The sequence below is a fragment of the Pelecanus crispus genome, chromosome 11, assembly GCF_030463565.1.
Source record: "Pelecanus crispus isolate bPelCri1 chromosome 11, bPelCri1.pri, whole genome shotgun sequence".
Lineage (NCBI taxonomy): Eukaryota > Metazoa > Chordata > Aves > Pelecaniformes > Pelecanidae > Pelecanus > Pelecanus crispus.
In genome coordinates this window covers 25,002,777-25,073,806 of record NC_134653.1, presented here as the reverse complement: position 1 = coordinate 25,073,806, position 71,030 = coordinate 25,002,777, and the positions used below count along the sequence as shown (strand labels likewise).

Here is a 71,030-nt window from a genome sequence, read left to right as displayed (position 1 = left end):
CAAAATAAGAGACCATTGTATCTTGTTCCATGTATCTCTCATACCAGCTGAGAGTCAGGATGATGCAGGTGACTGTAGGAACAAGTCAGAGTCAGCAATGGCCTGAAGCAGAGCAAGCAGAAGGCAAGAGCTGCCTAACACTGCTCTTTTACAGAAACCCTCCCCTTCCCAAAAAGTGGAGGATCAAAGGAATTATGGGAAGGAGAAACTTGTTACTACACCAAAGCATTAGGCTGGGTGATCCCATGGGAGCTGGGATGCCACTGATTTCAGCAAGGCTGGGATCTGTCCTTCCCTCTTTCACCAGATTACTTCTGAAAAGCCTGGAAGCCACCACAGCCCACCAGCTCTGCACAGCAAGTGCAGCAAACACCAAAGCCACTTGCCCTGAGCACCCTGGGCTCTGTTCCAGCCTCCAGAAACCAGTTTTAGGGTCAATGGGAAGTTCACTTTGGCCCTCAGGAAAGGGGAACTTACCCATCCAATTAACAGCTAAAACACTGCTGCTTCTTGTATGTGCAGACTCCCAGCGGTGTTGGGGTCTATATGAATAATTGATGGCCACATTGAGCTGTGGTTATCAGTATGACTGCAACACTGTGCTGAGAAGAATTTTCCAGTCCATAAGGAGTAGAAAATACCTCCTTCCACAGGAACATTACAACCCACTATCATGCTCTTGTTGTTCATTCAAACTTGCTTTCATGCGCCAGACACAGACTCCCATGATGGTCTACAAGCACTTCACCTGGTATGGGCTCGATTCTGCAGTCTCAAAGTTGCAATTTCCCCAAGAATGTCTGGAATTTCCCCCTTTATGCAACACACTTTTGGCAGGTTCCTGCTTTGATGAGTGAATATCTTCATTTACCAGGGGAAGTATTCCCACACACGTTATCTCTTTGAACAACCCAAGCCACCAGCTTAAACCCAAGGCAGATGAATTGCCCTTCCTACTTCTTGGGGCCTCTAAAGCCCCTGAGATATTTTTTAAGGGTGCATGTTTTGATTTAAACCTCACAGCTCAGAGGTGACTCTGCCTTTTCTTCAATTGCTTGTTTGCCACTTTGTGGAAAGCTCTGGGTTTTGCCAACTGGGGAAAAAAAAAAATCTTTTTTAGTATTATTAAATTATCAAAGCTTGACCAGGAATTCTTATTTTGCAAGTGAGATTCCCATTTCTTGGTTTATTAGTTGAGAGGGGGGTTGCTTTAATGTTACACTATTTGATAAAGGACTATATCAAAGAGAAAGAAATTGCAAACTGGGAACTGAAGATTCATACTTTGGAAAAAAGACCTCTTCAGAGTGTACCTGTCCTTTGTGTTTTATTCAAAACAAATAGCTTGAAACTACTCCCTAACCCAGTGGTGTATTTTTATTGGAATAAACCTGTTTCATTTAAAGATGAATAGTTGGGATAACCAACAAAGTCATTTGTCTCCCGTGGCACCCTCCCTTTCCAAGTCCCATTAGGATGATGTGAGCATGCACTGCAGGGATTCCCTTCCCCATAGGACCTGGTGCTCTCCTGTTGTTTGCTGATCTCAGGGAATTTTGATCTGAAAGATCTGAGGATCAAGCTGATCATTAAGGGAAATGTCTGGGCCAGATGCCCGCCTCATGCTAGCCAGCTGAGCCATGCCAGGCTGCATCCAGTGATGAAGCCCTCAGCTTTGGGTGGAGAAGTGAGGAAGAGAAGAGCTTGCAAGCACAGGGCTACAAACAGCAATTCTGGCCCCTCCAAAAGCTCAGTCTGCCAACATACCACTTATCTCAGACCCAAGCTTTTACAGAAAACCACTGGTATTCAAATAATCATGCAGGTCGTTTCTCCCCCTTGAAGGTTTATCTTGGGCCATACATGAATCCCCAAGCATGTTCAGGTCACTCCTCCACTGGGCTGCAGCAAAGGTCCCTCTGCGCAGCGGGGTTAGGAGTCAGAGCACTGCCATCAGCAGGGGAAGGAGGAGAACTGCTGGGAACCAGGTAGGGATTTAGGATCTGTACACCACGATTTTGGCTTTTGCTATTTAGCAATGTCTAAGCTGCTATTTTGCTTGGAGGACCCCCCATTTTGGTGCAGCTCGCCATACACTTCATACCTACAGAGATCAAAAATATTGCCTCTCTATACTTGCAAATTCTCGGCTCCATCCCCCGCTCATGGGCTCTTTTTGTAAGAAAAAAAATTATGCCAGATAAAATACCATTTTCTGAGAGATTTCCCATCTGCAGAACTCAGAAAGTGTGGATCAGTGTTCAATGAAAACTCAAACCTGCATCTTGGTTTGCCTTGGCCTTAGTACTAAATGCCAAGCAGAGGCTGAAGTGAGAGACTACTTGGGAATGAGTTCCAGCATAGCAAAGCCATCATCCCAGTTCAACGCACCAGCAAAATCAGAAAGCCAGTGTCAGGAAGAGATCAGAAAACAGGATTTTGTCTCCAAAAGAGATGCCAGGGTGTTGATTTCATTTTCTCCTGGTTACAGGTTTGAAAGGAAAAATAAAAGTCAAGATCTTTAAATATTTTCCAGAATGGAAATTTTGAAATATTCCAAGATGGACTTTTTTTCTTTTACTTTAATGTGTGGTCCAAAAATCAGAACAAAATTGAGTCAGAATAAAAACAAGGTCAGAGCGAAAGGGGAAAATAAACATTTGAATTTCAAACTGTTTCTGAATTTCCTCTGAAGCTTCGTTGAATTAGGACATGTTCCCACAGCACCTTCCTCTGCAAGCAAGACAGCTATTTCTTTGGGAAACCTGTTTCTGTCACCATTTTGGACCAAGAAACCAAGTATCCCTTGCTTGAAATAAATTCAGAGAAACCAGACAGAATTGCAGCCTCACAACCAGGATGAAATACACCTAAATCCTGTGGCTGGAGAGGATAAAGCAATCCTTTTGAATTTATCTCCCCTGTGTATCCCCTTTGGGGTTAAGGGTCCCACCTCCAGCATTCAGGATGCAGAAACCGGGATGCTCCCTTGAAGACCTGTGCTGCTGCAGCTTAATAGGACTCTCTGATGCACTGAAGGAAGATGAGCAAGACACAACGAGCCTATAAAAACAGTTGGAAGAAAAATATCCCAGTACAAAAGACAGTCAGAACTAGGCAGTGATGTTGGAGGTTTGCCATTCTGACCTTGTTTCAAGCTCTAGGGTGCTGATTTCTAAGGGGGGGGGGGGGGGGGAAGGGGGAAGGTGGGGGAGAGCTGGGCGGAAGGGGAAAAAATCTTTTTCCTGGTAAATACGGCACTCGGATGCTTTGGGACAGCCGCAGCATCGCCCCGAAATCTGCATCATTTCAGTGCCCTCTCGTGGCCACCGCTTCCCGCTGCAGCTACGCCGTGCCAGCTCAGCCCGGCAGCCCCCTTCCAGCCACGGTCACGAATCGTGGCCCGAGGGAAAGCATATCGCCGGAGGGGGATATAAAGAATGATTTTCCCATGGATGGTGGCAGGACCTGTATGTTGCTTGGGGATAGCAAGATATGGGGCTGCATCCAGGTCATCGTGTTTACTTGCACAATTTCTCCTCTCTGAGCAAGTATAATCTCTTTTCAAGACTAACATAGGTCTTCACCTCCTGTAGCAGTGACTTTCACCACCTCATTAAGTCTCAAATTAAAAAGTCTCTTTTCCACCTGCTTTCTGACAGAGTCACCAAGGAGCCAAACCTCTTAGTATTAATCCCTTCCTGAACAGCAATGCTTCCATGTTGCACTGCATAACACCAGGCACATAACAGGACCCTCACCTGGTCACTGCAGGCAAAACAAGACATCCTTTTCAAGGACAACACCCCCTGTGTCCTTTCAGGCTTGTCAAATAGTGCCACAACAGGGACCACATATGGAGGAGCACCAGGTCTCCATCAGAGGGGAGATGGAGTGATGCTGCATGCTGGGAACATGCCTTCACATGCACAGAGCAGAGCAAGGAATCATCCCTCTTCCCTCTGGCCTCAGCATGTTGTGGCCGCTGCAGGGAGGTCAGTGGATGAGGACCGCAAGAGAGGTACTGCAACCACACCCAGGTGCTGCCTTGGCTGAAGAGAGAGGCTTGGGATGGGAGGCAGTGGTGAAAGTCTCCTTGCAGGCCTGGCAGATCCAATAGCTTGGTAAAAAACACAGCTTGTACATGCAATGAGATTAAATAATATGCAATTAGAAAGATGTTTGCCCTGGGCAGAAAGATGGCAGGATGGACTCCAAGGACCTGCTTCCTCTACAGCAGGACATTTTCTTGAGATCTCAAGACCCCTTCATCATTGTGCCATGTTCAAACATTGATCTAGGTATGGGTTGCTCAGTTTTAAACACCTCAAGTGCTAACCTACTGGTATGACCCAGTCCTTTTCACCCTTTTCCCAGGGATAGTAGCAGCATTCAAAGCCTTTCTTACACTGTGCATGATCTTGCCTGTTCTTCCAGCCTATTTTGATAACTTGTTCTATTTCCACAGCAGACAGGCCTGAAAGGATACCCTGCCTTTGATTTTCTATCTAATTCTAATAGCATCAGCATTATGCGGTTCCCAGTGAACTCTAAATGATCCCTTTTGTCTAAAGAGCTTTGTTCCTCCAGATTCATGGCAGAGTAACTCCAGACTAAGTGTCAAGAGAACAGATTAAATCCAAACCTAATCCTATTCTGTTGGCAGTGCATGACTTGAGATTTACTCCCAGGAAGAACAGACCTATGTCCTAACCTAGCAGGAGTTAACATACTGAAAATCCACCCCATACAATCTCTCCTGGACATGGCTTTTTCATGCATACACAAATCAAAATTTCTCTCTGCAGTTCAAGTGTTATATTCCTAGATATTCTTTGTATCTGCAAATTACTCTTCAAAGTCCATTTTAATCTAATAAGTTTAGAAATACTACAGGAACTTGCACAAGGGTGAGAGAGGGATGCTCTGTTACAAGTTCAGCTGTCCATCTGTACAACTGAGGCAATATCATCTTAACCAGCACATTAACATTCACATTCCACTCCCAACTCTTTTAAAGGGTCAATTACCCCTCCATTAGGTTTCCCATTAAAAATATAGTGCAAACAGTTGCACAAAAATCTTACAGTGTCCTCTATTTAGAGGATAAGACAAAATTACAGATGATCTTGGGATTTCTACCTGGCAACAGGACCCTGTCTTGAGTGCTTTCAGCTTGGGCTGTTTTCTGTTTTTAAAAAGCGGTATTTTCTCTGACCACCTTCACCCCTCCCTGCCACACGCAGTTTAATGGGAAAAAAATATTCTTTTTATTTAAAATAATTTTTCACTTGCGGGAGGAAAAGAAGATTTCCATTATACACTGTAGCCAAGGAGTTTGTGTTGCCTTTGGACAGGTGGTTTACCAGGGCAAGAGGGAAAGCAGTTTGTTTTTCCCCCTCTCTGCCTTCCACATTAATGCCAAAGGACTGGGAATGGGGGGAAGAGAGGGGGAGTCACCCCAAGCAAAGCTGCTTTGCTCTACAGCTGTCCAAAGAGGCTAAAGACACTCAGGAGGGTGGAAAAACCTCCAAGTTCCTTTTGGTTGCCTTCATTCTTGGCTCCTCTAGTAAGGGTCAGGGTGAATTTGGTTCTGATGCAGTAGCACCTTCATCACATCTTTTCCTGCAGACAGAACTATTTTGCAGAATGGAAGAGGTCTACTTTGCTTTGGGTCCTGCTGAATCAGAGGGACTACTTCTGCATGAGGGAAAGCAGGGACAAAGGATTGGGTTTGAGTTTATGCCTCTCATCTCATGCTCTGATCCAGCAAGGCTGCAGGAAGGAGTTGGGGCTTGACTATTTTAAGAGCAGGAGGAAATTACCCTCCCTCTCTTTTACCTCTGTCTCAAAGCAAGAAACAGGGAAAGGATCACAACTTTGTCTTTCTTCACCTGGAAACACCTCGGCACCCCAAAATCCTCCACATTTAGCCTGAATCGGGCCATTTCGACTTGCCAGTAGAGAGGGTTGGACAATGACATTGTTCCATCTGACCTAAGTGCAAGACAGGGCAGGACTGAGGGCCAAGGTGTGGGGAAAATCCAGGCTCTTCACCCCTTAGCCAGGTCTGGAGTTCAATGCAATCCCAAGACACAACTATAGGTTGGCTTGTGAATGACATGGGTGGGAGGAAAATGCTCTTTGACACGAACCTGTTCGCAGCCAGCACTAAATCCACCCAGGGAGGAGTGGGAGTAAAAGCAAGCACTTTGCAGAGGCAGACCTGTAATGCCAGTTATACAGCACATATGCACAGAGCTGAGCCTAAGGCTACACTCTCACTGCTCTTCAAATTTCCCAGTTTTATGCATTTCTTCCAAACTTTGATGAAGGATCTACTCCTCAGATCCAAATCCCTGCCTGAGGCATCGCAGGATGGAGTGAAAGTTTCTTTCTGAGGCTAGTTTTCACTGTCTCCAGCCTGTTCATGTTATCCCACCCACCTCTCAGCCCTTGCCAGGAACATGGGTTTCTGCAAGCTTGTTCTTGTGCAAGGCAGAGCCCTGGAAATGTCAGAAAATGTGCTTTGTTCCCAAGTTCTGCCTCGGTGAAGGCTGGAGGTGGAATATGAGGACATGCCCAGGGAAACCCAGCCTCATGCAAACAGCCCTGCTTGTCACCAAACTGCTATGTTCCGTGGGCCTTTTCCAGCCATGTAAAAGAAATAGGGAGGAGACGAGGTGCTCGCAGGCACTGCTTTAAGCCATTGCCCTGCCAGTGCAATGCTGGGGGCAGGAGGAATAAGGCGCTTTATTTGCAGCTCTGTCTCCCAGCAGGACTGCTGGCCCTCCTTGCAAGTTTGCTCTTCTGTGCCACAAAACCAGCTATGTGACCTCAGGCAAGTCCCTGCTGTGTCAGCAAGCACGCAATAGACAGAGGGTGAAAACAGACCAAACCCTTCAGGACAGGGACCATCTCACACTGGATTTCATCCAGATTTTAAACATGCCAGTGCCCAGCCTAACTAACTTGGGACAAGTTTTCAGGTATAATTGTGCTGTTTGCAAAGCCCTGCTGCAGACCAGCTGGGTGAAGAGCATCAGAAGCAGGAGGAGAGGTAGGCTTTAGTGGTCTGGTGAGCCCAGAGTGTAGCGTGATGGGGAGCAGATGAGCTCTGCGGCACTGCGGGCACTCCCCAGGCACTGCATGCAGAGCACAGCTCTGACGGCTCGCAGCAGCCTGCCAGACTTGCTGCTGGCACAGATAGGCCAAGGTGTTTTCCTTTCACTCCCTCTTACTCCACCCAAAGCTGGAAGAGACCAGACACTTCCTTGCAGGCAGCACAGGGCCCCGGGCAGGCAGGCAGGCATGCTGAGCTCACCCACAGCCCTTCCATCTACTCTGCCAGCAGAGACTTCCCAGGTGAGAGATGAAAAGCAGATGCCATAAACCAGCTTGGAATTCAAGTCCTGTGAAACCAGAGCTCCCAAAAAGGACTTTGTATTGAAAGGGGGGGCCTTAGCAAAAGCCTTGAGACCAGACATGCTCCCAGCCTCTCCTCAGACCTTGCCTCCAGGACACCACTGTTCAGTTGGCTTCTCTCCAATACAACTGTCCTGATTGCAATCTACACTACAAACAACGGTTGCATTTTGGCAGAGGCAATTTGCTGCCGTGGCTATTGCGCTCCCTGGGGGCTGAACGCTCGATGGTGACAAAAGAACAGTGCCAGTAATAAGTTGCATCCATGGAAGAGGAAATCAGAGTGGTCATGGATATAACACAAGGAGTTAAAGTACCAAGACATTGCAGTTGGGCTCACATACTCAGCTGTTTGAGGCTTCTTTGAACATCCCTACTTTTAATTACAAGTTTTTCTATACTCCTCTATTCTCCCCACACCATGCTGTGACTCATGGCTTGGACTACTAAGCAGACCAGGGATTCCCATAATTACTGGAGCTGGAGGTAACACCCCCAGTATCACAGACCTCCAGGTGTACACCACACTGGAAGGACAGACTCCCTGACTGCATGGCAAAGATACAAACACAGGGAGATGTTTCCTTTAAAGGGGTGGCTTGGGTACACCTGGTATCTCAAGACTCTAGTGGGGAGTCAAGTCCCATGAGCAAATTCAACTATCAAGTGACTGAAAGTTTTCTGTTCATCCTCAGAGCTGGTTGAACACCCCACATTGGCAGTATGCCCCCAACAATACGATGCTTTACCAGAGGATACCCAAGAAGACATCCACCCATCCTCTCACCCACAGTTGCACTGCTCTTGTGGCATGTTCCCATGTCCTGCAGCTTCCCAGATAGAGATGATGTCTGGCCCATTGATTAGAACCTTGGACACCTTTCCCAGCTGCTTCAAAATAAGCTAAGAGGCAGAAATCCAAGCTATTTTTATTTAAAGCTTCAAAGCGGATACTCTAAACAAAAGGGAACACTTCAGTAAAGCATGTATAAACAGGGAGCATCTGGTCTTTCCCCTGGCAGCATTGAGCCTTGAGACATGCAAGAAAAAAGTTACTGATAAAGTCAGGTAACAAAAAGGATGTTTCGGTGTGGGTACAGTTCGTTGGAGCCCACTGAGTGTAAACCTGCTTCCTATACAGAGGCAAAGCCCTGTACAGAGCAATACACACCTGGTTCAGCTAGTTACATTTGTTTCAGGAAAGCAGCTCTTTGTTCTCCAGATCATGCGCTCAGAGAAGGCAGGCAATCATCTGCTTCTCCAGGGATACAGAAACACAGCTAGATACTGCAACTTAATGGAAAATGTTCCTCTGGGTCAAGTGGCAGAGCCAACTGCTTTCTTAATGTAGCCATCTTCATTTCAGAAAGGAAGAGAGAATCAATTAACAGCCCCTGAGCAGGGAAGTCTCCTGGTGAGCAGTCATATATATCTTAGAGATCATGCCCCACACTTGCTCAGAGAGCCCAGCTTTTAGTGCACGTGGGCCAGTCCTCCACTCCATTGCCTGTAATAGCATCATGGCAACCTCTGGCTTCACCCCGGAGGTACCAGAAAACTTCAGGGTGGAGCTGTAGTCCTACAGAAGCATTTGCTAAGCCAGCAGGAAAAGATAAAGCCACTGACATTGACAAAACATATCTGTTAACAAGACTGCACCTACTCAACAAGGATGAGCAACAGAGCATATCCACAAGAGATAAGTTTCTCCTCTCTGGGCAGAGATGCTCTCCCCCTCCATCATATCCTGGGTGAATACTTTTTTTTTTTTTTAAATACTGACATCACAGAAGTTTCACAGCTTCATTTTTCCAGCTCATTCCCCCACAGTTCCCATTTTCACAGCTCGGCTACTATAAACTAGACATAAACTGGGTTCATGAAGGGTAGGTCCTGCTTGACCAACCTGATCTCCTTCTGTGACCTGGTGACCTGTCTAGTGGATGAAGGAAAGGCTGTGAATGTCATCTACCTGGACTTCAGTAAAGCCTTTGACACCATCTCCCACAGAATTCTCCTAAGGAAGCTGGCAGCTCATGGCTTGGACGGGCGTACTCTTCACTGGGTGAAAAACTGGCTGGGTGGCCGAGCCCAGAGAGTTGTGGTGAATGGAGTTAAATCCAGTTGGTGACCAGTCACAAGTGGTGTTCCCCAGGACTCTGTTTTGGGGCTGGTCTTGTTTAATATCTTTATGAATGATCTGGATGAGGGGATTGAGTGAGCCCTCAGTAAGTTTGCAGATGACACCAAACTGGGTGGGAGTGTCCATCTGCTCAAGGATGGCCCTGCAGAGGGATCTGGACAGGCTGGATCGATGGGCCGAGGCCAACTGTATGAGTTTCAACAAGGCCAAGTGCTGGGTCCTGCACTTCGGTCACAACCCCATACAATGCTACAGGCTTGGGGAAGAGTGACTGGAAAGCTGCCTGGTGGAAAAGGACCTGGGGGTGTTGGTTGACACCTGGCTGAACATGAGCCAGCAGTGTGCCCAGGTGACCAAGAAGGTCAACAGCATCCTGGCTTGTGTCAGGAATAGTGTGGCCAGCAGGAGCAGGGAAGTGATTGTCCCCCTGTACTCGGCACTGGTGAGGCCGCACCTGGAATACTGTGTCCAGTTTTGGGCCCCTCACTACAAGAAGGACATTGAGGTGCTGGAGTCTGTCCAGAGAAGGGCAAGGAAGCTGGTGAAGGGTCTGGAGCACAAGTGTTATGAGGAGCAGCTGAGGGAACTGGGATTGTTTAGCCTAGAGAAGAGGAGGCTGAGGGGAGACCTTATCGCTCTCTACAACTACCTGAAAGGAGGTTGTAGTGAGGTGGGTGTTGGTCTCTTCTCCCAAGCAACTAGCGATAGGACAAGAGGAAATGGTCTCAAGCTGTGTCAAGGGAGGTTTAGATTGGATATTACGAAAAATTTCTCCACAGAAAGAGTAGTCAAGCATTGGAACAGGCTGCCCAGAGAGGTGGTGGAGTCACCATCCCTGGAGGTGTTCAAAAAACAGGTAGACGTGGCACTTTGGGACATGGTTTAGTGGGCATGGTGGTGTTGGGTTGGTGGTTGGACTGATGATCTTGGAGATCCTTTCCAACCTTAATGATTCCTAGTTTTTACTTTCATTAAAAAATAATCCAGCCACCGAGCCAGGAAACATGAAATTACTACTCTACCCTTAATAGGTTTAGTGGTGGACTTGGTAGTGTTACGTTAATGGTTGGACTTGATGATCTTAAAGGTCTTTTCCAACCTAAATGATTCTATGATTCCATGATTCTAACTAGGGAAAAGATCCCTCTGCCACTGTGAATTTGGAAGTCTCAGAGACAAAGTTGAACTGCAACCCCACTCTAATGTCTGGAGGGGCAGTTTGGAAGCATCTCTGAAAATAACTAGCTATGACTTTCCTCAAACCACCTAATTAACCTTGTCACAAAGCCAGGAAACATGAAATTACTACTCTACCCTTAATAGGTTTAGTGGTGGACTTGGTAGTGTTACGTTAATGGTTGGACTTGATGATCTTAAAGGTCTTTTCCAACCTAAATGATTCTATGATTCCATGATTCTAACTAGGGAAAAGATCCCTCTGCCACTGTGAATTTGGAAGTCTCAGAGACAAAGTTGAACTGCAACCCCACTCTAATGTCTGGAGGGGCAGTTTGGAAGCATCTCTGAAAATAACTAGCTATGACTTTCCTCAAACCACCTAATTAACCTTGTCACAAAGCCAGGAAACATGAAATTACTACTCTACCCTTAATAGGTTTAGTGGTGGACTTGGTAGTGTTACGTTAATGGTTGGACTTGATGATCTTAAAGGTCTTTTCCAACCTAAATGATTCTATGATTCCATGATTCTAACTAGGGAAAAGATCCCTCTGCCACTGTGAATTTGGAAGTCTCAGAGACAAAGTTGAACTGCAACCCCACTCTAATGTCTGGAGGGGCAGTTTGGAAGCATCTCTGAAAATAACTAGCTATGACTTTCCTCAAACCACCTAATTAACCTTGTCACAAAGCTATAGCAACAAGTCCTTATAGTACCAGTAGTGTTACTACCTCAGCTATATCTTAATAACCAGCAGTCTGGCCACGTATCTGAAAATTAACCAGTGATTAGTTCATACTATCAAATTCTTGTTCCATGTAACCCAGGACCTGAAGTGATCTTTATTTTTAAAAAGCTTTCAGCCCATGTAGTTTCCAAACAGAACACTAAATCACTAATCTCACCAAGCAGAACTTATTTCACAATTAAGCCTTTTTATTTCTGTGGGACAAAGACTCCTTGATATAAGTCAGGAGGTCAGAACATGGCCCACAGACCTGAGAGCTTGAGTAACACCTAGAGAATACCAATACACTCCTGACATGATCTTAATACATAATAATGAACATGGTATAGGTAAGAAGATCACTATAGACACAGAGAGACTTAACTACAGGTGTCTTAAGTACAGCAAACCTGTGAAGGTTTAAGGGATTTAAAGGTCTGCATGGATTGCTGAAAAGTGATTATCCAGGCAGACTAGAAGACAACACCTGCTTGAGAACAGTTGTAGATGCCAGCCTTTTAAGATGGAAAATGAAGACTTCATCCAATTGAAGCCAAAAGGGTGTTCAATAAACCAAGAGCGGATTGCAAGCCTGAAGTGTGAAAACTGCTACAGCCTCTTCAGAGAGTCAGTAAATGTCTAAACATATTGTATATTCTGGAGTCAAAAACTGAGACGTCAATTCTGACAGAAGTGTGAAGCCCAGGCTCACCTTTCACTTCAGGAAGAACCAGATCAGAAACCCTGTCTTAATATTTCAGAGGACTTCATAGGGAATTACATCCATTTATAAGCTAACGGAACTGCTGTGTGTTCATTTACACCCATTTATATCCCAGTCCTTGTTAAGAAATTCCACTGAATTTAGTATGTTGCAGATGTGTTGCAAAAACTGACACCCATGGTCTAAGGGATACCATCAAATTACATTCAGTGCCTCAGATGTATTTTCTGCTGTAAAGCTGTGTGATTATATTTCTGTGGTTTGGGTTTTTTCCCCCAAGGTGAGGAGAGATGGGGGGAGCAGTAGAAGACTAGAAATGGAGAAAACCATGCTGTCTGCCAAATCAGCAATACAAGAATCACTAAACTGACAAAAACTTCACCCAGTACAAGCCCATGAAGCTGCTCCTGACAGGGAGACATAGGGCTCCAGTTAATGAGACTAAGCCAGAGTCCAAGAGCACACAATCAAAATTCTCCCTTTTTTTTTTTTTTTTTTTTTAACGAGGACAAGAAATGCTGTCCCAACACTTGGCCGGGGGGAAGAGGTCGATCTGGAGTAAAACCTGGACAATCAAAACTAAAGTTGTGATCCGGAAGAAATTCTGCTTAGCTGCCACATGAGCTCACAATAACCCCCTGATGCAACTGGAAATATTTCCAGGAGTGCTTTCAGAAGCAGAACAGCTTCTGTATGGGTAGCCCAGACCCATACAAGAGCCAGCTACTACAGAGGAACACAAATGTGCTCCAGAGGACCTGGCCTGAAATTCCAGCATATATTGGTGATCTAGGCCTTCCACACACTGCAACTACTGGAACCATTTTTGTATCATAGCTAGTGGCTAAAATATTCATCCAGTGCATGGGAAACTCAAATCCAATTCCTTTTATGAGAGGAATACCTAACCACCAGTATGGAGCTGCAGCCACACTGAGCTTTACAGGGTTTGGGAGGGAGTTACCCAGCTTGCTCTGTCCTTCATTCCCACTGAAGTCAGTGAGCTTCCAGAGAAGATAAAGGCAACAAATGCTAAACCAACACCCCTTTAAGAGCAAATTCAGTCTTATAAAACAGTAAGCATTCCTTGGTCTACTCTGCTCAAACCTTGCTTCTTTCCCTGTGCAATATCAAAACCAGACTTTGGCTTGTCACTCAAAGCTCCAGTATTCTTAATAATGTCATCCAGCTATGGGTGAAAGATTGCTCAAGTCTATTTAAACCCTATCTACCAACAGTTCCTGCTGCCAATCTGCATTGCCATTACATGCCCAGCACATCATCAGATTCATGCCTATGGAAGTTCCAGCTTTCAGAAAGAAGGTGGCATCTATATCTGGCCTCAGCCTCTTTGAGAATGTTTTCACTAATTTAGATTAAGAAATTCATCAGGCTATGGATTTGATGAGAAATGCTGTCAAGCCACACTTTCCCTCTCAATTCCTTCTCTTCTCCCCACATAGAGAAGAGCAGGAAGAGCTGCCTTAGTTCAACTTCTATTTTTGTTGAAAATGGACAGTTTTGTTTCCACTAAAAGTGGTAAACCCAGACTTGAGTTTCAGCAGTAAGCAGTATGCAAAGAAATCCACTTCTTGCCAGGACTTTGTGCTTCTCTAATAACTTCAAGAAAAGCAAAAGATCTAATGCAGAGCCAAAACATACCACTTGGTCTTGCATGGGATCTGATCAAACATCTAAAGGCTTTTGAAATTCCAGGAAGGGAGAGCTTCCTCATTCTTAAGGAATATAACAACAAGTACAGAAGGAATTAATTTGTTTCATTGCGAGTCCCTTATGATTTAGCCCCATGATCAATATAACCCAAAAGCTTTGAAACAGACTGAGTATTCCAAGCATCCACCTGCAGTCTATGAGACACCTAGGACACCGTTCAATTAAAAGATAATAAAACATGCTATGTTCAGCATTTGTTTGTTTGAAATTCAAAAGGGTTTTCAGATCTGCCTGCTTAGCCTATCTCCTACAAAAGCCATAAATCTCCCTATTCTAGCTAAACCAAACCATATTCTTACATTTAAATCATATGAATGAGCTCAAAGACCAGAGGAATTTGCAGGCGCTAGCCCTTTTCTTCCTTCCCAAGATACCCTATGGCCTTTGACAAGTCTCTAAAAATGCAACTTTCAGGAGCAGAGACCTCTCATCTTTCATTTAGGAAATTTGGGTTTTGAAAGACACTCTGCTGTTGACCTGCCGGTATTTGCACAAGAGTATGCTAGGACTGAAAAGAATGTGTCTTGATCCCATAAATGCTATTAAAAGGCAGGGATGTCATGTTTACCTGGATGATAGTCCATACACATCTGAAAGTCACCCTGAATACACAGCTGGGTGGAGGAGTCACTGATAACCAACTAATATGTGAAGCAGACAACTGAGTATCAGACCATGGCAAGAAGCACTGAGCACAGGAATAGTGAAAAAAGATTAAATTCTGGGTAGTTTGAGCATAAGAAACAAGCAGCACATACCCATCCTGGCTGTATTTCCCCTGAGGATCCTGACACACCATCATCCACTCTTCCTGGAAAAGCACCTTCCCAATGTCAGAGGTGGTCCTGCAATACAGGCCCCCATCTCAGGGGGAAAGCTCTCCAAAAAGATAAATCCTGTCAGCTGCAAAATGCACCATTTGGTTGTCATGGAAAGTCAAGGTGAAAAACAATGTTCAAACCCAGAAGGCTCAGTTAGTAACGAGTCCAGAAAGCATCCTTCTGCAAAGAGCCTGGGTTGTGCCTCATCCCACACTGGGTGCACTGTGCACAAGTTAGTGGGGCATCAGACACCCCATTGTACCATGAGGGTGCTGAATCCAAGACCTCAACTTAATGAGCAGGAATTAGCTCTGATATTTTGTCAGTATCCCTGAGCAGTCTTTCAACCTCAGCTTTTAAATGAAGGCCATAATAGCCTTTACTGTTTAGACTTTAAACACTTGAGGAAGATACAGCCTCCTTCTAGATAAATGGAGATGCCAACTAAAAAGAGAACAATACCACCTCCATGCCGGAAAAAGGCCACTCGAGTTTGTTTCAGCAGAGGGTTTAAACCCTCACCACCCCAACACACTGCAGTGCAGGAGAAGAGGAAGGAAGACCAAGAGCAGCAAATTGGGAACAAGGTGAAAAAAGACCTGTGAATTTAAGCTACTTTTGCAATCCTCGGATATTTTTGCTTCCCTGAGGATCCATCATCAGTCTTCCAGACAAGCAGCAGCGAGGTGGTCTCCTCCTCCAGAAATCTTTGAATGATAACCAGCAAGAATATTATGTTTAAGCTTCAAGGACTGAGCATTCCCACAGGATCTATGGATGGCACTGCATTTAACAGTTGCTTAAGTTCTGGCACCCACACGTATTTCCTTATGATAAAGTCCATCAGAGGCAGCCTTCAGATGTGTAAACATTGTCAGCACTCTGGCACAGCTCCTTTTTTTTAATGATTTGTTTTACACAATCCCCAAGTGTTTCATAAACACAAATTATATCACCTGATTCCTCCAAATGAGCTGCAAGTGCTCCATGTATGAGGAAACTAAGGCAAAGTGAGGATCATTGCTTCCCACCAACACATTGGCAGAGGTGAGCAGCCTGAAGGAGCTTTACCTCCTCCCATGAATGAGGCCACTGCCTAACATAAGATGGCACATTTACTGAGAGTTAGCACTGTTGCTACCTCAAATGTGATTTGATGTTTCCAGACCAGCAGGGTAGGAGTTCAATGTTATGAGCTTCTCCATGATCATGAAGTTTAAAGCTTAAGCACCCACTAACACTGTAGGGATCTTAAATTTTCAGCATCCTGTCATAAGCTGTACCATCTGCTGAACTCTTCAAACTGTGTACAGAATTCCTAGACAACGGATCCTATCCCATCTCCCTAGCTAGATCTTGCAGATACCTGCAAAGCATAACAGTACAACCAGTTCAGTCATGGTAGATATTTCTCCTTTGCATTTTGCCCCAGTACATAACTAAACAGGCCGAAGCTATCACCTGGATCCATATTCTCTTAAAAACAGTTCTGTAATTTTTTGTGTGCTTGCCAGGCACATTTTAGTGCCAGCAAATATCAAAAGAACCAAGAGCACCATATAAATGAGGTTGGAGACCAGAAGAGTTTCCAGGTGAGTACTACCTATGTGCAAAGCTTTTACTTTATGATTAATGACTTATTTGCAAACTAGGAGCAGTAAGCCCCAGCACTAAAGGTGTACGCATCTAGAAGTCACATCAGTGCAGAGCACTCCTCTGTTTTCTATCATCTACTACTGAACCTATAACTACCTGTTGTTTTGCAAGGAGTGATGGGCATTATGAAGATGAACTGAGAGATTAAACTCAAAAACATTTTATGGAAGAGAAATGGACACAATATACCTGGCAAAGAATGAGGCCTCAAGTCCTAAAAATATGTTTCCTCATCACCTAGAAGAGGAAATCTCAACAGCTGAAGATAAGTGGAACATGACCAGCCAAGCTCCTTTCCTTCCCCTGGCACACACAGAAGCAGCAGGGAGCACTGCAAAGCCACATCATCTCACATCATAGCAAGCTGCCCAACAGGGAAGGCATTTCAAAGGCAATGAAGCATGCCAAGTAGTGTATTTTCTGCATTCTGAAATGAAACCAGCCTTAGAGAGGTTCATAGGTGGTTCCGCTAAAAGAAAAATATAACTATTCATTTTTGCTAAGCCTTGTCAATTCCACAAGTTACCCATCCCTATTTCAGACAATAAAACAGTATCAAGCTGTCACTGATGGGGAACACACCCACACATCACAGGTGAGCTCCAGTGCCAACGCTGCTATGATATTTTAACCCAGCACACTGAGAAGGTGTTCCCTTCAAGCTGAAACACAGTCCATGCATGGAAGATTTTACACCAGCCTGGAGAAAGGCTGGGATGTCACCTGAGCCCTGGTTTTGCAAAAAGCCTTCAGTACACCTTAACAGCCCTAAAGAGAATTGAAGCTCATCTAAGGCTCCACATATGAGCTAATTGCTTTAGCTTTAAGGAAAATGCAATGAGATACTAAATTTGCTGCTGACTTGCTCAGTCATTTGCACACCTGGTGCTTTTTCTCCTTTGATTTTGGTGTTACAGTAGCACTGCTGAAGCCTCCCAGAACCTGCAGCCAACAGGCTGATGTGGCTGTGCCACTGAGGACTCAAAACAAGCCCGTGCCACAAACCAGCAGCCTGTTAGCAGTGCCTGGGACAGGTCAAAGGTATTTTGTCAGGAATCACAATGGCAACACATTTGTCCCCACATTTACCAGTTAGTTGCCTGTTGCACAGCAGTTCAACTAGGGATAGCAATCCATGGCCTCTGCACCACCCTCAACCACATTTCCCACCAGCTCTGCATCTCAGCCCTTCCTCCTCTTTCCACATGACAGGAAAACCCATGAATTAAGAGAGGAGAGTTTATCATTTATGGCCCTGCAATGCCTCTTAGGGACAAGAGTCTGCCACAACAGGCAAATTCTGCACCATTAACCAGGGTTGTGACCTCTCTAGAGAAAGGAAGCTGCCCCAGAATACAGAGGTAAAATATGCTGCCATGAAATACATCTAATTCAGCTAACAGAGTGACTTAAAAATATTCTAAAGCATCAGAGAGTATTATATATGTAATATAGAGGTGAAATGCTATATACTACATAATTTGATCTCTACAGAAAGGTCTTATACTGGGAGAAATTCCTTCTTTTTACAGGAATACATTACACCTAAATAAGCTTGTGTAAGAGGAAAGAGGGATAAGCAATTTCATTGTCACTGCAAAGCACAGCTGACAGGACTTTAATACCCAGCATTAATTTATTTGGGCACCAAAACTCTGCGAACATTTTCAATAGCATCAGAAAGATATAGTAAGACCTAGAGGCCAGGACAGACTGTTTGCATCAGGTCCATCTCAGGGGCACAATGAGCCACTGAAGATAAAATTTGCATCCTGGATTTCTTAACACTTGTTTTATGGTCAGTTTGAATGAGAACCACAAGTTCACTGCTCCTACCTCCACTACTCTGGAATAAAGCAGTGTGTGCCAACTCAGCAGGCAGACTTTAGCTAGGTTCAGAAAGAAGCATGTGCACACCAGTGTTTTGTAATTGGAGTGGTTTATTGCATTGCACCTTACATAAGGATTAGACTCCTAAATTCCATGCTTAGACAGTTAGCAAGCCTTGCATTACCTGTGGCAAATATACTTACCTTAAGCTGTGCCCCAGCATTAACAGGAATTTGGAAAAGGCACCAAAAGAAGCAAACCCTATTGCACTATTATACAATAATGCAGTGTGGCCCAGAGGAGATCCAGCCACTACAGGAAAAGTGAGTTTTTGACTGTTCTAGCCAGTCTTTCAGTGTTGGCAATACAAGCTGTGGGTTGAAAAATCCTATCACAGCTTTAGTTTCTACCTGCCACCTGAAGACAAATAATGTCACACATTCTAGAGATTAACAAGCAATAGCATCCACTTGTTTCCATGTTTGAACCACGAAACAGGAAAACCTTTATACTATCTTAAGCAAGCAAAATCACAATAAGCAGACAGTACATGTGAAGAGTGTTTAAGGCATCCAGAACTGGGCTTTGTCAACTCTTTGGTCTGAAAGCTATACTGCAAAGTCCTTAAGAAAGTATGAATCTTATGTTGTCCCTTGTACCTCGCCTGTCTGGCATGTTGAACACCTAGATCTTGGTCCAGATGGGAATCAATAGAGCAAAACTAATGGAGAAAAAATTTAAATTGAAGACAAATATTTCTAAGCTTTTGTCAATTTATACAACACCTCAGACAAGGGATGCAATCTGAACAGAGACACCCAAGAGGAGGGACCACACCCTGCAAAGCAGTGGCTGAGTGTAAGCCAGAGGACCTCCTGACCTAAGGAAATCACCATACCCAATTTCTTCTCAATGCAAGAAGCATGTAATCAAAGCAATCACAAACTTCTCAGAAGAAGGTGCAAGACACTCCCTTGCTTCATTCTTCACTCTTTGCAAGTAGTAGTATTTAGTACTCACTGCTCACATGCCAGTCAAGAGCATGGAGTAGCTGAGACATCATCATGACTAGGGCTTGACTCAGACACAGCTGGGAAGGGAGTCCTAGCACTATGGACCCAGAATAAGCCTGCCTACACTGCACAACACAGCCCAGCTCCACAGAGGTGCAATTGTTTGAAAGCTCTGTATCAAGGGGAGAATGCTTTATGCTTGCTATTTCCTTCTCTGGAAATGCAAATAACCACACAGACTGGGAGGCAGGTCTCCATTTTTGGAGCAATTTGACATGCTATTTGTTTTATCTGCCTTTCCTGCAGGACACAAAGTGACATGTGGCTTGTGGCATTACACAGCCTTCAAGAGCTTCCCTGCCATTGCAAATTAATTAATCTCAAGGAGGGAAGAGCACACCAAAACAAAGAAGTCTCTAAGCAGTCATCCTGCCTCTGGGGAAGTTACCTTGCCTACTTCTCCTGCCTCCTCCATCTTACCCCTTCATAAAACTCAAGTTCAAGTCCCAACAGGCACCACTTTTAACGTTCTGAGCTGCACAAAGGAGTAGGGTACACATGCTACCAAGCCGGAGTTACATGCTGCCCCATCTCCTCCCACTCCCAGTACCTCCCCTCTGCACCTCTGTTCACCACAATTTCCAAGACACATTTAATGAAGACTAATGTGTACCCTCCAAACATGCACTATACGCTATTTCTGGAAAAGAAGTGTCACCTAATTTTAATATTAAAGGATCATTTTTCCCCACCCTGAGCACATGAAGTTTAAGTACTGCTTAACAGACAATGCTGTGTGCCTGTTCCATTAAGTCATAGAAATCTCCCCAAGCTCCACTTATAAAGCAGCACAACTCTGATTTTTTTTCTGTTTTTTCCCCAAAAACAGCTGGTTGTGCAAGACTGCTCTAGGTACAATCAGCTGGCCATATATGTAGGGCATTAAGAGGCTGAAAAGCTAGGGATAACTCTTCATATACCATCAGACAGCTTGAACAAGATAAACATACAGCAACTAAAAGATTGATATTTATCTTTGACAAGCATTTTGTTGATGACTAGCAGGATCATGAGCTGGGCATTCAGACTCTGCTCCAAAGGTGGCCAATATTGCCAAAAACCTCAGATATTTCTCAGCGTATAGAACAGGGGAGAAAAAACAAGACAGGCGAGCTAATTATCAGCCAAGCTATGTATAACCCAAGATCACGTATTTGAAGAAGAACCAAGAAACCCGTATTTGTCTAAGAGTGAGCTTAAAGAATTCTTGTGCTGGTCCGAGAAAAAAAGCAGCTTAAGCTTCCCTTACTTGTGGTCTGGAGAGGCTGATACATACCAGATTCTCAGCCTTAAATATGTGGTTACACCACCTTTAGGACTACGTTTCCACTTCAACATCAGTTTAGGACCTGCAGGGAGCATAACAACTTGGCCATTAGGACATCCTAGCCCTGATTCCTCTCACTTTGACTTCAGCCCACTTCTAACACTCCGAAACTCCCTCTGTACCTTGCACTAAGACTAAGTACAGGACTAAAGCACAGGAGATGCATCTCCTAGACTTTTTTTTTCAAATTACTTACATATCTACTTGCCTCGAAGGTACTTTGCTCTTTGGCCTATAGTCACTGGCACAGTACTGGGATTAGCTGGTCAGTTTTGCCTCTTCCTGCTTGGAGAGGCAGGAATTTGCACTCTTACCCCGGTTATGGATCAACCCTGCATCTAGCCACAGGAAAAAAAGTCTTTGAAATCTGTAACAACCTCATGATTTAGGACATGAAGCCTTGTTTGACTAACAATCATTGCACAGCACACACAGCAGCCCTGAGAGTGCCTTTTGGGAATATGCCAAATTCGTATTTCTGTCATTTTCCCCATCTTGCATGTCCATATATCCGTTTATACTCATTTCATTAGTAAATCGCCCTATCCATTTACTTAGCTATTTGTCAGTGTGGCTGTCACTTTAATTACCTCTGTCTACATGGATTGCTATTATTTATCTGTCTTGTTTGCAATGCACCATCCACAAAAATACATTCTTCCCTTAATGATAGACACTGATGTTATCTGTGAGCCTGACCTAAGGAGCAATGCCCTTAGAAAGACAAGCTGTTTCAAAGCAGATTTGTGAATTATACCGTCTCGTTAAGAACTAACATCGATGACACCCCTGGAAAGCCAGTCATCACCACTCCCCTAAACAGTAAAGGAGTCTCACACCATGGACATCACCCATCTCTACAGCTACACGGGGCACATGGACACAGTAATGGGGTCTGGCACAGCTATCCAAACCAGCTGCAATCCATGGACACACACCTGAAGCTACATGTACAGTCACAAAACATTGGAATTTGGCTAGATTTGGGTCCATCTCCACCTGCACATACCCCCTTACTGAGCTTTTATCACATGTATCTGTAGGATGGAGCAGGGCTGCTTTGTTGTGACACTGCAGGGATGTCCCTTTCCTTGTGAGATACTCAAGTGAAACACTGTCACTCCAAAAAGGTCATACCCTGCATGCTAGCTCTGCCTTAACTCTTTCCCTACATGTTCTACTCTATTCCTTTCTCTGGAAGATTTTTGAAGAAGCCTTACAGATTTCTTCCTACAATGAATAGCTTGCTTGCTCCACTGCTTTTCCTTTTTCGCCAAGTGGAAATCAGAGCCAAACACATTTGAGTTAACCCAGCTCTCAAATCCAAGAGCATTCAACTGGATTCAAGGAGGAGACAAAGCACCTTTCACCAATAGGCAAGCACACAAACCACCTTGCATACATCTGCACTCCTCTCTTGCCCATCTCTCCTCATCCTCAAAGGATCCCAACATAGCAACATCTAGAAAGTGTGGTGAGAGTTCACAGGAGAGCCATTATATGCCTTTGTGTGCAGAGGCTGGCAGCCTCAAGCCTGCACACTTGGAACAGGGTGTCAGTTATGGGGAAATCCCATTCCCCTCTCCAGGGAAAGGACCTCTTCTTATCCAGGAACTATGAGTTCCTGTAACACAGAGTTAATCTGTGCTGGGATGCAAGGTGCTTGGTGGAGAAGCAGCCCATCATCCACATGGCCTGTTCAGCAAAATTTGCTTCAGAAGGCACAATACCATGATCATGCTGCCCACCTGGGGTGCTTTTCTGTCTGCTCATCACACAAATGAGCATTGACTCAGACCTGCTGACCAAAACCTTGGGCACCAGCTAGTGATTTGTGGATAAGCACTAGGGAGAGCATAACCATTTTCAACAGATCATTCCAGCTGTGGTCAGTCCACACATCTCAGCTTCTGCACACAACTTCCACCCATAGAGCCGTACACAGCACCAGCTGGGAGGCTGCACACCTCTTCAGGCCTCAGCTATAATCCACTTGGAAGCACACACCTGTGCAGAAACTGGTTCCCTCAACTGCTTGAAATATAGCTTATAAAACAGCCCCCCTAAGCCCAGCTGTAGCAGTCAGACCCAAGGTCAGAAAAGCACCCTGACTAGCTAGGACCATAGCCCACACCTGGCAGGTATAATGGGGCCCACACATCTTCCCCACTGTGTTTTCCCAGCCTCCAGCTGTCTGTTGTTAGAGTCTTTCAGTGCTCACATGCACATACAACCCAGACATTTCAGCAGAGATGTGTTGAAGTCACCCAGTTACTCCACCTATATTTTCTTGGTGGCAACACCAGCTGGATCACCGCCCACCTCATAGTGCCTTGCAGCTTCTGTGCCAGCCTCACACTCGTAGGGCCATGCTATGGACCAAACCACATTTTCTAAATGTCCTGTCCTACCAGGTTATTCCCCCCCCAGATCTGTCCCCTAACATGCCCCACAGGACAGCCCCACAGAGGGCAAGGTAGGTATGGGACACCTTCAGCTGCTGTTGCTGCAGATGGTGCAACAACTCCTTCAATCTCAGCAGGTATCAACAGCAAGTTTTCTTCTCCCTGTGATCTCTGGGAGAGAAAAATTTAAAACAGAAGGACTCCTAGAAATAACGTCCTCTTCACAAGCCGATCCAGCCCCTTAGGACAAAGCTTAAGGGTTCAGTGGAGAGACTAAAGGCTACAAGAACTAGTCTGTCACAGGGAAGAAGCTGCCAAGATCAAGGGCATAGCCAGTGTCTGAGGTCCTTAAGAAGGTGGGAAATTTTCTCAGTGAAATAAATGCTAAGCATGATCTTTAAGGCATGGAAAAGTGACAATCTTCTCTGAGGCAGGCAGAGGATTTCACGTGATCTTTTCCTGAGAGGTACATGCATGGGTGGAGGCTGAGAAAGAAAACCCTCAACCCTAGAACAGTGGAGTACTGCCAGTTGTGATGGGTTTACGATAAGCTAAAACACATCCATAAGCATTCAACTTCAAAAGCAAGGAAAGGAGGGGAGCTGCACAGAGTCAAATGCCTGGGGCATCCCATTTTCAGTCAGCATAAGGAGGCTATTTTTAGAAAGCCTGCATACACCTACAAGAATACTAAGGCTGGAAAGGAATTCTTTGTTTTAATGGTTGCCTTCTTCACACCACCTTACAGGTAGCATTTCTACAAGAGTCACTCCACCCTCTATCCGCAAGGAAAGCTGTCTGCAAAGTTCTCCCCAAATGAAAAAATATCAAGACAAAAGGCATTATTACAAAAAAGCCATTCCAAATGTAGATGCAGACAAGCTTCTAGTCAGGCCTCCGTTTCCCTCTGTACGACAGACTCCTGCCCACTTCCCATCTCCTGTGGGAAAAACAGCCAGAATACCCAATGGAGACCTACAGCTATGGTCTGCCATGGGAGACACAGACCAGGTGGGAAACCTGTTCATGAAAAACAGGCACATGAGACACCTGAACTGCAACTACTGCACTAGTTGCTTCAGGGGCCCTGGAAGGTAGATGAGTATCAGATCCAAACTGACATTTTCCAACACTTCTTCACATTAAAGAATCACCAACTCTGAAGGTTACAACCTAAAAGCACACACTTTGTTCAGACCAAAGACAGTATTATGGGGAAGGCCATGGTTTGGTTTGGAGCTTAAGGTGCTGGGCTTTATCTTTTGTCTTGTTTTGCTTCCATCTCAGAGGGACATGTTACCATCAAGAAAAAACAGCGGTAAAAAATGGAGCCAGGTCATCCACCCCATTGACCATTTTTAGATATCTGGATATAATGAGAAGTTGGCCAAAGGGGAGACCTGTAGGACACAGTGGCTATGCACAGACAATCATGAGTACCTACAGCCTCACAGCAACACAGATGCCCAGTCTCCCCAGAGTCTGATCCTGGCATCCCCTTCCTCCTCCCCAGACCATCACCAGTTGAGAGCATGCAGCAAACATCCCTTCACCTGGCCAGCAATGGAAAACAGTAGGATGCTACACATCTTTTCCTTAAATGAGATGCCACCTTTCACTCCAAGCCAGCTAACTATCTTAATAGCCTAAAAAAACAGCCCATAAACTTGCCAATGATCCTCTTTTCTTCTCCCCTGCATGTATCAAATGTTAGCTAAGTGGAGTCCCCAAAACATGAACATATGCTTCCAAACATGAGCCACCTTGATGCTATATTTCCAATCCTTCTGTTTCTGCTAATCAGGAGAAATTCCACCAGAGCCAATAAAGCTGCATTCCACACTCCCAAAACCAATCCCAATTGCTACTGTTTTGCACCTTAATCCACAAAGTTGCCAAGCAACCCAAAAATCCCCAAATCTCCCTACCAGGAGCTCACTGTCACAAAGAAGTTAGTGAGGTTCAGAATTTGTATAGATAACTTATCTGTGAGAGTCTCTAGTAACATCACAAGTGGTTCAGAAGAGCTATCAACCCCAAATGCTTTGGGTTGATAGCCACCAGCTCAGAGGAGAGCTTATCTAAGGGCTAAGCTATCTCATCTCCCTGTCACAATTTTTTCCAGGTGACTTGTCATTTCTGCTGCTGCCACAACAGGACAACTGACTCCTCTGTCCCTCAAAATACATACAACAGTGTAAGGCGGCATTGCTCCACCCCATGTTCTTAACATTGCTCCCTGTGTTTTGGGTTTCCACAATTTGTGCAAAAAAGCCCACAAAATAAACACTTGCTAAAAAGCAAGCTACTGTTCTTTCTCCTTGCATACAGTCATTTAAGGTATAGGTACAGTGAAGGTAGAGGAGGTAAATGAGGAATAGAAACCCATCTCTTTTTTCACCCCAACTTTGTCATTAAAACTGATCTGGGACCAACCAGTCTTCCTCTGTCCACTATCTCTTCCACCACAAAGGAGCAGGACATTTTCTTCCTCTCCAAGTGACCAGGGAAACACTCTTCCAAAATTTCTGCTGTTCAAAAATTTTAAGACGGCAAAGAGAAATCCTCTCTTGAAAGCCTGATAGCATCCTTTTAAATGAGCATTGTGGTTTCAGCTCAGCATTTTCTTCTTGTTTGCATGCTAGACACACACTTGGATGGCATCTTGTTTCCCAGCTGAACCCAACCACATCCCTGCACCTGCATAGCTAGCAGCAACATGAGAAGTCTTCAGCACAAAATTCAGATAGAGATCTATTCAAGCAGCTTTATTGATGTTAATGGAGTTACTTGGGATTTACACAGACTTAAATCAGAGCACAGGTGGATGATAAATTCTTGCAACTGGCAACAATATAGGGAAGGCCAATTTCACCCCTGGTATAACACTACTGATGTCAAAAGCCATGCACAAGCAGCAGCTGTGTTCACAACCCACGTTAATCAGGCAAATCAGTTCATTGCAAATAAACCTGCAAATTCACACAGCATCACTTGCTAGCTCCAGCAGTGAATTATACAGGTTCAGGACCCCATCCAACCAGATTATGTTGTAAGTTTACTGCTTTAAAGTACTGCCTTAAAATAACATTTTCAGCAGACTTGGACATGCAATAGGCAACCATATTTGTGCATGGTCATCTCATCCTTTGCAAAGACATCACCTTTGGACATGGATCATTTTGTAGTAGCAGTTGCATTTGAAGCCACAGCAGCAGCTTTTTGGGGAAGTACAACCCTAACTGGCCTTCAAAACAAGCCTGTCAGTCTGACACGCAAATATGGCCGCTGCTGAAGGCTTTCAACCAAAGACAAGCAAAGAGTTGTGGCATTCCTGTGCACACCACCGCTCATCCCTCAGCACAGCTGACTGGGAATCAGGATACTTTGTCCCTTGCATTTTAAACCTTTGCTTTCTTATGTTTGGGTTGGCAACCCACTTCCTCATGGTCACTAAAGACCTGACAAGTTACTCAGCAGTGTTTTCTTCCAGTTTCAGAGGCCTATAAAAACACTCCAACTTCCTGGACCTTTGTATGACCAGAGAAGCAAGAAAGTCAGCTTGCAGTAGGGATCATCAGTACCTAAGAGGAGTTGAGCAGCAGTTGACTAATGCTCTCAAAGACCAGTGGATCCTGAGGGTAATGATGGCCTAGGCAGGAAGCAATGAAGGTCAAATATACAGGAGAGATGGTAAATGGCCAAACTACAGCTTCTTTCCCTGGCTACGGGACACAAGTCAGTCTTAGGACAAGACTCAGGACCTTGGAAGTCAGACAAGTGGGTCATAACTAATAGGGACAGCTAGAGACACATCTCTGAGCAGATTACAGAAATACAGATTGTTGTAGGAGTCTCAGGTTCTCAACCCTTCCAAACAGCAAATCATAGGCAGGTGGCCTCAAGATGTCCTTGCTTCTCCACCTGGCCACCAGGACATATTCACTCCCCAGAGGCCACCACTCACACTCCCAGGGCTTAATCTCCTACTCCATGAATTGTATGCCACCCTGCCATGACTAATCTGGATTTACAACCCAGAAAGTGGTAGGGAAAAAATCTGATCAAAAGGATGATCCTTACAGCCAGAAAACAAGAAAGAGCTGTGTAGCCAGTTGTTCCAGGACAGTTAATCCATCAAGCCTTCGCCATTCTACCCTTGGGCTTAGGCTGAGTCAGTTGTGATTTGCTTAAAACCATGAGAATTCCCTCCTCCTCTCAAAAAAAAAAAGCCAGTTGTGAAGTTTGTCAAGAAGGGAAAAAAAAAACCAGGGGCTCATGCTACACTTTTACATTATGAATCAGTGGCTGGTGATCAGCCAACTGGCAATTCTCCATCTGTGGCATCTCCATGCTTCTGAATGCCAAAGCAAACACTTTGTTTTATCTAAAAGCCTTTACATTCAGCTGGGCAAATTTGTTCTTATGCTTCCAGTTACATTGCAGGTCCAGGACCACTCAGTCCCACAAGAACGTCCCTCAACATCTTTTGGGGCTAGCTGCTACAAAAACACCTGAGTTAAGCCTTTTTGCAGTATCACTCTCCTACTGGGAGGAAAGTGGGAGTTTTGGGTCCAAACACTTTTATCAAAGAGAAGCAATAGATATATTGTAGCAGAGGCCAAGCCAGCAACAGGAGTCATGAAGCATCAGTCACTCTCCTTTTATCTAACAGAGGATATATCAAAAGACCAAGAGAAAATGTCCATGGTCAAGTACCCCAGTACACAAGGCTTTATGGCTTTATCCTCCTTCTATCCCCTAAATCCCAACTTCTGCCATTTTGGGTCAATCACTTGCTCTGGCACTAAGACCCAGACTTTACCGAGACTTTTTTCCACTCCCAGGAGCAGAGAATTTCCCTTGGCTTCTAGATCTAACACAAGCTGGTCTCAGCTTTTCTCCAGTGCTCTCCACACTTTGGAAGTGATCCAATATCCCCCAGACTCACAGAGGTTTTCCATTGGTTTTACTGAGTTCTGGATAAGGGCCTTAAAGAAGTTTTCTTGCTTTTTTCTCTGCAGCTTAGCAGAATTCAGAACCACTTTGCCTGCAGTTTTACAAGAGGCAGCTGGTGAAAGGTTAGATAACCAGACAACATAGCCAAACCCAGGGGAGTCTAAAGAAACCCCTATTTGTTGGGTTTTATGCCAAGTTATTGCTCACAACCTTCTTTTTTCAGGAAAGGGCTGTCTATAAGCCAGAAGTTCTTTCCTCTTTATCTAATGATCAAGTACCCTTTACAAGATGACTCAAAGACACCAACCAGATGTGCATTTTAACTGCAAGTTCATGGGGAAAATAGCAATAATCTACTGCAGAAGCATGAGGTAAGAAAACTGTCTAGCTTGCTGAAAAGTGGGATCAGTCTTTCTTCACTTGCAACCTTCTAGACCGTGTTTGTCTTGAACCTGCTTTTAGCTGAAGATTGGACAATGATCTGAGATAAGTAGGTTGCATTTACAGTAGAGATGCTTTCTTGGCTCAGCGGGAAACATGAACACCTCCTAACATCCCCAGAACCCCTTCAGATTCCTTGGCAATATGAAGCAGAAACGCATACAGAGAACCAGCAGAATTTCAGGAGTCTCAGAGCAGCAATGCCCACAAACTTGAAACAGAATATTGTTTACCATCACACTTACAGAAGAAACTCCTCCTGTCTTTTCTCCCCAGAGAATAATTCTGAGGAGGAACTAATCCTGTAACCTCCAAAGCAACAAGCAATTTTGGGTGCCTTCTTTAGGGGTTAAGCCTCAAACCCCTTCTCAAAGCTGATTTTAGAGTCTGCATTCAGCATCTTGTAGGACAAGGAGAAAAACTCAAAGTCCTTATAAGCATCTCACAGATGCTGTCACTGAGGAAAAGCTAATAACTTTGGAGGTTTTGAACCAGAAAACATGATGAAATGCCAGGCAAGAGATTGTCTCACCTGAATTCTTTGCTTATCAAACACTGGACACTCTTCTCTGGACCACAAATAGGATCTCAGAGATGATTACCAGCCAGGTCCTTTCTATGACTTCCTCCACCTTCTGGACAACTTTACACACTCTCCACTGTAACAGGGAGAGATTTAGAAGAACTTACCCTAAGAGTTACAGGCCACTTGAAAAACCTGCCCTAACACAAGTCTATTATTGTACACCCTGTTTACTTAAATTCATTCCACAGCCTGGGAGACTTTGCACAAGGAAATTTACTGCTCAAGTTAATAGAGCAAAATGTAAAACTGCTGGCTTTTGGCTGAGGCTGCAAGCAAAGGACAGGCACAGGTTGTGACTGGGGGTGTTTTCACAGGGCCACTGACACAGAATGTGTTTTCAGGGAGTATTTATTTTAAATAAGGAAAGTTTATACAGCTTGAGAAAATTATTGGGAAGGAAATTAAATCTCATTCTGTTGCTCTTCCGTCTCACCTTGACACTTGCAGTTCTCCTCCCTCCCCCAGGGCTTGGTTAGGGCAGGTTTCACTTGCAGAAAATTGCCTTCCTCATGCATACTGATTTACAACCAGCTCATGGACCAGCCTTCTACACCCATTTCAGGGCAGAAGGGGCAAGCAAGACCCATTCCTCCCCTACCCTGACCCCAGGCTGCAGTTTGGAAGCACAGGGATATGTGGCATTACGAGGAGGTTGCATCCCACCCCAAGCAGTCTACAAAGAGATGGGTGGGACCCATCAGCTGGGATCCCTCCCCAGCAAAACTACCCCCAGTCAACAGGGGATGGAAGGCAACCCGTTTTCTTCCAAAGCTCCTCCAGAAGCAGCAGAGCTGATGCTACCCCTGCCTGGAAACAGCTTTGCTTAGGAAACCGCAGCACCGGCAGCACTGTTGGCAGAGACTGGCATTCATTCTTCTAGCCCAGGCACAGCACAGCCTGTTCCTCTCCAGCCCTGGACCTCCCCACCCTGGTGAGCTGAATCAGAAACCCCAGCACTATGCACAAACAGCCATGAATCAGGGTCCTTTGGTGCAGCCCTGTCTGTATTTAGAAGCAGGTGGTTTTGTTTTTTTTTTTTTTTTTCTCCAGTCCTCCCAAGTGTTTCCTGCCCAACTTGCAGTGTTATTTCCAAGGGCTCCCATGAATAGGGCAGTAAAGACTTGGACACCAAACACAGCTGTCATCATGCTGGCACTATAGGGTGGGAATGACACAAAATATAAGGCCAAAAGGAGCCATTTGAGGCAACAAAATGCCACTTTCCTCCAGGCATAGCCATCCACACTATTCTCCATCCCAAAGGGCCCACTGAATACCCACTTCCCCTTCTGCATCCATCATGCAGACCACAAAACATTGCTCAATTCCCCACATTGCTAAAAGGCCTAAAATTCAAGAGACCAAAAGCCTCAAGATGCACCGTGCAATTAACTGGGTGAATTCATAGCACACATCCCCCATAGCGCCTAGATCACAAGGGATCCAAACCTACCACTGCTGCCACCTAATAAACTCAGCAGCAACCAGACTAACAAAGTCTGGGAGTAAAATCCTTGCAGCTATGTGTTGGCGGGTTCACTTGCCTAAATCCGACAAAACTAGTGGCAGAGCAAATGTTCAAGCACTGCAGCAGAACCTGCACCCCACAAAACTGGTTCGGCTCAACTCCAAACACTCGGGAATTGTTCCTGCTCTCTTCTGCATTTCACCTTCCAGAAATTCCTCCTCCCACAGGTAAAAAAATCCTGGCTGAGATCTTCAGCAGGTGTCAGGCAGTGCATTTCCATTCCCATCAAACACAGCACCAATGAGACAGATTGACTCAGCAGGTGCTTGCTGTGGTTCAGCTGGAACTGAACCTCCCTGACATAAGGAGCAAAATCCAAAGTATTGCAGCTTTGCTGAATCCCCAGCCCAGAAGGACTCAATAGCAGGTTTCAGTTTATCTGTCACAAAGGAAATTTATTCTGTGAGCAGCTATTTTTCAGGATGCTCTCTAGAAACAGTGCTGGGAGGAAAATAAAGGCTCTGAATTGGTATCTGGGGACAAGCAGGGGGAAGATGAAGCTTTTCAGGGGAAAAGCTCCTGGCTACAGAGACAAGGCATCTCAGGCTTGTCAAACCCTTTCTGAGCCATGCTTAACTGGATTTACCTATGGTTACCCACGGCCTCTATTCCTAGCAGGTATTATTTCAGCTCACACTGGTTGTTATCAAGACCAAAAAAGGCATATTTGTCCATGGCTAAAATCTGGATAAAATATCCCAAACTGAGTAAGTTCAGTCATGCCAGTTCAAGCACAGGGATGGATTTCATAGGATGAAAGCTGCATTTCTCACCTGAAAGACCTGAGCTCTGTCCTGGGCTTTTACCACTGGTAGCTGATGGCCACATATAAAAGAGCAGCTTGCCTCCAGGTTTCCACCTGAAGGTTGAGTTGTTCTTTTGAGCAAGGGTCTTGTGGAGGAGCCCTCAACCTTTCTAAAGAGATGAGGGATAAAGGACTAACTCCTAAATCAAACTGGTAAGAGCACAGTTACTCCCCTCTGTGCACCATCAATTTCTGCTGGCATCAGCAGGCACAGCAGACAGCTCAGGATCTTTTGGGGGCCCCAGCTTGTGTCCTTCAAAAAGCAAAGTCATTCAAGGCACCTGAGTCCTTTGACATCAGTCACTCCTCTGGGAGACAGGAGGCAGCAGCATCTTGTAAATTCAAACCATAGATTGCACAGGGTTTTTTCAGAGTACTTGAAACCCAATGAGTAATTAACTCTGACACCCTTAGGTGTTATTAATCCCACTAAACAGGGGAGGAAACCTAGAAAGGAAACCCGACAAACCCTTGGACCCATTCCAGTTTGCCTCAGGAGTGAAGCTTGGCTTGGAAGAGCAGCACCACTCACCTCAGGCTGCACAAGAAGCCCATATCAGAGGGAAGAGGGACACAGCTTCCCTGTCTGCAGGAGACCAGGTACTTCCCCGGCTGCCAGCAAGGTGCAAAGCAAGGAAGAAACCTCGGCAGCCCCAAGGGCACCCTGCCCTGCGGCTTTCCCTGGCAGCACTCACATCTGCCCGCAGCACTGTAAAGCCTCTAAGATCTCATTTTAGTGCAGACTTTTGCACTAGCACGTCCCAGAAAGCTGACTTTGTGGCAGCTCCAGACAGCTTCTTCCCTGACTCTGTTTCCCCTCCTAACTGGCTTATGCAGCAGTCATCTCCTCCTGAAGGACCGCCAGGCCAGGCTTACTCTATGGCATGGCCCAGTCACCTTTTTACACTTCCCCAGGTTAGCAATTTTTCCTATCTCATCCATCAGCGAAGCTCCATTCATTAAAGCCTGCACAGGAGCTCATCAGCACCACAGAGAGAGGCGCTGCTAATCTGTAACCACCCACAGCTCCACATCCCTGCTGGTTCCCAGAGGCTGAGGTTTGAAGTACAGGCCATAAGCACATTGGAGGCTCTACACTCCTCTCCTAACCCTGGGATAAGACCATTTGCTCCCTTAGAAGTGAGCACAGCTACCACCTTTCCTTCCAGATGACCCAGAGTTATACCAGGACTTAAATATCTGGCTGGGATCCTACTTCTAATTGAAGTAGCAGCTGTAACCAGAACAAGACACTTAGTGTCCCCTTGCAAAGTCAAAATTTAAGGTTCCCTTGCACAGTGGTAGAAAGGAAAGGTACCTTGCTTCAGCATCCCAGCTAGAAAAGAGTCTCCTGAACAGCAGCCCTGAGCCCAAGTCCCACCATTCAGTCCAGCAGGCACCGGGGGTTTACTCATCACAAGGCTGCATGTGTCATTGACCCTAACATGCAACTTCAGGCATAGTTACTAGTTTGTTTTTAGATGGAGGGTGTTGTCTATGGGATACCCAGGGCTCCAAGAAATCCGGCTAATTCTCCAACCTGATTAGGGCCATGGCACTCAGATATGCAACTTCCACACAGGCTATAGAGCCACCCGCACGTGCCAGGTTTGCTGGGCTGCCACCCTTTCACTGATAGGATGCTGAGATAGGGGACGACACTAGAACAGGCAGCTCATGCCATTGTCTAGGGCACAACACCAGAACAGGCAGCTTATGCCATTACTCTGAGGAGGCAACTCACATGCATGCTCCCCTGCACCCCAGAGCACACTCCCATGGCACAAGACCCAAAAGAAGGTGCTGTGAAAGATAAGGCTGTGTGGGAGCCCTAAGTGCTCCTCTTGTTCTTTCCCACCAGTGGTGTTTCAGCAGTTGGACTGTACTAACCCCAGCCCTTCCCCAGAGCAGGAAAATGAGAAGCCCGGCAGTGGGGCCAGCCAGGTGCCTGCTGGAGGCTGCCTTCCTCTCACTCCCTCGGGCCCTGCAGTGTGAACCGGCTTCTTCCTGGGGCCATCTAGTGGCATATTTTAATATAGTTCCTTAAAACACAAGCATGTTCACCTGGTGTTTATGCAAACATGGCTGTATGAGAGTCTGATGTGCATCCTTCTGCATCTGAGCACAAAACAGGATCTCCAGCACAACCATCACCTCCAGCAGCAGCTCCCAAGCTGCCTCACCAGCACCAAGCCCTTCCTCTGACAGACCAGGAGCAGCATATGCTCCCTTTTCTCCTATATGTACTATCTTTATGTACAGAGCATATAAGGTTTCTTAACCCAAAAAATGTTTTCACCAAGGCAGCAGGCTGATTAATCATGAGAAAGCCATCTGGTTCACCAAGCCTGGCACTTCGCAGCCAGGTCAGAAGGATCAGGACTGCTAACTCCAAGGGGGTTTTCTCCCTTGAAGTTAACGACTTAAACACCTATGTCTCTACATCAATTCTTTTGTTAAAGCAGACATTCTCCAAATTACATTTCACATAACGTATATATAGCCATTTCTGTGCACTAAGCCCTGGGTCAAAAATAACCTCCTTCTGCCTAACATGATTTAAATGGAACAAAAGATTCCTGAAAACCCCACCCAAGTCTAGAAGTATTCCTCAATCTAGATGAGGCTACATCAGTATCAGATCAGTGAAATGTTAATGGTTTTCCTCCACACAGCAGTGGAGCAAACCACAGACCCAACAGATCAAGTCACTAACATGGCATGAACCAGGAGGATGAGGGCAGCCCTGCTCCTGCACACAGGTTGCAGCTATGCAAAAAGGGACTCAGGCCAGCTCTTATCTTCATATGCGGGAAGAGATGTCAGCTGACACTGGAAAAGAGTTATTTGCAGAGTACTGCTGGGCTCACCAGGGAAGCAATGCCATTTCTCTGGGCACAACTTCTCACAGAGCAGAGGAGATTAATTTCTGAGCCCAAGAATAGGCAGTGCTGTGGTTCTCACCCCCTCCTATTGCTCTGTTCTCTCAATGCCAAGGCAGAGGTCTTGAGTCTATTTACCTATCATAAACCCAGCAACCAGCCCTTCAGCCCTCAGCTGTAAGACATGTCCATAATGAACACCCTCCTCTCCATCTGGGACTGATAGGTCATCAATAAGTCATCAGGAGGCCAGCATTTATACAATGGATTGGTGGCAGGTGTGTTGTTCCTGCCTGTATTGGGTTTGCATGGCAAGGTTTTGGTGGAGGAGGGGCTATAGGGGTAGCTTCTGTGAGAAGCTGCTAGAAGCTTCCTCTGTGTCCAGTAGAGCCAATGCCAGACAGCTCCAAGACAGATGTGATGCTGGCCAAGGCTAAGCTGATCAGCAATATTGGTAGCACCTCTGGGATAACATATTTAAGAAGGGGAAACAAAAAGAAAATGGCCTGGGACACAAACTGCAGCTGGAGTGAGAATATGTGAGCGGAATGACTCTGCAGACACCAAGGTCAGTGAAGAAGGAGGGGGAGGAGGTGCTCCAGGCACTGGAGCAGAGATTCCCCTGCAGCCCATGGTGCAGACCCTGGTGAGGCAGGCTGTGCCCCTGCAGCCCATGGAGGTCCATGTGGAGCAGATATCCACCTGCAGCCCAGGGAGGACCCCACACTGGAGCAGGTGGATGCCTGAAGAAGGCCATGACCCCAGGGAAAGCCTGCACTGGAGCAAGCTCCTGGCAGGACCCGTGGAGAGAGAAGAGCCCATGCTGGAGCAGGTTTGCTGGCAGGACTTGTGACCCTGAGGGGGACCCATGTGGGAGCAGTCTGCTCCTGAAGGACTGCAGCCTGTGGAAGGGACCCACACAGTTTGTGAAGAACTGTAGCCCATGGGAATGACCCACATTAGAGAATTTTGTGGACTGTCTCCTGTGGGTGGGACCCCATGCTGGAGCAGGGGAAGAGCGTGAGGAGTCCGTCCTCCCCTGAGGAGGAAGGAGTGGCAGAGACAGTGTGTGATGAACTGACCATAACCCCCATTCCGTGTCGCCCTGCTCTAGCTCAGGGGGAGGAGGTAGAGAAAATTGGGAGTGAAGTTGAGCCTGGGAAGAAGGGAGGGGTGGGGAGAAGGTGTTTTAAGGTTTGGTTTTATTTCTTATTACCCTACACTTGTTCTCACTCCTCTCCCCTACTCAGTTTTGATTGGTAACAAATTAAACTGTTTTTCCCCAAGTCGAGTCTGTTTTGCCCATGACAGTAACTGCTGAGTGATCTCCCTGTCCTTATCTCAATCCACAAGCTTTTTCCTTATATTTTTTTTCTCCCCTGTCCAGTTGAGAAGGGGAGTGATAGAGCAGCTTTGGTGGGTACTTGGTATCCAGCGAGGGTCAAACCACCACGCTGCCTCATGCCCTTCTGGAAGGAAAATGGGCTCCTAACATGACGATAGCAGATATTATTATGCTTCTAGTCTTCACCAACATTTATGCATATGTAGATTACTGGGAATATAACACAGCCTAGTAAGTTGTGTTGTTCACCCCTACATACAATATCTCATTTTCTAGTATTCTAGAAGAATGAATCCAGTACATTGGTTTTCCTGGAAAAAAGAAATATTTATTTCCTCAGTGATCAAGTACCTCATATTGCCTTGTGGCAAAGATGAGCACATTCTGCAGCCCAGTGATAAAAGGCACAAGCAGCAGTACCTACAGCTTTGAAGATTGCAATGGCAAATAAGACCCTTCAGAGGGATTATTAACCACTAGAACTAGTCAGAGAAGTGAGGGTATCTCCTACAGTCTTGATATCAAGTCAGGATGGACCTCTAGAAGATCTTTATCAGGCTTAAACAGGAGCAGCTGGATGAAGCTGAACAACTCTTAACACAGAAGGTCAGATTAGAACAGAGCTAGAAGGGATCAAATGGTCCCATTGGTTATGTTCCCTCACAGCAGCAAGAAAGGAGCAAGGCCAAGGACTTGTCAAGTGAACAAGTCAGGATACTCTGACAGCCTGGCAGTTCTCCTGCCAGTAGACACACTGGGACCCACTCTTCCCAGGACTGTTACCTCTTGTCCTCACACATGCAGGTATACTAGCAATAGGGTTCCTGTCAAAGAGCTGCTTTTGGGCAAGATAGAAGTCAAAAACACTTCCTGGCAATGCCTTCCCAATGACAAGTAATGCAGATCTTAAATATGAGAATATTCCAGGAATAACATCAAAAGCTACATGTGGCTATTGGAGCCCTGCTTTTCCTGCCTTGTGTCTGAGGAGTACCTAACATGAGTGACTGCAAGAGCTACAGCAATCACCATCCTTGTACCTACCCACCAGTCTCACTTGAAGTGTCCATACTCTAGATCAGGTAGATTTTATGCACCTCTTTCCAGCACCAGAAAACAGGTTAACTGGATGAAGCTGGGATCAGCTCCAAGATCAGTTCTCTGTAGTTTTGGGCAGACCTTCTCCTAATCCCAAATGTCAGGAGAGGTTTGGTCTGGCCTGCCTGAACTGGATCATCCAGCCAAAATAGGCTTCACATTCCTTAGTCAGTACTATCTCCATCACCATCTCCACACCAAGGACAAGAGCAATCTGTATGACAGAGACCCTAAAGAACAAGACATGCCCCATCTTGGAGCTCTGTTGGACATAGCCAAGAGGATGCAGCATATCCTGCATACACAACATTTCTGTTAATCTTGGACCCATTAAAGGCTGATCACCCTCAAGACCTGCAAGGAGGCCCCCAGATAAAGCCTCTGCCCTTCTGACTGTGATTCAAGCCCACTTGCAGCTTCAGGCTCACATATATGCAAACGCTGTAACAGACAGATGCAGCCATGCTGCCAATGGGAAAGGAGATTTTTGCAAGTCCATGGCTCCTAATACAACCAGCAGCCTGTGCAACACCAGGCTTCGCTGGTGGGAGGAAAGGCACCCACACCCAGGAAACTTCAGTATTAAGGGAGCTCAGCAAAACAGCTTAGCCGAAGTTATGGAATACATTCTTTAGTGCACTCTCTCATGCTTTAAAATGCCTAATCCTTTGATCAAAGATACTGGCATTTTTCATGCCTGCACCACTGATTCTCTGCAGTGCTGGAAGAGGAAGGCCCTTCCCACAAGTCTTATTACGTCCTCAAATCCCCCCGCTTCAGATCCCTCCCACTTGTATCTACTGCATTCAGGGAGCCCCAATGTCCCAGGAGCCTCTAGAGTCAATGAGCATAGATGATCATGGACACTCTGAACCCTCCCATTTGGAGGGCATCTCCTTCCATCACAGCACAGGTCCCAGGACAAACAGGTTCTTAACCAGAAACTGCAGCTAAATCCAACTCCAAGCCCTAGTACCTTCATGAAAAGGTAGATTTCAGAAGTATAACAAGAATAAGGCTTATTTTCAGTAAAACCAACATAAACAGGTCTTACTTATGCAGAGCCTCATTTAGTAGCAGGTTTCATGGTTATTTCGCCATAGTTTGCAGAGCCAGGACATGGAGCTGACTTCCCAGCTCAGTTTTGCAGGGCATTGAGCACACTACAATGAGAAGGGGGGGGAAACTGAGGCCATCAAGCACATCAACAACCAGCATAGTGAGAATCCAAACAGAGCAGCCCAGATTTCAGTCCAGCTTTGGAGACCTTGATTCAAGTCTCTACTCAGGCACAGTACAAGTCACTGACTCAGTTCCCAACCCATTTTGTAGTTAAACCTCCCATCATAGAAAGTGTAGCTGGCTGGCAAAGCTGGGCACAGGGAAATCCACTTATAGAGAGGCACATGAGGCTATTCAGCCAAAGCTGCAAGCTAGAATGGGAGAACAGCTAGGATTAACAAGAACAGACACCAGTAAATAAGATGGCTCCATCCAGTCTTTCCCTTCACACCCCTCCAAGATTTTTTCATTTTGCTACATTAAGTCTCTATAGGGGGCAACAGATTGCTTTAAAGGCAAAAGATCACAGTTCCCTGGGAATAGTTTCTTAAAGACAATATTTATTTCTACTCCATTTCAGACCATACAAGACTATAGTGTTGAGTAATGCCCAGAAGTTCCTATCACAACTACTACCGTAATTCCTGTGTGCTGGTTACTGACAGTACTTGCCCCAGGGTACCCACAGCCCCAAGTGGCAATCGTTATCAGCAGATGACTGTCCCAGATTTACTGGGGTGTGACTTGCCAAGAATGGAAAATTACACATTGATGCTTTGCGTGACTGAGGTCCTTAAAAATAAGAAACACCGTAGGTAGTTTGGGGACTTCTCACACAAGAAAGCAGGTGTTGAACAGACCAGCCAGGCTGGCAGATGAATGCAGGATGGCAAAATGCTGCCAGGTCAGCTAGAGGCAGCGTGTCACTAGTTTATCAAGTTCTTTCCCTTACAGCTATGCTCCTGAATCTGGAGCAGAATCTTTGCCACACTCTTCCCTGAGTTTCAACATCCTCCCCAAATCCAGGCCACTTCCTTTGTTCTCCAGCCAAGGAACTCCAAAAATCAAAGAGCACAAGAGACTGATACCACAGGACCCCATGTATAACTCAAATCATTTCACATCCACTTTCAGGTGCAAAGCAGATTGGCTACAAGCTCTCTGCAAGGACACACTGGCACCTGGGGACCAAAAACCAGGTTGGGCTTGCTTAGCTGTAGTTTGGGTCCCACAGACAAGCAAGGGTACTGCACAGGCACAGTGGAAAAACCTGGATCACCACATGTTCTTTAACACTTTGCCTGACCAGCGCTCACAGACATGAGGTGAAGGCCAGCAGACCCAGTATCAGCTAAAGGACTCAGGCAATCCAACAGCCCAGGGAGGAGAAGCAGCACCATAGGGGGCCTCTGCCAGCCCCTACCATCCCCTCAGGTTTTCATACACACAGACTGCAGATTTGCACAGAGCAGCTTTCTCCTCCACACTGCAGTTCCATGTAAATCATGTTGCTCATGTCTCTGCTCAGTCCCTGCAGAAGCAGAAACTAGAAGTGCCAAGTCCCAGCAGCCCTCTGAGCCATGGAGAAGGCACATCTAACACAGCAGGACTCCCTCCAACAAAAATCTCAACTCACAGCTCTCAAGAGTAGCAAAGAAACCTCACAGCAGCCATTTCCAGCACTATACCTACACCAAATCCCCACTGCTTCCCACACAGCCTCCTACCTCCAGAGCAAATCCAGAGGTCCCTATTGCAGCCACCACAGGTCCTCTCAACAGCCTCTCACACCTCCTTTAACACTACAACCTTCTGGAAAAGACCCTTCCTTGGCCCGAGCCAAGCTTATAAAGACGCAGGTCTCTCTTCCTCCCTGCAGCAAGTTTGCTTCTTAATTTTAACTCTCTCAGTCACAGCTGGTTCCCTTTGCTTCTGCTGGGTAATGGCTTGCACAGGTGCAAAGCCTGAGGTCTGCAGCACGAGGGGTAGCACCGTGCTGAGCAGGCAGCGAGAGGCCTCGCAGAGATGGCAGCACTGCAGTGCGGAGCCCTGAGGTGAAGCTTTGTGTGGGCCTGCAACTGGAGACATTATGCCCCCCTCAAGGGTGGGGAGGCATTTGGGGGGGTGTTCAAGTGATGTGCTAGGAATAAAGGGCAGCCTTCAAAGCCCCTGCTGAGCTTACAGAGTGTTCCCCCCTCTATTTTTCTGTGAGAAATAGGGTTTAGCCCCAAAATGGCTGTTGTTTCTGTCACAGCTCATTTCAATGCAAGAAAGCGTGGTGAGCCTGATGTGCACGGTGCTCAGAAGAGAGCTGGGGAAGCACCAAGGTCCTCAAGCCATGAAAGCAGGTTAGAAAACATCACCCTCCATTACTGTGTCCTCAGGGCAGGGGCACAAGGGTGCTAGCCCAACGCCAGAGCACACAGCCAAATCAGACCCTGGCTGTTATTTCTTCCATCAGTTGCTCACATTAACACCTAAAAATCTGATGGAAATACTTTTTGAAGAGAAACCTCTGTGCACTTGGAGTGGTCTCACCCCCTGATTTCACTGGGGTGATGTGATTTAAGAGGAAGCCGAAAAAGCAGCAATTGATTACCCGTAAAACAGGGTTATAATCCAATAAATAAATGATAAATCAGCGTGTCTCCTCTTAGCGAGGAGCTGGAGACCTGAAGTTCCCCTCGAAGGAGCTGAACAGAATATCCATTATTCAAACCGATCACAGCTATCCAAGTGGAAAGAACAGCTGTGCCTTCATGTTTCCTGACACTTTTTCTTGTGCATTACACCATCCTCGCTGAAAACAAAGTGATTTGGACTTGAGCTAACTCATTAAGGAAAGGCAGGGATGGCTGTTTTCCAGATTACCTAACCCCTGTCAATGTGGATCAGAACCTGACACCCAAGGAGGGAAGTGGGATTACTTTGATACATCTCAAATGAATCCTTCTACTCCCAGCAAAATTGCTGTCCTGGTAGTTGTGAATTCCCCCCAGAGCTCTGCTCACACAGCTTCACTAAACATTTGTGATGCGGTTGCATGACCATCATTCTGTCTCCCCTACCCGCCACTCCTGAAAGCATTTGAAACTCCAAGGGTTTAACTCCTTCAGAAACCTTTCAGGCTGCTGGAACCCAGGAATTACCTTCCACAGGAACCCTGCCCATTCCTCCCTGCCAAACAGCTCTGACGCCAACATGCACACACACAATTCAGGGGCCTTAATGAGAGCATGCACCAGCCTGGGCAGGGACAATAGGCATTTCTCATCACTCAACAGACAGTTGGAAAGTAGGACAGCACTTTATTTGGAAGCGTCACTTAGACCTGGAAAGTCACCTCCCTACAGGAGCCCTGGGATAAGTTCCCCTCTGTGCTGGTCCAGAAGTTTCACTGAAACATATGTGTCTGCTACCAGTTTCTTAAGCAGGGAGAGTGTCCTTTTTTTTTTTTTTTTCCTTGGGAAGGCTTTCTTCCCCATTGTGTGACCACTGCACATTAAAAGGCAATCAATATCATTCCCATTGTTTACCCTGAAGTTTGATGCATATCTTCCTGCTTTTACATCCTTGTTCTCACATTTTAGTGGCCCCCCCCATTCCATCAAAGCAAGTTGATCTCTGGCCCAGAGCAAAGTGTTTCACACAAAATGGCAGTTTCTGGTACAGTATGGATTTGTAATGAGGGAGGAGGCAGAAAACAGAAATAAGGATATATTAAGACAAACTGCTTATGAAGAATAGCTCTGTGTGTGTGTAAGAGAGAGCAAAAAGTGTAAGACAAGTTGGAAGAGTATGAATAAAACTATGAAACAAAATGTTAAAAGATTAGTTTTGTGCTTGCATGCTTTTGTAAATGTATATGAGTGAGCAAGTAGTGAGGCTAGCATGTAAGAAAAGACAAAAACAAGGAAGTGAAATAGCTCAGTACATGTGTGCATGTGGATATGTGAGGGAGGGCAACAGAAACCCAAGGAGACAAAGCGAGGGAGGCCTTGTGCCATGCAAACCAGCCCGCAGGTGCAGCCGGGGGAGGGCAATGGTTCATTCTAAGAGCCCGCCTGCTCTCAGAGCGCAGCTACACACACACCTGTAAAACTCTGGGAGCTTTCCTACAAAAATGCCAGGCCTAACGCCGCTTCTCTGTGAATGCCCAGCACCGGGATTCTCATTCGGAGTTCACTGAAATCACCAGGAGCTGTCATGTTGGTGTTGATGGCATTCTTGCACACATGCTCCCAGTCTCCCCACGATTATAAGTGAACAGAAGGAGGGTGGGCATGTAGGATTTCCAGAAGGGGCTCTTCTTTCTCAGACTCTGACAGAGAAACACTTTCAATTAATATCTTTTCCTTTTTAATGCCGCTACTTGCATCCTCAGCGTTTCTCATGTCCAGACAGTGGGGGATCCCCTGCACACACACCCCCCCCCGCCGCTGCCCCAGTCCCCCCGCCAGCCTTGGGGAGACGCTTCCCGGGGGGCCGGGCGGCTGCGGGGTCCCCTGGAGCCGAGCCCTGCCCGTGCTGCCGGGCTGCTCCCAGCAGGTGGCGCTCCAGGAGCGGCTTAGCGGCGCGACCCGGCCCCGGGAACGGGAACGGGAACGGGAACGGGAACGAACGACCCCGGCTCCAGCGACCCCGCCCGCGGGGGCACCCCCAGCAGCAAGGCACCCCGCTCTCCTCCTCCTAAACATGCGGGCTGCTGGCACGGGGCATCCAGGTCCTGCCTGCTGCCACGATTTCATGATTCCCTAATCTCATTATTTCGCGATTTCAGGACCGCATGAGACGTGGGATGAGGATGGAGCTCCTCCCCACCCCCGCATTACTCTGCCCGGAATCAGCCGGGGCTGCACTGGGGAACAAGCCGGGCGCAAGGGAAGCACTCCCGCACCATCCGTCCATCCTCCTGACCGTAGATATTTGGAGCCGCGGGATGCCGGGTTGGGGAGAAAAGGAGGATGAAATTTATGTTTTATCTCTCTTCCCCACCCCGCCCCCGGTTAAATATTTGGCGGAGGGAACAAACCAGAGAGCCGGTTGTAAAAGGGGTGTGAACACAAGCACCGGCGCTCCGGGTCGGCAGCCGAACGGGGAGGCTCCCGCATGCTCCCTGCTCCTCGAGGGGCGACGGGCAGGGTCCCCCCAAAGCTCCCCCGGGGCTGGCGAGAGAGCCCTGGCCTAATCGGCGAGCTGGTGTTTGCAGAGCTGAATTTACCCAGGACACGCGATAGCGAAGTAATGCAAAGCTGACCGACACGCAGATACCAAACACCCCGGTTAGAGCCTCCCGGCCCCAGCCGGAGAGCACTGCTGTGCTCGGCCAGGCGGGACAGAGCCTGGGAAAGCCGGGGCCGGGGGTGCCTTGTGTGCAGGCTGCGGGGGACGGGGCACACCGCGCCCAGTGTCCCACACCGCGCACGTCTTGCGCAAAGTGAGAGGAACGCGCGCACAGCCTCATCTCTTCGCATTATCTTTATTTAACGACACATACATATATGTATTTGAACTAGATAAATATTTGAAATATTTAAAGCTTTAGACGTGTTATGTACGGAGAGAACTATACCTAAATAAAGTAATATAGAGCTCCGGAGAGGCTCTGGAGCTATGCACATGGTACGGGTGTAAGGGCAGAAATGCGTGCATGTGAACACAGCCGCTGGAGTGCGGGAGCTGCTGCCCGGGTGCACCCTCCGGTCCCGCCGGCCGCTCCGCGCCGGGGACGGCGGCAGCTCGCCCGGCTGCCCGCGGACTCGGGCGGCTGCTGTAGCGGCTGGGTTTGCTTTCTCTCCCGCCCTCCCTCCGTAATTGCGAAGAATGTTGGAAAACATCGCCAGGTTCATTAAATAAAGTCTCTGCTGGCCCAAGCCGCCGCTTTTCCCGGGAGCAAACCCTTCGGGGTGCAAACCAAAGCCCCTCTTTCGCAGACCGAAACAGCCGCGTTTTCGCAGGGGTCCTCGCTCGCTGCGCTTCCACGCGTGTTCCCCCCCGTGTTTCACCAGGGAGCCCTCGCGGGACAAGTTATTCCTCCGCTTCTGGACAGGTTCCTGTTGAGAAATCATATTTAAAACAAACCAAAGAGCCACAAGACCACCACCACCACCGTGGTGCGGCTCCCGGGTTAACCCCCCCACTAATGACTGACGGCTGGTGCCACTGAGACAAATAAATACGTCGTAAGGAGGGCAATGGGTCGCGAGTTGTTTTGGCCCTAAGGTGAGATTTAGCAATGACCGACCATTAAAACAAGCTTTTCACTTTTCCTAGGGGTAGCCCCTACCCCCACCCGCTCCAGCAAGCGGAGCGGGGGTGCCTCCTGACCTGTCTTATATTTGTATTTAAGGTTTGGGGGTTTTTTTCTGTTTGTTTTTTAGCTCGGATTCGGAAGAAATGGAAACCGGCCGAAATAGGACTCAGGAGAGCCTCTGCGAGTTAAAAAGCGCCCCTCAAAAATCCACGGGAAAGGCCACGAATGGACAACAAGGGAAAGCTGAAAAAGAATAATTTTCAGGAAACCTGTGAAAAATAAATGCGAGAGCGCCTAGGAAAACTTTCACGGCAGAAGGGAAATAATCCTGCCAGAAGACCGCGGTGACAAATTTCCCAAGCAGCGCGATCGGGCAGCGCGATCGCGGGGGGCTGCGGCGGCGGGGAGCCCCTTCCCTGCAGAGCGACCGGCAACGTGACTCCACGTTTTACACAAAAGCTTGGAGCAAACCCTTCCAGCTCCCTCCCTGCCGCCTCCTCCTGCCCCAAGAAAGGCTCCTTGTTTCACCGATCCTTCAGTCCAGTCGGTGGGATACCCCAACCCGCACCACCCCCCCCGCCCGGTCCCCCCCCTTCCCCGGAGCCGCTCCGCTCGTACCTTCACTGGAAGGAGCAGGTCCGGGTGAAAAGGACCACTGGCTTTTTCTATCGGGCTAATTTCCTTGTTAACTTTATTTTGTCAGTGTTTCTTTGGCGGCTTGCAAGGAAATAAAGCTTGAAAGGATTTCGGAAAGGAGAGAAGCCGGAGGCAGAGGGTGCTGCCCCGGGAGGGGAGGGGGTCGGGGTGTCCGTGGGGTCGGCTCGGGCTCCGCACAGCCCAGCCCGCTTGCCATCAGGGTTTTGTTGTTTGGGGTTTTTTGGTTTGGTTTGGTTTGGTTTTCAATGCCATGTTCCTTCTCGAGGAAGGGCTTTATTTGGGGGAGTGAGGGGAAGCGAAGTTTAGTGAGACGAACGTGAGATTCAGCTGAAATTGTGGCCGCGGTTACCTGCGCTAGGGGTCGAACTCTGTTCCGGCTGAGCGATTTAAAAAAAAAAAAAAAAATCTCAAGAATAATCAAATAATTTAAATTTTTTTTTTTTTAAAAAAAGAGGTGGATTAGAAAAGGGAAAACTCAAAGGTGGTGTCGGCGGGGCGGCTGCCGGCTGGGCTCCCAAGGAGGAGCGGTGGCACATGAGGCCGGCGCAGCTCCCGAGCCCCGCAGAGCCCCGGTGCCCCGGCCGCTGCCCGCAGAGCCCCGCAGCCGGCCCGGCCTCGGGGCTCACCCTGCCCGCAGCGGGCGGGGAGGACCCGCTGCAGCCCTCCGCGTCGGGGCGAGGAGTTCCAACAGCGGCTTGAACGGCCACTTCAAGCTGAGGGCTTCGCCTCGCCGTGTTTTTACACGCCTTAAGTGTTCACTAATAATGCGGGGTTTGGGGAGAAGCACGTGGGAACTTTGGGGCTGGCTGGAAAGAAAAAAAAAAAAAACCCCAAAACAACCCCATGCATCATCCTCCAGAGCTGGCTCCCTGAGAGCCGCTGGCTTTTTCTCTCCGCCCGCAGTCGAAAGGCTTCAGGTGTAAAGGGCCGCCCTTGCACCGCTCCGGAGATGGATGCACGGAGGGGTGGCTGCGGGGAGAGGTCGGCGGGTCAGGGCGATAACGCCGTCGGAGCCTCTAACTACACGGGCTGGAATGTCCCTGTGCGGGGCTGTTTGCTCTCCTGGTGTTCGTGTACAGTGTGTGTGTGTGTGGGGGGGGATGTCGGGGGTGCGACCGTGCCCCTGGGGACAGGGGTTTCTTTGCAAGGCGCGGCTGTAGGTGCCGATGGAGGGAGGTTTTTTCCCGCCCCTTTTACCCCCCAGCCCCGCCGTCCCGGCGCCTCCAGCAACGGATCCGCCCGGGCGGCTGCCCCCGGTGCCCCCCCGGCCCGGCCCGCCCCGGGCGCGGCTCCCCGGGGCCGGGGTGACAGGGACCGGCGGGCGGAGAGGAGCGGGGCGGCCTCCGCAGGGTGCCACGGCTGCTCGCCCCCGTCGTGTCAAGCACCAGCGCCTCAAGGCAATCGCCACATCAGACCATTTACCCTCCCGAGACAGCAAACAACCGATCCGTCCATCTATCCGTCCGTTCGTCCGTCCGTCTCTCAGCCCTGGCGAGGGCACTGCGTGTCCGTGCGCGGAGCAGCGCGCTCCGGTGACCGGACCCTCGGAGCGGGCTCGCCGGCAGCAGGAGTAAAGCCCCAGCTGCAGAAGCAGGGAGGGGTGCGCCCTGCCTGCCCCCCGCACACCCACGGGCACAGTAAGGCCCTTGGGGTTCGCCTTGGCCCCGCTTTTGCGGGGGCATTTTTGGGGGCGCACGTCCGAGCGCGGCCCGGGCCCCGCTGCCCCCCCGGGGAGCGCAGACCCCGTGGCTCGGGCTCCCACCCGGGACGGGGCTGTGCGTTCCTGCAGACACACGGCTGCTAAATTTCAAGCAACTCCTCTCTTTTTTCTTTTTTTTTTTTTTTCCCCCCCTTCCTTCCCCCCCCCCCCCCTTCCCTTCTCCCTACCGCTCTCTCTCTGCCTTCCCAAAATCGTTTCCTGGTTCAATCCTGCAGCCCGGGGCGAGGGAGGAGGCAGGATGGTCCCTGCTTCCAAGACTTTTACGAACAATCGTTAAAGAAATCAACCTTTTTTTTTTTTTTCCTTCTTTTTTTTTCTTTTTTTTTTCCCTTGTGCGGACGCCGGAGAGGTCCCTTTGATCTTCGAGGCCTGGCGTGCTCCGAGCCCGCACGCCGGCTGTGTGCGGGAGGGGGCCCGGCCGCCGCGGGAGCCCCCCGAGCCGGGACATGAAAGGGGAGGGAAAAAAAAAAAAGGGCGGCCAAGGTACGGGAGATCGACCGAAGGGCTTAAATATTTCATATTCCTGGAAGATGTCAAGGCCAAAAACAACAACACGCCTCCCGCCTCCCTCCGTCGGAGTGTTTGCAGAGGGCAGGAGCGTGTGTGCGTGCGAGGGGGCCGGGAGGCTGCCGGGGGTGGGGGGGTAGAGGGTCATAAATTTTCACTTGCAATCAATCAATAATTAACTAATAGCGGAGCGTGGGCCGAGCGGGCCGGCAGGACGGCGGCGGCGGGCGGCCGCACCGCCGGGCGCCGCGGGGGTGCCGGTGCCGGTGCCCGGGCCTCCCCCCCTCCCCGGGCCGCTGCGGCTCCGGTGCCCGCCCCGGGCCGGCGGTGCGGCCCCAGCCCCGCGCTCCTGCCCCGCTTTCCCAGAGACTTGGACTAGGGGCTAAAACTCCTGCCGATAAACCCCGCTCCGCTCCCAGCAAAGCCAGCGGCGAGCTCCGCCGCGCTGCCCAGCCGGGGGTCGAGGTGGGGGGCGGGTACCGGGTCGCCTCACCCCACCCCCCCCGAGCCGCCCTCCCGGTGGGTGCCGTGCCCCCCACCCCCCAAAGGGCCGTGGGTCCCCTCGGGGGCCGCTCCGCACTGCTCGGGCTGCCCGAGAGGTGGCGCCGGCGCCCCGCCGGACCCCCCCCCCCCCGCCGCCGGACACCCCCCACCCAGCGCCGGGCAGCCTGCATCAGCCATAAAACCATTGAGGATATCAAGACAGGCGCCAGGTGAGTAATAGACAGGATAATCCAGAGAGATTGCTCGCTGTTTACCTCCATCCACAAGCGCCACAAGAGTTACTCATTAACGTTACTATATACAAATAAGATACACAAGAGATAAAGCCATTTGCAAGTCAGAGTTACACCTGCGGTACACGGATTTCTTGCAAGGGCATGAAGAGAGGGAGGTCAGCATTAGGCCCATGGAAGTGGGGGGGGGGGGGGTGTTAAATCAATTAGCCTGCACCCTCAGCCTTAAAAAAAACCCAACCAATGCCCTCCGGTTTTGCGGCGCCCCGGGGCTGCCGGTGCCCCCCTGGCCTGCGGAGCGGCTACCGGACTCCTGGGCTGGCAGGAAAGCGAGGCGGGTGGGGGCCTGGGGGGTCTTTGCTTTCCTCTAAACATCAGCAACGAATTTCCTTGCCAGCTACGAAAATCTCCCTCCCACACAGACCGTAACCGCTCTCCGTCTGTAGGAGAGATTTGGGCGTCTGTAGGAGAGATTTGGGGGGACCAGCAGCTGGGGAAGCGAAAAAATAATAGAGGTTCCCCCCGTCATTCCTGAAGCCAAATAAATGAGCGCGAGGTGGCTGGAGGGGGCTGTAACACACGGGAAGGTGCCTCTGCGCTGCCTCTAAGGCCAGAGCTCAGAGCAGAGGAGAAAGTTGAACGGCGGAGGGAAGGATGGTTTTACAGCCCGCAGGGGCTGGCAGCGGCCGGCCCCGCCGCTCTGCTTCCCCCCCACCCCGGGGGTCGGGTACCCCCCCTGGAGCAGCCCCAGCTCCCACCCGCGCGGAGGATCCGGGTGGAAACCGGATTGCGGGGCTGCAGCCTGAAGGCTGGCTGCCTGCGGACGCTGCCTCCTTCTTGGGGTGTGGTGTTTTTTTAAATTTCTTTTGCCATGCCCGAGGCCACCTCTACCCCTAAAAGCCCCACCTCGCCCAGGCCAGCTCAGAGGAGCATCAGCTGAAGTGACATTTCCTTGGGCCATCCGGGGCGGGGGGGAAGAGGGAGAGAAAAAATGCTGCTCAGCCCAAACCTTTCCCCCGCTGCAAGCACCGTGGATTTAAAATACACACACACGCCCCAAGCTGAAATGGGAAGGGTCTCGTCCCCCCACGAAGGGGACCTGAGCACGGTTGGATGTGCATGGGGGGGGTGTCCCGATGGGGACTTGTTAAAAAATCGGGGGAAAAAAGCTTTATCGCCACTTTCACCCACTGGCCTTCTCTTTATCTCGACTGCGCAGGAGCCGGGGGCCACGGACAGAGGGGCAGGCAGAGTATAAAACAGGATACAGGCTGGAAGTACATCCTTATAATATTTATTACTGGCGGAGGATGAATCACTTTCCAATATACGGGCCACTAACTGTTGAAGGGAGGGGAAAAAAAAATCTCTTTAACAAGGAGGAATATATATGTTCTGCTAAAGGATGTGCTCATGGGCTGGCAAAGGTACAGGCGGGGGCTGCCAGCTCTCCTTAGTTCTCTTCTCAGTGACCTCCCAGGCCACTGGTCCAGCCTGCAGCCTCGATGCCTGTCCCCGTTTCAGCCATTTTCTAGCTTAATCTCAACATATCATCAGCCCAAGGGCGAGAAGGGGCGATTCCAAGGGAGGGGAGGGGGGAAAAAAAAAAAAAAAAAAAAAAAAAGCGCCAAAACCCACGTATTTCCAGGTGATAACTAACTGGAAAAGCCAATTTCTCTGCCCGGACGGGAGGGAAAACGAGCCCAGCAACACCATCAACTCTTGAGCACTTTACCTGGAAACTTTGGAGGAGGGCTCTGCATTAAAATTTAACCGATCTATTCTCTAATTCTTCAGTTTTGCGTTATTAATTTATGACAGATAAAAGCATAGCTGAGCCTTTCTCATTAACTTTTCAAACACCACTTAATATTCTTCCATTAAAAGAGGTGACTTAGTAGCCTCTGGATCGACTTTAAAAGCGAGAGGGATAAAGACGGAAAAGGTACATTAAACAGCTTGCTTAAAACTCGTACTTCCCCACCAACAATTCAAACCACACCATCCCGACTGGTTCGTACTAGCTCCTTCCAAGAGAAATATCTTAATATTGGGAAGGGGACGGGGGGTGGAGGACAAAGGCAGAGGAGGGATATATATCTTTCAACCCCTCCATCCTCCCAGGCACTTTCAGAGGGTTGGGGTGAAGGCATTTCACAGTACGCCCAACACATTTCAATAAAAATTTATTGAAACTTCAGTGACTTTTAAAAGGGGAAAAAAATTACAAGGAAAAAAAAAATCAAGAACTTCTCAACATTTATATAACACAAAATATACCTTCATATTTTTTTCTTTGAACCAGCTCTGAGCACCTGACTTTCAAGCCAAGAAAATATGCACTCACTCAAACAAAGACAACAATAAGCACAGTAGTAAAACTCCGTCGTGGGGTTGGTTTTTTGACATACCAAGGAAATGGGGAAAAAATAATACAAATTAAAGAAAATCCTAGAATCTTCATCTTTTTTCTCTCAAGCCACTGGAGAAGCCTGTTGTCGTGTAGTAACGGATATAATTATTTTGTTGTTGACATTTTATATGGAAAGTAGCACTTTGAACACTGAAGAAATGGAGGATTAAAAGCTACCGTGGCACATTGCTTTTTCTTTTTCTCTTTTTCATTTTTTTTTAAAGGTCTTTGATTAATTTTGTTTCTGCTTTGCCTTTTGCATTCGGCTCCTTTGCAAAAGGACGAGGTCAGGTTTTCTGGGGTGAACTCCGATTTAAAAAGTGAGCCCTCAGAAATGGGGGTATTTCTCCTCTGGGTCGGGGTGTATGTTTAGAGTTACAAACTTGAAATGAAAACGACTAAAAATAAAAACAGAAGGAAAAAAAAAGACAGCTGCAGTCGTATTTACAGAGATATGTACAATGTCAATAAATTAAAGTTTAATTTTGAGTATTCATATTCCACGTATTTACAAGAGTTATCAAATAATTACATAAATACTTTGTTTTAATAATAGTGTCCGCTCTTTTCTTCTTCTCAGTATGTTTAAACCTTGTTATTGCATATACAATTAAAGAAGGAAAGCTGTGATAAACCTACAGTCAAGCTACAGAGGTTTTTAGATAAAATAAATTCACTTTTTTTTTTCTTTCCAACTACACTTCTTATTGTTGTTGCTACAGGGAGGATGTTTAAGGTAGAAGGACAAGGGTCTTATTTTTGTTTTTATTATTATTATTATTAATCATTTTTTCCCTGGGATTTGAAACGAGCATTAAAAATAAACAACAAAAGCCCACCGAAATAAAAAAATACCCCACCCCCCCCAAAAAAGCAGACTACTATGGAACATGCAAAAAAAGCCACCGAATGGCTCTCAGACATCACGATAATATTTTAAACACACAGCTTCCCTTAATATTGACTAAGGGGGTTGTCGTTAACAACCCGCCCAGGAAACAACTGTTGAAGAACCGATATGCGAGTTTCTCACACACTTTTCTTTCGGAAAGAAAAAAAATCGCTTCTCTTACTTAATTGTTATTTATACGTTTGTTTGATTTTTTTTTGTTTTATTTTTGCTTTTAGGTCTTTTTTTCTTTTTTTTTTTTCTGGGTTTTTTGGGGTTTTTTTACACAGTTAAAAAAAAAAAAAAAGTAAGGAGGATGCCACAACCCCGCCGGTGACCCGGCCGGGCCAGCCCGCTCCCTGCGAGCAGCCTCCGACCCAGCTCTCCCACCTCGGTTCTGCTTCCCCATCCCCGACCCTCTCCCTACCCTCACCCCCCTGCTTCGCCAGATACCTTTTTGCTGATAAGCGCGCACACGACGCCGGGGGATTTTTATATTAAAAACAAAAAAAAATAGAAAAGGGAAGAATAAAACCCAAATAAAAGGCGGGGGGGGGGGGGGGGGGTGTGTTAAAAAAACAACTCGCGGGTGGAGGATGTGGTTTCTTTCAAACAAAGTGCACTGCGAGACTGATTTGAAATGAGCTCCCGGAGGCCGGGGGGGTTACGGGGAGCCGCTGCGGGATCTGTCCTGCTTGGGGTCGAGCCCACTGACCAGGCGCTGGATGTTTTGCAGTTCGCTGGTGGCGGCCTCCTTGTCTGCGCCCAGTTTGGGGGAGAGGGAGACGGAGCCGGAGGAGAGGGTGGACGAGCGGCTGGTGAGGTCCGAGGCGGAGTCCAGGGGCACGGAACCGGGGCTGGTGGTCAACCCCCCCGCCTTGCCCTCGCCGGAGCCGGCGGCCAGGCCGGGCAGGGCGGTGGTGAGGAGGCTGCTGCCGTCGGGCAGGGGCACGGGCAGCGGGTAGGGGCTGTAGCGGAGCCGCGGCCGCACGGCGTTGAGGAAGGGGTGCCGGTGCACCGAGCTGGAGGCGGCGCTGGAGGCGGCGGCCGCCGCCGCCATGTAGGTGTAGGGGTAAGGGAAGAGGCTTCCGAAGGGAGACATGGCCAGGCCCTGCGGGGGGAGAGGAGAGAGAAAGGGAGGGTTACCGGCCTGCACACCCCCCCGCCCCGCCGGGGGATGCTCCACGGCACCCCCACGCCAGCAACCCCCCTCCCACGCACACGCCAGTGGGAGAGCTGACGGCGGCCAAGCTGCTGCTGCTCAGGGGCGGGGATGAGGACCCGTCCTCCCAGTGCCGAGGCCAAAACCACCCGGACGCCCCGAGGCAGAACTTGCCAAGGCTCTGCCTTGCACGGTCGTGATCCAACGGGGACGAGATGAGATAAGGGCCGTGGTGTCTCTCCCCCACTCTCCTCCTCCGCGGGGAGATTTTCTTTCGCTGGGGCAAACGCTCTGTCCCCACAGGTACAGCCGCCACACCCCGCAGTGCAGCCCCGGCCACCCCCCCCCCGCCCCCCCGACGGCGGCCCGCACCGCGGAGCCGCGCGCTGGGACCGCCCCGGGGGAGCCGCCAAGCCCCCGGGCCGGGGGGCGGGCAGAGGCCTGGCCGCGGCACAGTGTCCCAGGGAGCACAGGAGCGGGGCGGGTGGAAGAGCTCCGGGAGTTCAAGTTGGGCCACCCCCCCGCGCCCGCCCTGGGGGTTTCCCACCTCCGACTTTCCCCCAAACGCGGTGCCTGCCCCTCCAGAGAGAGCGGGCCGGGGGGGGGACGGGGACCCGCAGCAGGGAGGCTAAAGGGGTGCCCCGCTGCCCCCCCCCCCCCCCCCCCGCTTCCCCCGGGACGGAGCCCCCCTGCTCCAGAGGGGCAGCCGGGGCGGGATGCGGTACCTGAGAAGCCAGGACGTGCTGCTGCAGATGGAAAGGCAAAGCAGCCGCCGATGCTCCTGAGAGTCCCTGGGCCGCCGCCGTGGCCATGACCGTGTTGTCTAGTCCCGAGACACCGGCGGATGACCCGGAGACTGTGGCGAGCAGCGGACCCATACCCGCGGCCATGCCGGAGAAGGCCCCCCCCATGGCGAACTGCCCGGGGTGCAGCAGCAGCGGGTGCCCGTTCCCCAGGGGGTTGAAGAACTGCTGGCCGGCCAGGGCAGGGGGGAAGCCGAGGTTTTGCAAGTGTCCCTGGCTCAGGTGGGCCGTGCTGTCGGTCTGGACCGTGAGGGGGGTGAAGGGCTCTTTACCCAGCAGCCGGTTCTCATCTACTTTGGGGCCATCCCTGAGGGGGCTTTTCAGTTCCTCGCCACTCAGGCTTCCCCCCCGGGTGCTGGAAGAGATAGTAGCCGGGCTGTGCCGGGAGTCCGGAGGGGCTTTCTCCGTCCTCTCTCGGCTCCGGCTCCCCGCCGAGTCACCGGGAAAGAAGTGGCTTTTGGAGGGGCTGCCGCCCTTCTCCCGGGGGTCGTCTCCCACGGCCGCGGCGGAGCTGGCCGGCGCTGGGGTGGTGGCGGTGGTCGTGCTGATTTTGCCCGACTCGTTAGCTTCTAGCAAGGGGTCGTCTTTGCTGTCTGCATCGCTGTCTCCCTCGCTGGGGCAGAGATCTGCAAGACAAAGGGAGCCCGGGGCTGGGATCCGGCCCTGCACGTCCCTAAACCCCCGTCGGGCTGGGAGAGGGGACTGAGAGGCTTCCCGGTCGGCCAGAGATTTAAATGTAAATACTTCCTTTTTTATTACTATACAAATACATACACCCCCCGGGCTCCCACCGCCCGCCCCATTCAAGCCAACCCGAGTTTTACACAGCGCAGCGAAACCGGCTGCGAAACCGAGCGGCGGCCCGGAGGAGCGAACCGCAGCCGGGCGGGCCCGGGGCCAGCGGCTCCGCTCCGCCGGGGCTGCCCGGGGCGGCGGCGAGCCCCCGGGGACCCCCCCCGGCCGCGGCAGAGGCAGCGGGGCGGCAGGGACAGCAGCGTCCTGCCGGCGGGGTTGGAGGGCCTTGGGGATGTGGCTCCTCAGAACTTTTCCAAAGTTTTCAGCCCTTTCAATGGGCAAACTTTGAAAACACGCACACAGCGCACACGCACGCACACACATACACACGCCTCCATCACCCCCTGGACCCCCCTCCTCCCCCTCCTCCTCCCCACTCCCCAAACGCATGCACGGCTTCGCTGGATTCCTCTGCACTTCATCTCCTAATTTCAGCGCCCCAGGTGCGAAGCTCTGGTTTGCTTTTCGGGTCCCCTCCCAGCTCCCCTCCCCTCAGCTCGGCAGGACTTTAAACAAACGAGTAAAGCAACAACAAAAAAGAGGTTGTTTCCTCCTCCCCCTGCACCCCCCGCCCCTGGATGGATTAATACATGTGAGAGAGCTGCAGACAGCTCCCAACCCCTCACGGAGAGAAATCGAGGGTGACTTTTCTATAACAAAGTTCGGGACTGTATCCAGGGGAAAGATCCTTCCTCTAATAACAGATTCAGAGAGGAATATTAATGGAGTGACTCCAGTTTTGAACTTTTGCCCCGTGGTCTGTCTTTGCTCCCTTGACTCGGAGCTGGCTCCTTTCTGAACCAAGGAGGGGAGGAATGAACATGCAGTGGGAGGAGAGGGAGGCCTGGGGGAGAGGGAGAAGGAAAGAAAGTACGAGGGGAACAGTGAGAAGGGCAGAGAAGGAGAAAGAGAGAGAAAAAGAAGGGGAGAGGGAAAGAAAAAGAAAGGAAAAGAAAGGAAGCAATAAGAGTGAGAGAAAGGAAAGAAGGAAAGAAGGAAAGAAGGAAAGAAGGAAAGAAGGAAAGAAGGAAAGAAGGAAAGAAGGAAAGAAGGAAAGAAGGAAAGAAGGAAAGAAGGAAAGAAGGAAAGAAAAAGATAAAAAGAACACGAAGGACAGCAAGGGAGAGGAAGAGAAAAGAGATAAAGAAGAGAAAGAAGTGAGAGGAAAGAGAGAGGAGAGAAGAGAGCAGAGAGAGAAAACAGCAAAAAGAAGGAAAGATAAAGGAAGGAAGAAAGTCTGCTGCCAGAGGGCAGCGGTTCGGGCTGGGATCCATCCCCCCGCAGAGCAGGCACCCCTGGGGGGCCGGGGGGGGGCTGGGGGCCGCAGCTCTCACCTTTGAGGCTGGAGGTGCCGACGGCGGGCACAGCGGGGCAGGAGGACTGGGCGAAGCACTTGAAGGCCGTCTGCTCGTTGGACGACTCGTCTGAGGTGGGGTTTTCCTTCTTCTGCCTCTCGTCGTACACCCGCATGGACTGCAGGGTCAGCTGCTTCCTGCGGGCACACGCACCCGCTGGGCGAGCGGACCCCGGCACCCCCCCGGGACCCCCACCCCCGGATCCCCCATCCCTTCGCCAGCCCCTTCTTGAGTTCCTATTTGGGGCAGGGGAATTAAGGGCCAAGGTCCCCTCGCGGGGCGGGGGGGGGAGAACGCGTTTCTCGCAGGCAGGACTTGGCTGCTAATGAGAGGAGATTTCTTGGAAGCGGTGAGCAGCTCCTCAGCAAGGGCAGATATTAAAGACAAGGGGCGGAGGGGAGAGGGAAGCATTCCCTGGAGATTAGCTTTTAAAAGGCGAGGATGTTCCAGAGATATGAGCCATCTTAATGGTTGCTAAGATTGCTAGGAAGTGGTTATTTTGTTAGGCACTTTATGTAATCTTTTCACCAACAATTAACCCGGAGTAAAAATCTATTTATATTTAGAGAGAAATTAGAAATCATTTCCGTCCTGTGGCTCCAGCGTTGGCTTTATTTTCACACTGACGGACAAGAGGAGCTGGCGTGTGTGTGTGTGTGCTGGGCTCAGTGCTGAACAGGGAGAAAGGCCTCTTGTTTTACATGACATCCCCCCTCCCCCCTTTTTTTTTTTTTGTTAAAAAAAGAGGAACAGACAGATTTATTCATTATCTAAACCTGAGTGCAAATGGCTAAAATATCCTGTCTGCTGTAACAAAACAAAACAAAGACATATTCCCCATCAAAGGAAAAAAATCACCCATTTCTCTATTTTTTCCAATATTAAAAATAAAAATCTTGAGTCCCATTAAAACAAGTTCTGTCTGTCTGTCTACCTGGGGCACAAACTGTATCCTGCTGCTTTTGGGAAAAAAAAAAAAATCTTCTATCATTAATTACTTCCATATTCACGAGACACCTCTGTCAAAACAGTTTATTTATATGTTTCTCCTCCACACTTTAGTCTTTTTGATACAGTCCCCAGGAAAATGCCAGAGGAGATTGAGCCAGCAATCAGCTCTGCCCTCACTCCTCCCTCTTTCCCAGTCCAAATATAAACTATAGTGTAATATTCCTCTCAAAATTTTAAGGGAAACTTCTTTCTCCGGTGATACTTGCTTAACACACCAACATCCCTTTGGCCAGCCATCCCCTGCGATGTAAAAAATGAACATGGAAAGCAGGAAAGAATTCCCATGCAATCAGTTTGGCGTTATTAATGACAAGATCCTTATGAATTTTGGCGGGGGGAAGTGTGGTTTGGAGGCAAAGCGAGGTGATTTTGACCTCTGCTCATGTTCTGAGCTTTACACACGAAAACCAAACAAGGCGCCTATATATATATAATCTATCCAGACTCACCTTTTTTCCCTCCTTCCATTCCCAGTGTCCCGAAAACCTTTGGCAAAGGGGTTGTTGTCAATTTTTAATTGAGTGATCTATAAGATGGAGAAAAAACAACAACAACAACAACAACAAAAAAACCCAACAAACAGGCAAGGGGTTGGGGCAGAAATAAGGAGATTTTGTATTAAAAAACAACAGCAAAAACCCCCTCTCCCCAGTTCCCCCAATGCCGGCAGGACCCTGGCAGGAACAGGAGAGCGCAGGGGCAAAGGTCCCTGGTTTTGGGGTGAATTTCCGTGTTTTCCCAAGCCAGCTTGGAGGCAGCTCGCACCCAATCCCCCGGCCGGGCTGGCCGGTGACCCAGGCTGTGGTGGCAATGAAAGAGCCCCGTGTTGCTGCCACCGCATCGGAATTAATTTAGCCGTGCAATGCGATCCATGCAAGTTATGCCTGTGCTTAAAACTCTTTAAATGCCATAATTAAACCGCAAAGGAATCATACCCACCCCCTTGCTATAATAAAATACTTTATATAATCGCATTATGCTCCGCGTGTGAGTGTGTGTTGGGGCACTGGGGGTGCCAGGAGCGAGCTGGAGGTTTTTTTGGGGGGGTGTAAGTTTCTTGGTGAATGGGGGTTTCCTCGGGATTCAGGTTATCGCTAGAAATGGCTGTTTCTTCCCGAGTTTGGAGGGATGGGGGGGTGCAGGGCACCCCGCAACTGCCCGTGCCTGCGCTCCCGATGCGCGGAGGCGGATTCAAAGCCCGGCCGGGGGCTGCCCTCGCTGTAACGGGATACGGGCGGCGGGGACGGGGATGCCGCCTGCCCGCCGCCCCGCTCCCGGTCCCGGTCCTGGACCGGGCTGGAAGAGCCACAACCCTCCAATCTAAGAGGAGAGCAGGACCCCGAAGAGCAAACCCCTGCCTGCGGCTGAGTGCGGGGCAGGACCGCCCCGGCTCCGACTTGCCCCCCCTCGCCCCCCGCCGCACACGCGGGATCAGGAAAGAGCAGGAAAGCCCACTGCTAAAAACCAGCAGGACTTTTAATCCAGGTGATCCCGGCCGTGCCTTCTGACCTGCCGGCGAGGCGGCTCCCGCAGCGCCGGAGCCGAGGGCTCCCCGCCGCTCCCGCACGCCGCTTTCCAGGCGATTTCATGGCAATCAGACAAATATGCTCATTTCTGTCCTTCAACCAAGCCGGCCCCAGCTGATAGACCGGGGCGAACGGCCCTGCTGATAAGTCCCAAAGCAAAGTCTACTCTCTGTACACACGTTTTCTTTCCGTTTCCTTGCAAGCGCCCGGCCGCAGAAAGAGAGGAAAATAGCCCGAGCCCGGAGGGAGAAGTGGCTTTTTGGAAACCGAGGGCAGAAGGGTGCAGACCTCCTCTCTTCACCCCTGAATTTTTAATAGTGAAGGATGTGAGGGGGCAGAGAGAGGCACGGGGAAGCTGCAGCGAGCGGGCGCTGCACATCCAGACCCTCTGTGCTCAACGCACACGCACGCAAAGTTATAAATTATAGACAGAAAAAAAATCAAAGCCCATTTTTTGGCTCCTTCGCTTCCTTCCACTTGACTTAATTATCGTAAATTTGCCATTTGCCACTCTCCCAGATATACCACCTTCGTCGCAAGCGACAATAAACCAGCAGAAATCCAAACGCAGCGTCTGCAGCGCTGCAAAACTTTCTCACACTGGCTCTTTCAGACCTTCCAGCTAAATTCAAGCGAGATACCCCTCTCTGATCAGAGCATATTTCTGCACCACAAAAAATAATAAAACACTGCAGGATGAAAAAAAAAATCATAATATAATAATAATAGGAACCAGACGTGCGCTCCAGCCTTATTGCCAATTGCTGTTAAAGGAGCAAAAACAGCACAAAGGCCAGGAAGAATTACAAAATCTCCAGCCCCGCTGCTCTCCCCCCTCTGTCTTTCGACACACGGAGCCGATTCTTTTTTTTTTTTTTTTTTTTTTCTGATGCGTCTTAGATTAAATCCACACTGAAAGCGGCGATCCCCACCCCATCCTACCCCTTTCCCCATACCGGGGAGCAAAAAAAAAACCCTAACCAGCACCCCCCCACACACCTCCCTTTTAATTGCCTTCCCCGAGGTCGGTATTAGGAGAGTGCCCGACCCCCTCCCCCCGGCGCCTTCCCGAAGTTGGATCAAGGAGTTTTGGGGGCAAAGACGAGGGGGGGGGAGAGAGAGGAGCGGGATGGGCTTCGTGATTTTTAAGGGAACAATGCAGACTAAAAGCTCTCTTAAAAGCCAAAACACGTAAAACAAATCCTTTCTTAATCTCCTTACCTTATCATTCTGGTATGCGGTCACTGCGATGAATTCAGTCTCCGGGAAAACGTACGTCCTGAACGTGCTATAGGGAAGCTTGAGAATATCGTTTGCTCGGACGATGTGGAACCGGGGCTGGTACTTGTGCATGGAGTTTAAAATGGTCTGGGGGGGGCAGCGGCCGGCAGCAGAGAGGGCAGAGAGGGGGAAAGAAGACGGTCAGCTGGAGCAGCACCCCCGCCTCGCACTTCCCCCAGCCATCGGCACTTTCTCCTCCTAATTTGCCTTCCCTCTCCTTCCTCCCCTCACTCCTCCTCCCCGCTGAGCACACTCCAAACACACACACACTCCTTGCAGCATCCAACAAAAAGCACTGACAGCTCCAGCTCGCCGGGGTTAGGCTCTCCGCCGGACCTCTCGGAGGGCAGGGGGTAAAATCCCAGCAGACCTCTCCTAGGAGAGGGGGAGAAGCTGTTTGGGCTCCGGCCGCAGTGTCTTTTGAGTTCAACGTGAAAAAAAATTAAAATCAAGTAAAGAAGCAGCAGCAGCAGCTACAATAACACCACCACCACGAGAGCCTTGGCTAGGTCTAATTGCTTGCCCCAATCCACTTAAGGCCTTCTGCGAAAGGCAAAAATGTATCGTCTAATCAAATCACAGCCAGCAAATGCAATGTTCGGCACATTAGAGATCCCCCGACCGCGGCACCACCAGCAACCCCCGGCTCCGAGGCGGAGGCTTTCCCAGGAATAGAAAGAAATGGCAAGGATCGTCAGAGCACTTATCAGCAGGTTTGTTTGATTTCACTCTTAGGGTAAGTTTTTATCTCTGCACACCCAGTAAATGTAAAGGAGTGGATAGACATGAATGGGCAACTTGACCTCTGATTTTGGTCCCTGTTTATTTTCACTCCGGCTTGCTTTACATTATCCAGATTAATATATATTTAAATGTTTGCGTACTTAGGCCTTTAAGCCCTTTATACACATATGTATATCGTTTTCCTACGCTTAAGAAGTGTGATCGCCTTTATTTAAAAAAAAATAGAGAGATATATAAAGTCACCACAGCTCTGAGAAATATCGAGTTGCGCTATAGTGGAAATATATCTCTGAAGTTAATGCTGAATGGCACGGAGAGGTTACAGAATAAACTCGAGGGTTTAATCCTGACCTCAGCAACAAAAAAAAAAAATCAAGGAGTATTATAAACCGGACAGATGCATGTCCTCCGTGTTCGTGGAAGGGGGTATTTAGTCCTCCTGTTCCCCGCATTTCTCCCGCCCGCGGGAGCTGCCAGCCGGGGCTGCGGGCACGGCTCCGGCCGAGCAGCCGCTGCTCTCCCGGGCGGATCCCCCCCGCCGGGACCCACCGCTCCGGACAGGCAGCGAGGGAGGGAAGGGGGAGACAAAGGAAGGTGTAAAAGGCACTCACAAATCCGTGCTTGTCAGAGATGTTGTTAGTGAGCTTCAGTTTGTGAAAGGTGACGACTTTGGACATCCATTGTTCACCGGTGGCCGGGCTGTCCGGGTGGATGTACATTCTCTTTGGCATTTCAGGGTCAGCTTTGCCGGCTACCATCCACCGGGAATTATGGAATTTGTACCTACAATCATCAGCCGCCACAATATCCATCAATAAAATGTACTTGGCCTTTTTATCCAGTCCAGTGCATCTCACTTTAAATGGAGGAAACATTCTCCTATGGGCAGAGGGTGGGGGGGGAGGGGGATATAAAGAAAAGACAAGACGAAAATAAAATAAAATTAATTACAGCATTTAAATAAGCTTCTGAATCTCGGTAGCGTGTCCACCAAGCAATCGCTTCAGCTCTCAGAAGCAGAAAAGTCGCGTGTGTCCCCCCAGCAAAAGGACTTCCCCCCGCCCCCAGCGAAAAGGTTTCTCAAACGCTTAAAAGTTTCAGGAGAAAATGGTCCCTGGGATGCGAGGCGGAGGGGAGAGGTACGTGTTCCCTAGAAATCAGCAGGCGCCTACCCTCTGCCATTCCTAAACAGCAAAGCCTCGGTTGCGGCGCTCAGATCTCTATTTCCTTTTTGCCTGCTAGACAAAGAAATGGGAACAGATCGCACCCCGATAAAATAAATATTCTGCATTATTATAATCCAGTCCACCGATGAAGAGCGGAGAGGGGAGCTTTTCACTTTGCAGAGGAGGAGGAAAAAAACCCACAGTGAGGGCAGGGTGGCTGCCGTGGCTTTCCCAGCGCTACAGCCTCCCGGTGATAACCCATTCGTGCAGAGGGCTCTCTGCAAACCCCGCTCCCCTCCGCTCCTAAGCCCAGCTCGAAACTGCAACAGGATACCACAAATTTGCTGTTTATTATATCGAGCGGTTGGCATTCAGCAATCTCAACTTAAAAGGAAACACATGACTTTGCAACATGTAAGAGCGCTTAATACTCGCCGAGGCTTTCGCGCAAAAACTTTTGACCACAATTAACAGAGAAAACTTCGGGAAAGCAGTAAAATGGGCAAGGGGATTTTTTTTTTTTTTCCCTCCTTGCTGCTCTTAGTTGGTTTTGTTTTTTTTTTTTCCCCCTGAGCCTCTAGCCTGCAACTGGTGCTCTGCAAGTATGTGAAGCTCCAGCAAGGCAGCTGAAGGCCATCTAAGAAGACGTTTCAGGAGTGGCTTCCTCGAGTAATTCTCCTGGCAAATTACATGCGAATTGTTTGGGAGGTTTGTAAGAGAGTTCCTTAGAAAAACGCCCGGGTGCGAAGGGGGTTTTCTCCCTACGTGTCATCACAGCAATAGGTAGAGTTGGAAAAGAGCACAGACGTCAACGAGCAGCGAATACAGAGAGGGATTTCAGATGAGTAAACCTATAAAAAGCAGAAATGCCGAGCGTGGATGCGCCGTGTATGTTCATTCATTCCCACGTGAAGGTTACATAAATACAGGGACAGGCAGCGCGGAGCTGCACAACCTTCCCTGCCGCTACAGCAGCGGCTGCAGGACCACTGGGTATTTTTGTCAGCTTTTTGTGCATTTCCAGATATAATTAGTCAGCACAAAATGCACGCCTAGATCCCAGTAGAGAGACAGGCACAAGCGAAGCAACTGATAAACTGAGCCTATCTGCCCTCCTGCAGCTCCTGCCTCACCAGCAGCGATATGCCACTCCAAATATTTTTTTTCTTTTATTCCCCCTTCTCTTTCTTAAGGAAGAAAAACTACGTGTAGCAAGGCTGAAATCAGGTCAGCTCCTGTTCCAACCCCAAATTATTTTCTTTCTGCTACCAGTCTTCTCCAGACAGTATTAAGCTACTGAACCATGAAGGGACCCTCTCGCCCCCTGCACACGCACACGCTGAGCAGGGCCGGTTCGTGGTTCAGTGGTCGAGCCTTTCCCTGCAGCGTGGTGCCCGGGAAGGGCTCGGATCTTCAGCCGCCTAAAACTTTCTATAATTCCAGGTGAAAGGAGCTTTATGGAGGGATTTGTCGGCGAAAGAGCCTTGCTCTAAAACAGCCAGGTGAGGTGCAGAAGCTGAGGGGTGGGGGAAAGGGAGGGAAAAAAGGGCACGAACCCCCGACCCAGACCTACCTTCCCGATTTGGTAATCACCATCTCCGTGCCTCTTTTATGGAATTGCTCCCAAAGCTCTTTGGCTTCCAGATGCACTTTCGGGTCATCTTCCACCTCTTCTTCTGGCTCCAGAGTTTTTAAAGGCCTCAGATGGGCTGCTGCCTGGTGACCCAGGGAAGAAAAGGGGATACCAGTCTCTGCAGCCCCCACTAACTGATCCATGATGGGTTTAGCCAGAGCCCCGGGAAGGGAGAGGGCGGCTGCCCCGTTGGGAGGCAAAGCCAGAGCCGGGAAGAAGGGAGGCTGATGTCCCAACACAGCACTCATGGCAAAGTCCGGTGCCCGGTGAGGTAAAAAAGGATGATAAGCCATGCTTGTCCCAGGGATTACTGGATCTCTCATCGGTATATTCATCCACTCCACTCCTCGGTCTTCCTACTGCTGGAGTAGTCCCGGAGTGGTTTCTAACAGCACATCATGAAGAAGAAAAATTAAGATAATAACAATAACAGCAATAAAGCACCAAAAAATAGGGTGGGGGGAAACAAGCTCTAGACAGCACAGTACATGGGGGAGAGGCAGAACTTCTACAGCCTACAACTTCCCGAGCCGGGGCACATCCCCAGCCCTCGGGACAGCGGATTAACAAGATTGTTCATTATTAGTCTTGCTTTTTTTGTGTTCGGTCTCTGCAGGTTTTGGGGTTGTTGGTTTGTTTTTTTTTTCCTGAGTGGAAGTCCTTGTGCTGGAAAAGAAACGCCGAAGAAGGGAAAAAAAAAAAAAAATCCACCGGGTTCGCTGTCTGCTCCTGTTGCCGCAGAAGGGCTGGACAAGCCGAGATCCTTTTTTTTCTTCTTCTTCTTTTTTCTCTTAGTCTCAATCCCCCTTCTCTTCTTTCGTGGTGGAGGGTGACGGCTCGAAGCTGGGTTTTCTTTTTGGGTGGCTGGCTCTCCCCCCCCCCTCCCCCCCACCCCTCCACCTTTCCTCCGTACGGTCAGGCTGCAGAGCAGAGGCTGGGAAGGGAGGGAAAGCAGAAAGAAGCAAACAAACCCACCCCCCCTCGCCGACCGAGGAAGGCTCCTGAGCAACGTTCAGCAGCAAAAACTTGTAGGGAAATCTCGTTTCCGCCTCGCCTTCCCCCCTCTCCAAGCAGGAGCTGGTCAGGGTGCCCTGATTTCCATCAGGATCTCTTCTTTCTTTCACCCTCCTCCTTTTCTTTTTTATTTTTTTCTCCTCTCTTTCTCTTTCACTCTGCTTTAAAAAAAAAATAAATAAAATCTGGAAGAATTGCACTCTTGTCTCCTCTCCAGCAGCGCTCCAGCAAAGGAGAGAGGGAGAAAGAGAGAGGGAAAGAGAAAGGAAGAGAAAAAGGGGGGGAGAAAGAGAGGAAAAGAGAGAGAGAGGGAGAAGGAGCCTCTCAGCTCTGAGAATTCCCTGTGAGTCTGTGCTCTGCGTGCACCAGATTGTATGGATGTGTTGTGGGTTACAAGGGAGCTGGAGCCTCCTTGATTGGCTCTTTGACGCTTTCGGACCAATTGTGTGGCTCCATAGGCGTGGTTTTGACAGGTCGAGTGGAAGGGGGACAGAGCCGAGTTATAAAAAGAAGGTGTCGGAAACTGTAACGCTGCAGCAAAGCATCACTAGTACTCCGGGCCGTGTGAATATGTCAACATGATCAGAGGGGAGGGAGCAGGCAGCGCCGGGGAGGGCGGCCGGCAGCACCCGCCTCTAGGGGGGGTGCTCGGGGCCGCCTCGCCCCCCGGCCCCGGCCCCGGCCCCGGCCGCGGCCCCGGGCCCGGCGAGATGGCAGGCCGGGCATTTCCAGTGCGCTCTCCTCCGGCTGCCTGCCCCGGTAGGAGCTTCCAAGGCAGCGGCTGCTGGCAGCGCTGGAGAGGCGGCGAGGGCGCGCCGGGAGCGGGGAGGGTTCCACGCGTGGTGGTGGCGGTGGGGGTCCGGCTCTGGGTGCCCCCCCGCCCCCCCGCCCTCCGCATCGCACCCCAGCCGGGCCGGGCACGGCGAGCTCTGTCCCGGCAGCCGCCTCCCGACCCGCAGCGGGGGGGACACCGGGGTGTCGTGTCCTTCCCCCCCACCCCCCCCCCCCAGGGCTCCGGACCCACCTCGGGCGGCCGCCCATCCCCGCCGCGTCCCGGCTGCCGCCGGTCCCCGCAGCCGCCGGGGCTGGTGTCACCCCACCTCCCGCTGTCCCCCTCCGTTCTCCTCCACCCCCCGGGAAAGTTGCTTTCTTTAAACGAGACAGGACCTCCAGGCCGGGGGCCGGGCGCTTTCCTCTGCCCCGCAAACCTGGGGGCGAGCCCCGGGGGGTGGGAGCCGGCCCGGGGGCGGCTCTGCGGGTCTCCCCCGGCTCGGGGCTCGGCTCGGCTGCCCCGGCGGCCGCGGCCGCCGGTATTATTGTTGTCGTGGGCGGCTGGAGGCTGCGGCGAGGCGGGCAGGGGCCGCCGCTCGGCTCAGCCCGGGCCCGGCGGCTGCAAACCGCGCCGGGGCGGGGGGGGGGGGGGGGGCGGGGCGCGGCTGGAAAACGGGATTTTTTTAATGTATTAGTCTTTTTTCTTTCTTTGGCGCTGAGGATTAAGGCCACTTGGCTGGCACCGGCGCCGAGAGGGTTACGCTCCCACACCCCTCCTCTTCCATGAGGTGCGCGGGGAGGAGACGGGAAGTGCGGCTTTCCCTGCGCCCGGGCCGGGGCAGCGCCGGGGCGGGGGGGGGGCGGGGGGGGCCATCCCCGGGTGCCCCCGTGCCCGGGCTCGCATGGAACCAGCTACCCCCCGAGGAAGGCATCACGCGTGGGCCTGCGCCGGCCCCATGGAGAGGGAAGAGCCGGGCAGGATCCGCCTGGGAAGTTTCTGGGGAGACATGTTCCTCGGGGAGTGACAGTGCAGGGCAGAAAGACGGGGCTTCGTGTGCGTGCGTGTCGTGGGAGCCGTGGGCATGCAGGGCACGGGGCGCCCACGCGTGTGGCAGGCGGAATAGCCCAGTGCTGGGAGGTGCGGAATCATACCCCCCCCCCGGGGGGGGGGTGTCTGGGGGATCTCCCGACACCCCCCCATCCTGCTTTAAAGAAGGGAAGATAATCCTCCGGGAGCGGAGCGGGGGAGCGCGGGGGCTCGGCGCTGGCTGCGCGCAGATGGGAGCGGAACCTCTAAAGTGATTAGCTCTTCTAACATTGCATTTTTGACGCACATGGTTAAGAGCGCTTGGCGCCAGCTTGGTGAAGTCCCTGTAGTAACCAGCGTCTAGGATCGCTTTGCATTCACCAAAATATCTCCCCTTTGGTCGGGGGTGGGGGTGGATGGAGAAAAAAGGAGGAGGGAGGAAAGGAAGCGGGAGTAATACGTTCAAAGAGGATGGGGGGGGACGGACGGGGGGTGTGTGGAAGGACGGGGCTGGCGGGGGGGAGTCTGATGTGTTTCACGAAGCCAGGAGCTTGGCTGCCCGCGCAGCGCTCGGCTAGGCTGTGCAGCTAGCTATCAGCGACGGGAGCGAGTCTTTCCAACCTCTGCTCGGAGCCGGCTCTCGGGCTCCTGTCTCCAGCCGCTGCCGCGGTGGGAACCCCTAAACCCTACACCTTGCCTTTAACAGAGCCCACAACAAACGCCCGGCAAGTTTGCCACAATTTGCCCCAGTCGGGCCGCCGCTCTCTCGCGGCGACCGGGAGGTGCCCGCGGGCTCCCGCAGGACAAGCGCAGCCGCTCCCAGCCCCGCCGCGCCGCGACCCCCGCGCCCGCCCCGCCGGTGCGCGCCCTCGGCGCCGCGGCAGAGGCCGGAGTCGCTGCCGTCCTCCGCGCCGGCCCCGCACCTTGCACCGCGGCCGGCACCCACCCGCGCAGCGGCCCGCGGAGGAAAATAAAATGTTTGCCGCTTATGATTTCTAATTCCAGCGTCTGGCTAATGGCGTGCAAACTTCCGCCAGTTCCGAGTGACCTCCCCGACGAAGCCCCCTGGAGACTCGTATTATGAAGGGAGGCTGCACTAATCTAAGATCAAAAGCGGGAAGGTGCGAACAGTCTTTGTCTCCCTTCGGCCGCCTCATTCCCCCTTCTGTGTGTGATAAATCTACCCTGGCGCCGACTGCGCGCTGGATGATTAATTTGCAAGCAAACAAAAGGGACCTGATGGCCAGCCATCTTAGTTAAATATTGGCCAGTGCTTCCAGCTACTTGTTAGCCGCCTCTTTGCCAGAAATAAATAAATAAGCGAGGCGCAGAAATAAATAAATAAGGAGGCCCGCAGAAATGAATGGCAAAGAGAAGGCGTGGAAGGGGGGGATAAGGCAAAAAGAAGAAAAGAAAGGATCAGAGCGGCCGATGGCGAAGGGCCGGGAGCGGGTTGGAGGTGGGAATGGGGCTGGTCGCGGGGGGAGGCAGGGTGATAGCACGCTGAGATAGCCGGCTGCCCCCGCGCCTCCCGGCCCGTCTGCAGGCCCGACTGCACCAAGGGCGACACTATCTTGGCTCTTCAAAGAGGCATGAAAGGTCTCCGCTGTCTCCCCGGAGAGCGGCCAGGCCGGGGCTCTCTAATCTCGGAGAGCAAAGAGCTAAAGGCCGGGGCGGGGGTGGGGGGAGCGGCTCCCACCTTCCCCAGCTCTCCTCTGCTCCCTGATGCCGCCATCGCCAGCACCTCGCCGGGTTTTCCTTGGTTCAATCCAGGCCGGAGGGAAAGCGGAGCCGGCCAGACCCTGGGCCTTTGGTGGTTGAGCGGCTGGGAGAACCCCGCTTGCTCAGATTTCACCCTCCTAAGCAACTTTTAGCATTTGCACGAGAGCTCAGGGCATGCAGCGAGCCTGCCCCGTGCGTGTGTGTTGGAGGTGTGGGAGGAGAGAGGCTCTGGCTCTCTCCCGGTGGCCTGAAGAGCCAGCTGGAGGAAGGAGGCAAGAGGAACATAAAGGCAGCCCGGTTTTCAGGCCCACACGTCTTCTCCCAGGCCTGCAGGAGCAGCTCGGAGGCGTGTGTGCGTGTGTGGAGAGGCTGTGTGTGTGCTACACGGCCTCTGTGTGTGTACATGGAGATGATGTGTGGGTGTGTGCAACCGGGAGGGGTTAGTGCCCTGGGGTACACCGCAAATCCCGACAGCAAAACCTGAGGTGTCCCTTGCACTCCCTACATGTGCTGGGTGCTCGTGGGTGCTCTGCAGGAGAGGACAAGCCCTGGTGCATGGTGAGCAGGGCCAACATGCACAACGTAAGTTTGCATCCTATCTATGCATTTCCTTATCGGGCTGCTGGTCCCAAGCATCCCCATGGGCCCCGACCCATCCTGCCTGCCAGCTGCCCCGCACCCTGCAGGATTCATCCCACTCCTCCCTCCCTTTCCCCCGGCGCCGCAGCCTCCGCTCCGTCTCCAGCCCTTCGGAAGGCAACACCCCACCGTGGCCGCGCTGTGTTTATCCGAAATAAAACGCAGTGAGCTGGTTTACTTTGGCAGGTTTGCAGTAAATACTGGCTGGAGCACGGGGGGCGTCTGGTGAGCGGTGATTACACGCTTCTTCCTAGAGAAACTCTTCCCCGCCCTGTGCAGGCCCTTCCCCAGCCCAGCAAAAGGTGTCAGTAAATGGGGGCCGTGTTGACACAACTCCATCCCAGAGGGGCACTGCAGGCCACAAGTGTAATGAAGCAGGTCCCTTAGGGAGCGAGTCTATATACTGGGACTATATAAACTGCTACAGGGAGTGGGGAGGTCATTATAGCAGCTCTTTGCCTTTCCCTTTGGCAGAGCCCTTCCTCCAATTGACAGTTGAGTTTCACAGAAAGCCTGGCCTGAAAACTTTGCAAAATAACCTGCCTGGGTCCAAAAAAGCACAATGAGGCATTAGAAATAGCCAGATACCCCCTCCGCCCCCTACATCTCTCTCTGAGCAGGCTGGGCCCCATCACATACGCCTGCAATCAAAGTGGCTGTTTCCGAACAGAAGTAGAGGAGAGGAGCAGGGAGGTCAGGTCCCCTTCCCTGCACAGCTGATCTCAGGTCTTTGCAGGGCCGGGGGGAGCCCAGAGACAGCGTTACACATGCCTTGTTGGAGTACTAGGGAAAAGAGAGGAAAGCAGCAGCTGGGGAGGTTTCTCACCCTCCAGACCTTGCTGGGATACAAGCATCCAGGAAAGGCTGCTCGTGCCCCCGGCACGGCCCAGCCCAGTGGAAGCAGTGCAGCACTGATCGTGGCAGAGCTGCTGTGGGGTCAGGCAGCACCATTCCCCCAGCCCGAGGTCACCGCAGCACTGGCAGCTAGCTGCCTTTCCCTGCCTGCCTCTGCCGTGAGCAGCCCCCAGCTCCGCGCCTCTCCTGAGCCCCCCTGGCCTGGCCTGGCTCCTGCCAGGTGCCGGCTCTGGTGGGAGCCCAAGTTCCTCCCCTCTCCAAGACCTGTGTTTGCTTTGTCCCCATCCTCAGCCGGCTCTGACGCTCTCCAGTCCCCTCCACTTTGCCACGGATGGGAAAAGAAAATAAAGAAGCACCCAGAGCCACCTCCCACAGCTCTCCCCTCTGCCTCCTGGCCGGGCCCAACCTCACCAACCAGGGCACTTCAGGGCACAGCAAAGTTTGGGGCTGGTCCTCTTCCCTCCCCAGCTCACATCCCTTTTACTCTTTTTAAGCCGTTTTGCACCACTCGTTTTCTCCTTGCCACAAAGCGTCACCCACTGCACACGCAGCCCCGGCGACCCCTTCCACCCGCCCGGTCTTGTTCTCACCGGTGTGTTGCTGGCAGAGGCGAAATGAAAGCCCTGCTTCCTCCCTCGCCCTCTCTACACCCATCCTTCTGCTTCCACCACCGTTCACTGAGCAGAAATTGTAAATAGAGTTCACTATTTGGATAAGGGTTTTTTTTTAAAAAAAAATAGCCAGGCATATACATACAGTTTGCCGCTCAGGAAGTAGCACTAATTGTCGTTTCCTATAGTCAAACAGATCTAGCTTTTCAATGCTGTCTTTGTGTGTATGTCTGCGTGCGAGGGAGAAGGACGGAAGGAGTGGATACGTTTATTCAATTATTTAAACACACACACAACACAACAACAGTACCGAGGAGGGACGGTTCCTCCCGCAGCAGCCCTCCAGCTCTCCAGATGCGGCATTGCCCCCCCGCCTCCCTCCAGACCCAGTAGAACAAGGCACTCGAAACCACCCGGCAAAGAAACCGATTTTATCTGCTTTGACCATCAGCCGTGTTCTTTAACAACCCAGAGCCGGAGCCTTTCCCATCTCCACCCCCGCCGGGGTCTCCTCCGCGCCCCCGAGCCCGCGGGGTGGGCGGGCAGCATCCCCCGGGGCCGCGGAGCGGTGCTGGAGCCCGGGCGGTGCTGAGCACCACCGGGCACACGGTAGACGCCGGGTTGCATCAGAGCAAGGAGGGGATGCGGGACCCTCTGGCACCGACGCTGACACACACTTTGCTCCCGTTTTCTTCAAGATGCCACCAAGTCACCCGGCCATCGATTGATACCTCGGCCCGGGGGAGGCGGGGGAAGGACCAGCTGTTGCAAAAGGACATGGTAAATCTAATAGGGGCTGCTGTCAATAGAGAAATGACAGAGGAGAAGAATTGGCTTCTTAAAGTCTGCTGAACTAACACTCATCATGTAGCCGCGGACACGTATTCTCCATCGGAGCCTGGTATCCATTACTATTTTCCTTACTAGGTTTCAATTAAAAAGAGCTATATCCCCCACACGCACACCCCAAGGCAGGAGAGACATGGAAGGAAAGAGGAGGCAGCGGACAACCCCTGCCTGTACGCGACGTTTGTTGCCAGCCCCGAGCCCTTGACATGCCTAAGCGAAGTCCCCCCGACCCCGAGCGCCGGGAACGGGGCAGAGCCGTGTCCCCGCGGGGCGGCGGGACCCCGCGCCCGGCATCGCTCCCTCCCCGGCAGCAGCTCTGGCCATGGGCTGCCGGTCTTAAAAAAAACGCTACGGGTGGATGTTCCCGACGCCTTTGGGCAGCGGAGGAGCTCCGGGTCGGAGCGGTGGGGTACCCACAGCGTGACCATGTCCCCAGTAATTTCATCTAACTCATTCCTTCTCGCGTTTAACAGAGCCCAAACTATCGCCAACGCGAAGAAAGACATTAAAAAAAGAAAAAAAAACGCACCGATGTTCTCGGGAAGGAGGGAAGAGCTTATTATTTTCAATGCCCCAGTTAGGAGGTTTGGGGGCGGCTGGGAACGGTTTTTGTCTTCCCCTGCAGCCCCTCTGTGTGTTTGACCCCTGGCATCTGCCTGCGCAGGGCTAGGGAAGGGCTTCACCCGCCCTGCCTTCATATGGGGGCTGCAAAAGGCAGCCGAAATGTGCCAGCTCGGCCCTGGGAAACTTTCGGGTAGCGGCAAGTTTCGCTGAAGAACTTGGCCGCTTCGGCCAGCCTAAAGCTGACACCCGACGTGCAGGGGAGGGGGCTGCGGGCTCTGTCCGAGCGGCACGCCGGAAGACGTTGTCGGAGGGAGAAAGTCCTCTCCTCCTTCCCCACCGCTTTCCAACTCTCCCTGCTGCAAGGGGTCAACTCCCCACGGGGGCTGAGCCGTCCGGGGCCAGCCGGCGGCGGAGCCGGGGGGGACACCAGCCCCCCAGACCCTCACCCCAACCCCTGGGGGCTCCGGGCAGCCCCGCCGACAGCCCCCGGCCCTCCGGCAGCGCTTCACCAGAAAGCCCCTTTCTCTACATGCTCACACATCCACACACGATCCAGCAAAACCCTCCGGAGATAA

The 71,030-nt window shown here is 50.2% G+C and overlaps 1 protein-coding gene across 2 annotated transcripts; it reads right to left on the bottom strand.

The window, feature by feature from the left end:
• Nucleotides 1–51,591: 51,591 nt before the first annotated feature.
• Nucleotides 51,592–62,738, bottom strand: TBX3 (T-box transcription factor 3). 2 transcript variants are annotated; one of them, XM_075718825.1, is made up of 8 exons: nt 62,344–62,738; nt 60,191–60,483; nt 59,659–59,663; nt 58,801–58,947; nt 56,503–56,579; nt 55,022–55,179; nt 52,815–53,518; nt 51,592–52,038 (listed from the first exon to the last, which is right to left on the bottom strand). In XM_075718825.1, exons 1-8 carry the CDS (start codon nt 62,736–62,738, stop codon nt 51,592–51,594), a joined length of 2,226 nt encoding a protein of 741 aa, XP_075574940.1. The 2 variants fall into 2 exon arrangements, with proteins under 2 accessions (XP_075574940.1, XP_075574941.1); XM_075718826.1 differs by lacking the exon at nt 59,659–59,663 and having other exon boundaries at nt 60,216–60,483.
• Between the last annotated feature and the right edge of the window lie 8,292 nt (nt 62,739–71,030).

Coding starts and splice junctions, on each gene's coding strand:
- TBX3 (XM_075718825.1), bottom strand. CDS start 62,738: ATGAATATACCGATGAGAGATCCAGTAATCCCTGGGACAAGCATGGCT. Junction 56,580..58,800: donor CCGCATACCAGAATGATAAG/GTAAGGAGATTA, acceptor TCCATCTTATAG/ATCACTCAATTAAAAATTGA. Junction 55,180..56,502: donor AATGGAAGGAGGGAAAAAAG/GTGAGTCTGGAT, acceptor GTGTGCCCGCAG/GAAGCAGCTGACCCTGCAGT.